This window comes from Anabrus simplex, chromosome 14, assembly GCF_040414725.1.
Source record: "Anabrus simplex isolate iqAnaSimp1 chromosome 14, ASM4041472v1, whole genome shotgun sequence".
Taxonomy (NCBI): Eukaryota; Metazoa; Arthropoda; class Insecta; order Orthoptera; family Tettigoniidae; genus Anabrus; species Anabrus simplex.
In genome coordinates this window covers 63,840,423-63,912,511 of record NC_090278.1, presented here as the reverse complement: position 1 = coordinate 63,912,511, position 72,089 = coordinate 63,840,423, and the positions used below count along the sequence as shown (strand labels likewise).

The following is a 72,089-nucleotide window of genomic DNA, read 5'->3' as shown; positions in this document are numbered from 1 at the left end:
AAGGTTAATTTAATGGCGTGGGGCCTCCGAAGAGGCCGGGTGCAGGTCTTTCGAGTTGACACCGTATAGGTGACCTGCGCGTCTATGAGAATGGGGCCCTACCTGTGATGAATTCTAATGCTGAAGACGGTACACACACCCAGCCCCCGAGCCATTGGAATTAACCAATTAAGGTTAAAATCCCCGACCCGGCCGGGAATCGAACCCGGGACCCTCTGGACCAAACAGTAGCACGCTAACCATTTAGCCATGGAGCCGGACGCGTTTAATAAGGTGACTTCCACAAAGAAAGTATAAGTTATTTAAAGTTAGTTGTGAAAAAAATTAGAAAACTGTAAGCAAAACTTCAAATGCTCATAGCTCAAAAACAGGTTTTTTGACATTGACCCTTTTAGAACCAAGCCACAGAATTATGAGTTTCAGTCGACCTAGTGAGAGTTGAGTAACAAAATTTTATTTTTATAGTGTTGTCATTTTATTTTCGTTATCGTTCTGCCAAATATTTTAAATAAATTGGTTTGTAAAAAAAGGTTGTCATTCACAATCTTTTTTATTATTTTTTCTCTTTATTCTTCCTGCTTATTAATTTAAGATTAGTTTATTTCATTTCGAAATATCACCGGGGATCACCCGTGTATGACCCTGGGATTATAGCTGGCGCCCAAAATCATAGGCTGGACAGGTAGAAGACACCCAGACAGAAAGACAGACAGACAGACAGACATTACGTAAAATTATAAAAAGTGCATTTCCTTGTTACTGTGGATACGACCGATTCAGAAATACCATTCTTTTTAAATTCTGAGCAATGTACAGACAAAACTCTTATTTTTATATAGATGGTATGTGTAAAGAACTGGAATCAGAGATAAAGTTTTTTTGCAGATGATGTTATTTTGTACAGAGTAATAAATAAGTTACAGGATTGTGAGCGGCTGCAGAAAATGACCTGGATAATGTTGAGAGATGGATAATAGGCAATGCTATGATGATAAACGGGGTTAAGAGTCAGGTTATGAATTTCACTGATAGGAAATTTCCTCTCAGGTTTAATTCTCTGTCGATGGGATGAAAATTCCTTATGGGGATCACTGTAAGTACTTAGGTGTTAATATCAGGAAAAATTTTCGTTGGGTCAATCACATAAATGGGATTGTAAATAAAGGGTACAGATCTCTGCACATGGTTATGAGGGTATTTAGGAAATGCAGTCATGATTTAAAGGAGAGGCCGCGTAAGTCTTTAAGTCTCTGGTAAGACTCCAACTAGAGTACGGTTCTAGTGTATCGGAAATCCAAAGAACAGCAGCTCGATTTACCCTAGGTGATTTTCGGCAAAAGAACAGCGTTACAAAAATGTTGCAAAGTTTGGGGAAAGGAGATGAGCTGCTGGACTAAGTGGTATATTCCGAGTAGTCAGTGGAGAGATGGCGTGGAATGACATTTGTAGACGAATAAGTTTGAGTGATGTTTTTAAAAGTAGGAAAAATCACAATGTGAAGATAAAGTTGGAATTCATGAGGTCAAATTGGGGCAAATATTCGTTTATAGGCAGGAGAATTAGAGATTGGAATAATTTAACAACGGGGATGCTCAATAAATCTCCCATTTCTTTGCAATCATTTAAGAAAAGCCTAGGAAAACAACAGATACGAAATCTGTATAATCTATATTGCCTGTCTGTTAGGTCATCAGCCCAGAGGCTGGTTGGATCCTGAAATAGCACCACCAAAGGTTATGCGGTTATAATGGCAGCACCAAAATGAGGCGTACTAGGCAAGATGAGGAGTGATGTAGTTTGCCATTGCTTTCCTCACTGAGTCAGAAAGTACTATTGCAGCACGACTGACCCTATATTGTCACAGCCAGGGATGTTGACTGGGACTTCGGTGGAAGCTACAGTTTACTCTGGCCTGTGCCAAGAGATGGATGCAAAAGTACTGTATCCATCAAGAAATGACAGCAGGCAGTATAATCTATATTACCGGTATGTAAAATAAAACTTTTTTTTTTGCTAGTTGCTTTACGTCGCACCAACACAGATAGGTCTTATGGCGACGATGGGACAAGGAAGGGCTAGGAGTGGGAAGGAAGCAGCCGTGGCCTTAATGAAGGTACAGCCCCAGCATTTTGCCTGGTGCGAAAATAGAAAACCACGGAAAACCATTTTCAGGGTTGCCGACAGTGGGGTTCGAACCTACTATCTCCCGAATACTGGATACTGACCGCACTTAAGCGACTGCAGCTATCGAGCTCGGCAAAAAACTTTTGTCTGTACATTGCTAAGAATTATAAAAAAGAATGTCATGTGTCTATCGGTCATGTCAACAGTAACCAGGAAATTACCGTACCTGTGTTATTGGTCCTGTCGGAAAGTAATACATAAGTCATAAATAATACAATTTCCGATCATTTATGTCCTACCGTACCGACTATGATAAGACTGGTGGTGCTGATAGTAGTGGTGATTATTTTTTTCTTTTTGCTTTACGTCGCAACGGCACAGATATGTCTTATGGCGACTATGGGATAGTAAAGGCCTAGGAATTGGAAGGAAGCGGCCGTGGCCTTAATTAAGGTACAGCCCCGGCATTTGCCTGGTGTGAAAATGGGAAACCACGGAAAACCATCTTCAGGGCTGCCGACAGTGAGATTCGAACCCACTATCTCCCGGATGCAAGCCCACAGCCGCGCGCCTCTAACTGCACGGCCAACTCGCCCGGTAATCGCGCTGTTTTTCAGGTTATGTATGAAACATGTGCTGTACATAAATATTCATATGAGTTCAGTTAATGTAGATACCTACATATCCGGTGTTGCCTAGACCACTGAATATGTATTGTTTAATTACATCTATGCCCTATCTAAGTAAACCATCTCTTACTTAGCCATCGCTAGGGCGAGGTCGATGTTGCTTCACGTCCGTAGGTGTCCCCCGGGTGGTGTTAAGAAAGTAACATAACTGGCTGCCAGACAATCTTTCCAGATCTCCTGGCTACACTACAAATACATACCAAATAAATAAGAAGATGACACAACACTATAGGCCTATCAAAAGCCCTTTGCAGGGCCGAACATCTAGAAAAATTGGACCAAATATTAAAATATGTCAACTAAATATCGAGGGCATTAGTAGAACCAAATGTCAAATCTTACAAAAGATGTTGGTAAAGCATAATATCGATGTGGTTGCCTTACAGGAAACTCATGCAGATAGTGAAGATCAACTTTGTTATAGCGGGAAAATATCAGGATATGACATCATTGGTGCAACATACCATCATGACTATGGAGTAGCCACACACGTCCGGAATGATATAGAAAATGCCCATCTGCTCTCAAGTTCTATGTATGACAACATTCACTCATTAACAATCAAAATTGGGGAACTAATAACATGTAATATGTAATATCTACAAACCACCAAGCTCCCCTTGGCCAATCCACGTTCTTCAGAGGTACCAACATCCTGCAGTCTTTGTAGGAGACTTTAACAGTGACCACACGTAATGGCGATATAGAGTATCTGATACCAACGGTGAGGCCTTAGTAAACTGGGCAGATGAAAATAATATCCATCTTATTTTTTATACTAAAGACCGTAATTCCTTCCGGTCGGGACGTTGGAAACAGGAATACGACCCAGACTTATGCTTTGTCACAGCTGATGATAAACCTAGTCAGCACTACCCGCAACATTCTACCAGATTTCCCTCATAGCCAACACCGCCCAGCTATAGTAGAAATTGGTACAAATATCCCATTGATAACCTCAATCCCACGACCCAGATGGAATTTACAAAAAGCTAATTGGAACGCCTTCTCTGAAAACCTTGATAAATGTCTAGGCTGGATCCCACCATCTGTTGATAATTATAACAATTTGTTGGAGCCGTCATCAGTACTGCAAAAACAATATACCCAGAGGATATCGTAAATAATATATTCCAGGCTGGGACGAAAAATGCGAAGAACTCTCTAACGATTTTCAAAGTAGTGGTGACAGAGAAATAGCAGATGAACTGATACATAACCTGGATGCCGCACGCCGACAGAAGTGGATAGAAACTACTCAGAAAATCGATTTCAAAGTATCCGGCCGAAAAGCATGGTCTCTGCTACGAAAATTAGGAGGAACTAGTCGTATCGTAGGAGAAGATAAACTCGTAACACCCAACAACATTGCTTCACACATTGTTAAAACTTCTAAAGGAATAAATCATCGCGCGACTACAACCAATATTATACAGGAACTCAAAAAACTAAAAGCAACAGCTAGCTCTACGACAGAATATTCATACGACATCACCCCCGAAGAGGTTGCAGCAGCAATAAAGGATATAAAACCTGGTAAAGTTCCTGGCTTTGATGGCATACTCCCTGAGATTCTCATCAAATCTGGAAAATATATGAGGACATGGCTAGCAAAATTCTTCATCTCAATGCTGAAAACAGGAAATATAACTCAAGAACTTAAACGCGCCAAGATAATTGCTCCCCTTAAACCAGGAAAACGTGAAGATCTTGTGCAAAGCTACCGTCCCATTGCATTGCTTAGTGTGATATATAAACTCTTGGAACGGTTATTGTTTAATAGGATTGGCCAAACAATACTTTCGGGGATCCCTGTAGAACAAGCTGGCTTTCGTCCCAATCGAAGTTGCGCAGATTAAGTTTTGGCACTCACGTCACACATTGAAGCAGGTTTTCAGAAGAAGATGAAAACATCAGTGGCTTTCATTGATTTATCAGCAGCCTATGACACCATCTGGCGGCAAGGCCTACTTTACAAACTGATGAAGATTCATTCCAGCCAAAAAGTTACAAATCTTATTGATAACATGATTGGAAACAGAGGATTTCAGGTCATTATGGGAAACAAAACCAGTAGCCAGAAATTCCTCCAAAATGGCCTCCCTCAAGGTTCTGTTCTAGCCCCACTGCTCTTCAGTCTTTACATTGCCGATATGCCAGAAACTGTCAGCAGAAAATTTGGGTATGCTGATGATTGGGCCATTGCAACTAGGCACACTCACTTTGAACCCATGGAAGTAACTCTAACATATGATTTGTCTGTGCTTACAGAGAATTTTCGAAAATGGAGGCTTCGACCAAATGCATCAAAAACAGAGGTGACTTGCTTCCATCTCAACAACAGACAATCCAATAAGACTCTGGAAGTCTACTTTGATGGTACACAACTTACCCACAGTAAGGAACCGAAATATCTGGGAATCACACTAGACAGGACCCTGTCGTTTAAATCACATCTCACAAAAATTGCTGCGAAACTGAGAAAAAGAAACATCATACAAAAGCTTTGTGGAACCACATGGGGATCATCCGCCACAACTCTGCGGACGTCTGTGTTGAGATGGGTATACTCTGCGGTGGAGTACTGTGCATCAGTATGGTTGAACAGCGCCCATACTAACAAAGTTGATTTCCAACTTAATAGTTCTATGCACATTATTACAGGAACAACCAGGTCTACTCCCACCATCTGGCTGCCTGTCCTAAGTAACATACCACCCCCTAACCTGCGAAGGAAAGTAGCTTTGACCAGAGAATACAACAAGATCCTAGCGAACCCTGGACTACCGGTACACACTGACATCTCGGACCTCAGAATCAACCGACTCCGTTCAAGACATCCAACTCTTGCAACTGACATCAATCACATTGGGTTCAACATCACCGATTCCTGGAGGGGAGAATGGATGCAAAATGCCCCATCTACATGCCAGGCAATGTCATGAATCAGTGAGACAGTTCCAGGGTTTGATCAACCTCGCAAGGTATGGTCAATGTTCAACCGCCTCAGGACGGGACACGGGAGATGTGGGAATTCACTTTTTAAATGGTGAATTCTGTCCTCGCCGGTATGCGACTGTGGTGCACCACGACAAACTACTGGACACATTAGGGAGGACTGAAGCATCAGAGCATATGGGGGGGGGGGGGGGGTATGAAGACTTCTTGTTAGCAACCCCAAAATGTATTGATTACATACAAGGTCTAGATGTTTGTTTATAGATTAATTCATTGATTATTGTTGTTCATTTGTAATAATGTATTTGTATGCCATACGCTAAATAAATAATACAATTTATTCTTACCTGTATATATAATTTGTAATCCATAATTGTGAAACACACTGTAACTTCCAGAATGGTATAGGTAGACGAGAATGATGCAGAATATGCTGTACATTATAATCTATGTATTAGGCACTCTAGAATTTTCAAGAAGATTTTTTTGTAATATATCTTTCTGGAAGCCTGGCTAGGATATATATAAGAAGACGATCTTGACGGTGACAGGGAGTTATTGGTTGGCGAGTTATTGTTCAGTAGAGTTATGATGTAGCAAGAATATGTATCTCGTGTAACATGCAATAGTTGCACTTTCCATATTGAAGTGACAGTCCGTTGTTTTAAAATGGTGGCTTGTGACGTGAGCGTTTGGTTTGTGACAGCAGTGATTAAGGTTATGTGCGTGTTAACTAGGAAATAGATACTTATTTACTTCTTACTTCCTCTTCATGGATTAGGCGAATAGCCTGTTCCGACCTCAGATTTCATTCCATCTCTTCATAGGACGACCAATATCTCTTCTTCCCGTAGGATGGAATTCCAGGACAAGTTTTGGGATTCTGTCGTTATCCATCCTCAGAACGTGGTTTTTCCAATTTATCCTGTTTTGGAATATTCTTTCAATCACTGAGAATATATTTAATTGTTGTCTTATCTCTTCATTTCGTATTTTATCTTTTAGGGAATATCCTTTCACTGATCTCAGGAATCTCATTTCAGATGATTGTAAATAGATGTGAATAAAATAATTGTTCCAACTGACAGCATCTCGTGTGCGCCTTTGTGGATACGTTAAGCTCTTGTGGCAGTCGATCTAATTCCTCCGAAAGGGCAATGCGAAGTTCTTGGGGGATACTTGGTGGAGGCTGATGGGATGCAATTCAACTCCCCAATACATCCCAGGCATGTTCTATAGGATTCAGATCCGCAGACCTCGCTGGCCAGTTCATGCGATGAATGTCTTCTCCAGCCAGAAAGGCATCCACCAGAGCAGCGCGGTGAGATCGGACATTATCATCCATTAAGAGGAAGTCTGGACCAACCACACCTCTGAAGAGTCGAACATAGAGTCTCAGTACCTCATCCCTGTATCTCCGAGCGTTAACAGTGTTCCTCGGACCACCCATGAAGATGTGCAGGTCCATACGGCCATTCAACATGATGCCGCCCCACAGCATGACGCCACCACCACCACCATACTGGTCCCGTTCCACGATGTTCCTGTGGTTATATCGGCTACCCGATTCTCTCCGGATTAATGAGCGGGATTCATCCGTGAAGAGCACATGCCTCCATTCATTCATGGTCCAGTTTCGATGTTGACGGCTCCACAGTAAACGGGCCCGTCTCTGTGCTGGAGTGAGCGGGACGCACACCGCTGGACGTCGGGCAAACAGCCCTGCTGTTCTGAGCCTCCGCCCGGCTGCAAGCTCCGCCGACAATTGTCTTGCAGGTGCACTCCGATTTCGTCGGGCGGTTTAAGGCCAGATATCAGTCCTGGTGTGGGGTGGTTACCCTTGGTCGACCTGGTGCTGGCCTACGACTAAGTGTCTCGAAATCGTCTCCAAAGCCTGGAAATGACACTTTGTGGCACATTCAAAGATACCGCGACTTCGGTCTGTGTCTGGCTTGCTTCCAGATGGCCGAGTATTCTACTATGCAAAAAGGGGTCCAAATGGCGTCGTTATGCCATTATGGTGTCACGTTCACCACGAGGCTGCAGTACACTCCACACACTATAACAGGGCAAAGACGACTGAGGGAATATGGGGCGCAGGCACTCACTGTGTTTACCTTGCTGTTACGCCGCTAGTCAAAGCAGGGAACAATCCTTTCCTTTACAGAGCGAACACGTAAGGTAGGTAGGTGCATATGTCGTGCGATTTGCGGTCTATTTCCTGTTGCCCTGTTTACTCGTAACATGCTTAACTTTTGGACACTAGTTCTGCGATTTCAGAATATGATTTATTTTGATGATGAAACCTAACATAATCTCTCTCTCTCTCCTCAGCATCCGTAGTTTCCTTGGTCTTGCGCACTATTCGGACAACAATACAAGCTTGTACTCTGTACCGGTGCTGTGCACTGCTCATCAACTAGCCAATAACTGCTGGGCACTGAATAGAGAGAGGGACGTATCCACTGTCTGTACAGTTGAAGGAGAAACCAGCTACTTATGTCACTGTGTTAATCCAGACTAATTACGTATTTCGTTATTATTACAAACTTTTTCAGTTTATTCACGTCGTGTCGTTTACGACGTCTTGCGATGAAGCTCCTCCGTTTATGTTTCAGTAATCTGAACTGTAACATAAGCAATTAGTAATTTGGCGTCGATTGCTGGCGAGATGTAGTGTTTACAGTGCACTATGTCTTCTGGCGTGGCCTAGAATAAATTTGTTACTTTCATTGATCTGTCTCAGTCTCATCCTTGGCTTTGACAATATGAAAGTGACTGAGGTATGAGTGATGCTAGTAATACCATTCCTTATGCAGCCAGTCCCTGGTATGAATGGTGTGAAAATATCACTCATAGGGTCGGTTGGTACATGCATTTCAGTGGGCTTGGCAGACTGATATGTAATAGCAATTTCTGGCTCGACGAGGAAAGCAACGGGAAACTACCTCACTCCTCATTTTCCTAGTACGCCTCTTCAGCGACGCCTAGGCTATTTATAACAGCTATTGGCGGAGCTGTGGAGGATCAAACCAGCCTTCGGGCTGAATACCCAACATACATACATCCGGCTGTATGAATACTTATGTCCGCCACTGTACACATACATACATACATACATACATACATACATACATTATCATTATAGACTGTTATGCCTTTCAGCATTCAGTCTGCAAGCCTCTGTGAATGTACTAAACGTCGCCACAATCCTCTATTTGCAACTAGTGCTGTGGCCTCATTTAGTTCTATACCACTTATCTTTAAATCGTTAGAAACCGAGTCTAACCATCGTCGTCTTGGTCTACCTCTACTTCTCATACCCTCCATAACAGAGTCCATTATTCTCCTAGATAACCTATCCTCCTCCATTAGCCTCACATGACCCCATCACCGAAGCCGGTTTATGCATACAGCTTCATCCATCAAGTTCGTTCCTAAATTAGCCTTTATCTCCTCATTCCGAGTACCCTCCTGCCATTGTTCCCACCTGTTTGTACCAGCAATCATTCTCGCTACTTTCATGGCTGTTACTTCTAACTTATGCATAAGATATCCCGAGCCCATCCAGCTTTCGTTCCCGTAAAGCAAAGTTGATCTGAAAACAGACCGATGTAAAGATAGTTTCGTCTGGGAGCTGATTTCCTTCTTACAGAATACTGTTGATCGCAACTGCGAGCTCACTGCATTAGCTTTACTACACCTTGATTCAATCTCACTTACTAAATTACCATCCTGGGAGAACACACAGCCTAAATACTTGAAATTATCGACCTGTTCTAGTTTTGTATCACCAATCTGACATTCAGTTCTGTTGAATTTCTTACCTACTGACATCAATTTAGTCTTCGAGAGGCTAATTTTCATACCATACTCATTGCACCTATTTTCAAGTTCCAAGATATTAGATTGCAGGCTTTCTGCACAGTCTGCCATTAAGACCAAGTCGTCAGCATAGGCCAAACTGCTTACTACATTTCCACCTAACTGAATCCCTCCCTGCCATTTTATACCTTTCAACAGATGATCCATGTAAACTACGAACAGCAAAGGTGAAAGATTACAGCCTTGCCTAACTCCTGCATATTTATTAATTTTATTGCGAGGAGTTTCTGGGGCCCCTTACAGGCCTAGGTCCGTCTGCATTGCAGGCTCTAACGTTACACCCCTAACTAGCTCTATAGACTGTACAGAGAGTTGCTGTCGAGCTCGCTCCGGCAACGTTTTAAATCGTTTGTACCCCCATCAATATGTTCTTCTCCTGCGGGGCAAAATTACGGCACCTTGGCGACTAAGAAAGCCGAAAAAGTAGTTAGTGCGATTTAAAGCCAATAACAATATTATTATTATTATTATTATTATTATTATTATTATTATTATTGTTATTATTATTATTATTATTAGGCCTTTGCTGGCAAGATGTAGTGTTTACAGTGCACTATGTCTTCTGGTATGGGCTAGACTAAATTTGTTACTTTCATTGACCTGTCTCAGTCTTACCCTTGGCTTTGACAACATGAAAGTGGCTGAGGTATGAGTGATGCTAGTAATGCCATTCTTTATGCAGCCAGTCCCTGCTCTGGATGGTGTGAAATTGTCGCTCATAGGGTCGGTTGGTGCATGCATTTCAATGGGCTTGGCAGACTGATATGCAATAGCAACTTCTGGCTCAGTGAGGAAGGCAACGGGAAACTACCTCACTCCTCATTCACCTAGCACGCCTTTTCAGTGACACCTAGGCCATCTATGACAGCTAATGTTGGACTTGTTGAGGATCAAACCAGCCTTCGGGCTGAATACCCATCATACATTATTATTATTATTATTATTATTATTATTATTATTATTATTATTATTATTATTATTATTATTATTATTATACTTGGCTTACTTTTGTACCGGAAGTAAGAGATCAAATCAAAATGATAAACTAAAACAAAGACACAACTGCAAAGGCCCACAGAGAATAAGGAAGCGAATACATCACAAACTGCTGACAGAGAAGGCACGTTCACTTATGTGTCTCAGCAGTAGTGGCGTTGAGGGAGGGGGTGAGGAGGGCAGTCCCCCCCCCCCCCACTTTTTGGAGAACATTTTTTTCCGGTTTCTTTTTTTTCCGGCTAAAACTAGGAATTATTTAAAAAGCCTTTTGTGCAATCCCTGTTGTCTTATCTGCTAATTCTTTCTTTTATTTTCTTTAATTATTAACAAAATTACTAGCGGACATACGCACAAAATGTCGTTCGTCCCGGCTAACCGATTTGTATAGCGCCACAGCAGGTAGTGGAGACTTTACACGTGCTGTAAGGGTATGTATGTATGTTCAGTCCGTCAGCGATTCCGCTGGTGGGATCCTCTACAGCTCTGCCATCAGCTGTCATAGATGGCCTAGGCATCACTGAAGAGGCGTACTAGGGAAATGAGGGGTGAGGTAGTTTCCCGTTGCTTTCCTCACTGCTGTAAGGGTAGCATGGGTGTATTTACTTATTTTTTGCCAAGGTGATGGACTGAGGTATGATTCACCCGCTTGTCGCGCGCATTCGTCAGTCTGGCATTCTCTTCAATGTCTGTTATTAGACTGGGCGAATTGGCCGTCCGGTTAGAGGCGCGCGGCTGTGAGGTTGCATCCGGGAGATAGTGGGTTAGAATCCCATTGTCGACAGCCCTGAAGATAGTTTTCCCATTTTCATACCAGGTTGTAACTTATTTAAGGCCACGGCCGCTTCCTTCCAACTCCTAGGCCTTCCTATCCCATCGTCGCCATAAGACCTATCTGTGTCGGTGCGACGTAAAGCCACTAGCAAAAAACGTGTCTGTTAATTTCTTAGTGTGTAGTCAAATATCAAACGATTTTAATTCTATAATCACCCCGTTCTTCTATTTAATTGTAATAAATGCGTAATATTGTTCCTTCGGTGAAAGTTTTATTGTGCAGTATTGGATGAAAATCTTTAAAAAAATTATTACCGCACTTAAATGGGTAAACTCTCAAGCTTTACCTCTCTGTAGAAATTCACTTACCATTTTGTAGCTTGTTCTTTAGTTTTGATGTACCGGGCGAGTTGGCCGTGCGCGTAGAGGCGCGCGGCTGTGAGCTTGCATCCGGGAGATAGTAGGTTCGAATCCCACTATCGGCAGCCCTGAAAATGGTTTTCCGTGGTTTCCCATGTTCACACCAGGCAAATGCTGGGGCTGTACCTTAATTAAGGCCACGGCCGCTTCCTTCCAACTCCTAAGCCTTTCCTATCCCATCGTCGCCATAAGACCTATCTGTGTCGGCGCGACGTAAAGCCCCTAGCAAAAAAAAAAGTTTTGATGTACATAATCCCCCACTCCCACCCCCGCCCCCGTCCTCTATATCCCACAAACTCGGGTACTGTTTGTTGCCTGTATATTTTTTGCCCGCGCACGTTTAATCCCCAGTCGCCGCTACTGTGTCTGAGACCTGAGGAACAATGTGGAAAAAAATGTCATTGTACACTTGCTAAGTGATTGTCCTCTCAACGACGGTACCGTAGTTAACTAAATCACCCAATGAGTAAACACGTTTCTCCTGTGAAATTCTCAACAATAAAGAAATGTTTTTCTATCCTGAACTTCAAACACGATCGCGAAAGTAAGACACAGTGGGTAACCTATGCTAAGAATGCGCTAACTTTGACCTCGGCGTGTGTTTATCATGAGGTCACCCGACGAACGTCATGTTCTCTGCACTCCGGCATCGGTAGGAACAGCTGATAGTAAGCACTCTCTGATCCAGTGAACAGGGCACCATTATTTAGTGAAATACTTACTGACCTAAAACTGTTTCACTATGGATAGAATACTGAAAGGAATTATGAAATATCGGCAGACGGACCGCATAACCATGGTGGAGCAGTTTCAGCAAGTCAAAAACAATCCGGAGGTATAGTACAATTTTTGTAAACAAACTGGAATATTATTCAGGTCACGCATGCGTGAACTGGTTTATGTTCAGAACTGTTTAAAGGGGATGGACGAAAATATTGTATACACCTGTTGACTCTAATGTTTGGGAAGTTCGTCGTCTAGGAGTTGGATAGTAGGCTATAGTTGACATTTGACATATTTTTTTTGTAGATCATAAAAAAATTGAGCTCATGTGTTACCTGAAATAATTCAAATCGATTCAGTCACGAGAGGGCGTGGCTAAGCGTTTCCATGACGACCTGTGTGTAAAAGAAGGTTGCAGTTTCCCAGATGTCTGTCCTAACCTAAAATATGATGTTAGGGACATTTTCTTACAAGTAAATTGTACTATATATATATGACATTGTTTGTTACTGAATCGCTTTTTATTGCTTCAGATTTGTTGGATTTCCATTAATTTTTACTCTTAACCTAATATCGATAGCAGAATGAAAAAGAAAAATGGTTTGTAAGATGTAGCTTTTAGAAAACCTTATCAGTTGCTCGAGGATGGTATTATTATTATTGCCGGGCTGAGTGGCTCAGACGTTTAAGGCGCCGGCTTTCTGAGCCCAAGTTGCAGGTGGTATTTGAAGATGCTCAAATACGTCTGCCCCGTGTTGGTAGATTTAGCGGCAAGTAAGATAAGTCCTGCGAGGCAAAATGTCGGCACCTCGGCGTCTCCGAAAACTGCAATAGTGAGACATAAAACCAATACCATTTTGGGAATTGGAGAAATAGGCCCCTATACCTTTCCTTTATTCTGAAGGCAAGAATTCCTTAGCAGATACCAATAATAATAATAATAATAATAATAATAATAATAATAATAATAATAATAATAATAATAATAATAATAGCTTAGCTACTGGCTTTCCACCTAGAAGGCTGAGGTTCGAAACACAGTCGATCCTGGGTTGAGATTTTTATCTGAAAAATAATGTGATGTCAAGAGGGAAGGGCATCTGGCCTTGCAAAATCTAGGATGGTTTCATATAGTTGCAATATTGAAAGATACGTAGAAGGTAGAATAACACTCACGGTATCCCCTGCCTGTCATAAGAAGTTACTAAAAGGGGCCTAGAAAGGGAGCGTGGGTTGGTAACCACAGGGTACTTAGCTGAGCCCTGGCATTGCATAGACATAGACAGGTACATTCAGGGTAATGGGGTGGCCTAGGGAGTGGTGATAAGGGTACAGGGAAATGGAAGTCAAGTAGGGATGTAACAAAAATTTTAGTGCTCGACTGTAGAAGTATTGTAAAGAAAGGAATCAAATTAAGTAATTTAAGAGATATATACTTTACAGATATTGTAATAGGAGTTGAATCATGGCTTAAAAATGATATAATGGATGCAGAAATATATTCTCACGGAACTGAAGTGTGTATCGTAGAGATAGGATTGGAATGGCAGGAGGGGGAGTATTCATTCTAGTGAAAGAAGAATTTGTAAGCTACGGAAAAGTTAAAGATGACAAACATGAAATTCTAGGTGTAAGGCTCATCTATAAAGATAATAGGCAATTTGATGTCTTGTGAGTGTACAGACCAGGAAAGCGTAGCGCTTACGCTGATTCAGAATTATTTGATAAGATAATTAGCTATGTTGGAAACGATATGGAAAGAAATGTGATAGTAGCAGGTGATCTCAATTTACCAAATGTCAGTTGGGAAGGTAATGCAAATGACAGGAAGCATGATCAACAAATGGCAAATAAGTTAATATGGGAAGGGCAGTTGATTCAGAAAGTGATGGAACCAACTAGAGGGAAGAATATTTTGGATGAGGTGCTGATAAAACCAGATGAGCTCTATAGAGAAACCAAAGTAATAGATGGTATTAGTGATCACGAAGCTGTTTTTGTCATAGTTAAAAATAAATATGATAGAAAGGAAGGTATAAAAATTAGGACTATTAGGCAGTACCATATGGCTGATAAAACAGGCTTGAGGGAGTGGAAAAGGGTAAATAAAAACGTAAACAGACTGGGATGGGTTTAAAGCAATTGTTGAGTAATGTGAAAATAGGTTTGTACGGTACCTTTACAGGTGGTAAGGAATGGTAAAGACCCACTATATTATAACAGAGAAGTAAAGAGACTAAGAAGAAGGTGCAGGTTGGAATGAAATAGATTTAGAAATGGCTGTGAAAGTAAGGAGAAATTGAAGGAACTTACTAGGAAATTGAATCTAGCAAAGAAATCAGCCAAGGATAACATGATGGCAAGCATAATTGGTCGTCATAGAAATTTTAGTGAAAAATTGAAGAGTATATTTAGGTACCGGTACTTTAAGGCAGAAACAGGTTCCAAGAAAGACATTTCAGAAATCATAAAGGAACAAGGAGAGTGTGTATGTGAGGATCTTCAAAAGGCAGAAGTATTCAGTCAGCAGTATGTAAAGATTGTTGGTTACAAGGGTAATGTCCAGGTAGAGGAGATTTATCTATGTTAACAATGATATTTACAGTAATATACAAAAATTGAAAACTAGAAAAGCAGCTGTAATTGATAAGATATCTGGAAATATACTAAAGGGAATGGGTTGGGATATATTACCATATCTGAAGTTCTTATTTCATTATTGTTTGCATGAAGGAGCTATAGCAAATGAATGGAGAGGTGCTATACGGTACTGTAGTAGCCCCTGTGTATAAAGGAAAGGGTGACAGACATAAAGTTGAAAATTACAGGCCAGTCAGTTTGACATGCATTGCATGTATAAGCTTTGGGAAGGCATTCTTTCGGATTATATTAGACATGTTTGCAAAATTAATAACTGGTTTGACAGAAGGCAGTTTGATTTTAGGAAAGGTTATTCCACTGAAGCTCAAATGAAGGATTCCAGCAAGATATAGCAGATATCCTGGATTGAGGAGGTCAAATGGACTGTATTGTGATTGACCTATCTAAGGCATTTGCAGGGTAGATCATGGGAGACTACTGGAAAAAAATGAGTGCAATTGGACTAGACAGAAGAGTGACTGAATGGGTGGCTATATTTCTGGAAAATAGGACTAAGAGAATTAGAGTAGGTGAAGCTTTATCTGACCCTGTAATAATTAAGAGGGGAATTCCTCAACACAGTATTATTGGACCTTTATGATAAATATAAAATCAATGATATGTGTAAAGAAGTGGAATCAGAGATAAGGCTTTTTGCAGATGATGTTATTCGCTATAGAATAATAAATAAGTTACAAGATTGTGAGCAACTGCAAAATGACCTTGATAATGTTGTGAGATGGACAGTAGGCAATGCTATGATGATAAACGGGGTTAAAAGTCAGGTTGTGAGTTTCACAAATAGGAAAATCCTCTCAGTTTTAATTAATGGGTTGATGGGGTGAAAGTTCCTTTTGGGGATCATGGTAAGTACCCTAGGTGTTAATAGAAGGAAAGATCTTCATTGGGATAATCACATACATATGATTGTTAATAAAGGGTACAGATCTCTGCACATGGCTATGAGGGTATTTAGGTGTTGTAGTAAGGATGTAAAGGAGAGGGCACATAAGTCTCTGGTAAGACCCGAACTAGAGTATGGTTCCCGTGTATGGGACTATCACCAGGATTACTTGATTCAAAAACTGGAAAAAAATCCAAAGAAAAGCAGCTCGATTTGTTCAGGGTGATTTCCGACAAAAGAGTAGCGTTACAAAACTGTTGCCAAGTTTGTGCTGGGAAGACTTGGGAGAAAGGAGACGAGCTGCTAGACTAAGTGGTATGTTCTGAGCTATCAGTGGAGAGATGGCGTGGAATGTCATCAGTAGAGGAATATGTTTCGGTGGTGTCTCTAAAAGTAGGAAAGATCACAACATGAAGATAAAGCTGGAATACAAGAGGACAAATTGGGGCAAATATTCGTTTATAGGTAGGGGAGTTAGGGATTGGAATAACTTACCAAGGGAGATGTTCAATAAATTTCCAATTTCTTTGTGATCATTTAAGGAAATGCTAAGAAAGCAACAGATAGGGATCTGCCACCTGGGCGACTGCCCTAAATGCATATCAGTAGTGACTGAGTGATTGATTGCTTTCACTTACTTGTGCCAGTCTCCTCACTTTCCTCTATCCTGTCTGACATCCCTTGGTCAACCCTTGTTCTTCCCCGACCCCAACAAAAATAGATTTTGAGGCCTTGGGAGTATTTAATTTTCTCGTCCTTTGTGGCCCTTGCCTTCCTTTGGCCGAAATCTTCAGTTTTTGAAGTGTCGGATCCTTCCATTTTTTTCTCTCTGATTAGTGTTATATAGGGGATGATTGCCTAGTTGTACTTCCTCTTAAAACAATAATCACCACCACCAAACACACTCAGATACAACCTAAAGAGTTAAATTTCTAAATGAACCTTCGGACTCCTTCAAAATAAAGACTGGAGTCCAACAAGGTGATGGAGTTTCATCAATTTGGTATTAAAAAATTTTATGAGAATGGGGAATTAGAATAGGCCTACAGAAAAGAGGGAACAGTTTGGGGCCAGGGCAAGGGAAGATTTGAGTTGAAATGTCTTGCCTTTACTGGAGATAACAATAACTTCAGAAAACAAATTCCAAGCACAATTAATGGCAGAAATTCTTCATGACATAGACATCAAAACTGGTCTTCAAATTTCATATGAAAAAACAAACAACAAAACATTAAATATAGACATAACTGAGAAAAGTACCTAACAACACAATATGGACATATTCAAAGAGTTGATAAATTGGGAGAATGGATCCAGTCAAATGGACTCGATAACACAACCTGCAAGGAGAGATTGAACAAGATGGATAGCTCAACACCGTTATAACAAATGATCACTATCGTTTCAAATCATGTCAGTATTTTCCGGGCTTGTCCGATGTTTCACTGAAGACTGTGTTCAGCATTATCAAGCGTTCCAACTGACTTCAATAGCAGCAAAGCTTACAGTGGAATGAAGTGGTGTTGTAATTCCACCGCATTATATAGTGCAGGCTACGGTGCACTGCTTGCCTATTGGTCCGCCAATCTTTGGTGAAACATCGGGACCATCACATGCCCGAAAAACACCGACATGATTTGTAATGCCGGCCGTGAAAGCCTCAGTTGGTATAAGTAACGTTTCAGGCAAAAATCCGGCACTACACGACTGTAATTAAATCAGAAGTATTATATGGATCAGAATGTTTAATTTTGAACAAAAGAGGTGAACAAGAGGAACTGGAAAAAATGCTGATGATGATGCTTGTTGTTTTAAGGGGCCTAACGTCAATGGTCATCGGCCTGAACTGGAAAGGAAAGGAACATTTTGGACCTGAAAAGAATAAAGATATTTGAATGAGGAGAAAAAATAAAGACCTCTACCACAATATAGAGAAAATTACAGCCGGGCTGAGTGGCTCAGATGGTTGACGTGCTGGTCTTCTGATCCCATCTTGGCAGGTTCGATCCTAGCTCAGTCTGGTGCTGAAATACATCAGCCTCGTGTTGGTGGATTTAATGGCATGTAAAAGAGCTTCTGCGGGACAAATTCCGACACCTTGTTGTCTCCAAAAACCATAAAAGCAGTTAGTGGGATATAAAGCCAATAACATTATTATTATAAAAAATTACAGACACAATTAAAAGACGAAGACTACTACTTTTTGCTTGCCTTCACAGAATAAATGACGACAGGCTAAAATGAGAAGATTTTTGATTATGTCTCCAAATTAAAACACACTGGGAGAGATACGATGGAATTTACAAAGACTAAAGACTACAGATTATGTCATAACTAACAGGGTGGACTTCTGACGACGGATGACTTCTGCAGACTTTTCACATTTGCAAATTTTACATCAACCTCGGAGAGTGTTCTCAGATGAACAGAGGCACGCGATCGGTGGTAATATGAAGAGGTTCTGGGAAGAAAAGAAGGAGTAGAATACTGTACCATAGTCTTAAGTTCCAAGCGGTCTACAGTTGGCGAAATAGTGCTGATGCTACATTTTGTAGCTCCTACTTCGGAACTACTTAGGTCTGCTAAAGACAAGCGCCATCCCCTCTCCATAGCAGGTGTCTTCAAGATCCCGTGCAGCTGCGGTGAGGTATGTACAGGCACTACAAAATGCAGCTTCACCACTCTACTGAAGGAGCATAACAGACACAGCTGGCTGGAACAAGCAGAAAGATCAACAGTTGCTGAACACTCGTTGCTAGCAGACCGTGACATACAGTACAGCAGCACGGAAGTACTGTCAACTACTGTGTCTTATCACGCCCGGCTACAGAGGGAAGCCATTGACATCCTGAAGCACACCAACAGCTTCAACTGTAAGGAGGAACATGAACAGGTAAACAAAGGCTGCTTTCCAGTCCTGAAAGCCTTAAATCCTGGAAGGACATGATGGCCTCAGCAGACCGGAAAAGGCAAAGGGTGATCAGTTGCCTGTGTCCACCATGGCAGTTTGATGTACATCGGGCTCCCTACGGCCAATCAGCGACCGCCCATCCAGCATGGCGGACCAATAGGCGAGCAGTGAGCTGTAGCCTGCACTATATAATTAGGTGGGATTGCAAAGGGACTCTATTCCACTGTGAGCATCACGGCTATCGAAGGCGGTCGGAACCTGTGGTAATGAAGAACTAGTACGGTATTCTTCTACATGTGTGGATTCTAAATAATATTTCTTGAGATCTGACGTACAGTAGCTTCAGTGTACTGACTAAGGTAGAATTTGAACTTTGGCTTCGGAAACTGGAGAATGGGACCTTATCATCAACTGAAGACTTTAAATCTAATGATTTTTTTTCCAAAAGACAAGGTCCTCAAAAGTGTTTTATCACCCTACAGCGTATTCCCATCCGAGCCTAGGCCTGACCTGCTTCTCGCCACGCTTCTGCGCATGCTAAAGAATGTATAACATATTTTAACATTGAATGTGTTCTCACCTGTAAAGTGAAGTTTATTGACTGGCACCTATTTCTTAATTAAGCTGTATCAATATGGACCTATATGATGAAGTTTGTAAATTGCAACCTTTGATAATGTCGAACGCAGTCTTCGGTGAAACTTCGGCACCATCACACGATCCTGGACCATGGCCTACAAGCCCGGAAAACATTGACGTGAACTGGTTCAAATTTTAATTCTTGTTTGGAAGCTGTTTTCTATAGTTGTTTCTAACATTCATAAAAATGCTTATCTATCCCGTATTGTTCTAGTGTCATGCCTCATTCCTCTTTATGCTATATCTGATTGCAGCCTAAGGCCGTGTTCTTCACTTGCATGGACAGTCGGATGATTCCTACTCGTTTCACAGAGACTAATGTTGGAGATATGTTTGTAGGTAAGTATTCCCTTGTCGTAGTTTGAAGGGATAAAATGCATTAGCAATGCATACATGTAAGCGACTTATCTGTGACTCATAAACAGTAAATAACAGTTTACGTAAATAAATGCAATTCAGCACGATTACAAAGGAAAAATTAAATGTATCCTCCTAATTCAATACAAAACATAATTCCATTATTAGATGGAGCAATAAAATTCAAACATGTTTTGACTCGTTTGAGCCATCTTCAGTAAAATAAGGGGGGTTAAAGTAATCTACATAATACAAGCTAAAAATTTTATTGCTCCATCTAATAATGGAATTATGTTTTGTATTGAATTAGGAGGATACATTTAATTTTTCCTTTGTAAAGTGAAAACCGTCAATACGGAATGATTCTAATATCTTGTAATATCAGCACGAGATTGAAAGCCAGAAAATGATGTACTATTTCTGTGTGAAGAATAGCACAGCTACAGTCTGTCACAGAAAACAACTAAAAGGAAGGGTTACCTTCTCTTCCTTGTGCCAGGTTCCTCGTATCCAACCTGGCTTGGTCAGTTTTCAATCTCTGGGTTTGGGAGGCCTAGGGAGCTATCACCTTTTTTGTTTTTATTGGTTATAGAAAAAATTGTAAAGGAGATGAAGAAAGCGTGTGGGAATAGGGAGAAGTTATTACTATTTGCAGACAATATTGTAGTCTGGGGAATGAACAACAAAGAACAACCTGATGCAGTGAATTATAAAATTGAAAAGTATGGTATGAAAATCAGTGCAGAGAAAAGCAAGACCACACGAATCTATTACACTGGCGTGGCAGGGGGAGAGGTGATACTCCCACGTGGCGCGCCAGGTGACGGATAGGGGGGTCCTAACCGGCTTGCTGGCGGACCTGAGGGAAATAAAATACCTCTCACGGACCAAACACACCACCCCCGGTGGCTGGGGGATGCGGACATAGACTACACCCATGGTATCCCCTGCCTGCCGTAAGAGGCGACTAAAAGGGGCGACCAAGGGATGATTGAATCAGAACCATGAAACTACTCATGATAAGTGCCATCAGTCGTGGAACACCAAGGGTCGTCTTTACTTCCGAGTAGTACCACTATGTTAGGTACACAATAGTTTTGTGATTAGTAGCAGCAGAGAGTGGTTCACTGTGGGTTTCCAGTCCCTGTGATTAGTACCACTAAATGTGGAACACCATGGGCTTACGTTGCCCATGATTAGAACCATTATGTGAGAAACACCACGGGTCTGGGCGTTGCCTGTGGTTAGTAGCACAATATGAGTGACATCGAGGGAGTGCGTTGCCTTTGATTAGTACCCATTATATGAGCAACACCATGGGAATACTTGTGCCCGTGATTAGTACACCTAAGTGAGGAACACCATGGGTTTGCGTTGCCTGTGAGCGGCGCTGTCATGTGAGAAACACCATAGGTCTGCGTTACCTGTGTGACGTACAATACTTGTGAGTAGTACCATAATGTGTGGAACACCGTGAGTCTATGCTACTTTTGATTAGTACCGCAACATGAGAAATACCATGGTTGTACTTTACTAGCCATAAGTACCCTTATAAGGGGCCATTGACCTGGATTTTGGACCATTTTAGACAAGCAGCATCATCAACTCAGGATTGTGTTTTGGAAGCAGTCCCTTGGCCAATACTAATATTGATTCAGGATAGTTTCTAGGAAGTTGGGGCATTGTGGGTCAGATCCACTGATTGTTTTAAATTCATATTCATCCATTCATTCTTCATCATTAAGTTTTGAATTCTGGTCAGTGGATGATTTTGAATTTTAAAATTGTCATTACATTTTGTCTCATTTCGTACCATTAGGGGCCAATGAACTAGATGTTAGGCCCCTTTAAACAACAAGCATCATCATCATCATCATCAAAAACAAGACCATGATGATGTCAAGAGGAGAAAGACATGGGAAAAGCATTGTGAAAATTGATGGTCAAAGCCTTGAAATTGTTAGACAATTTCAAATACATAGGGAGTGAATTAATGCAAAATACAAGGCTGGATAAGGAGATCAGCAGAAGGGTGTAAGCAGGAAATACGTTCTACTAGAATGTAAGGGACCTGGTGTGGAACAGGAAGTTCCTGTGAAATTTAAAGAGATATTGTACAAGATGTACGAGGGTAATCCCAAAAACAAGATCTCGTATCTTTTTATAAATACAGAACTCTGTTCTTGTGGCTGTTGGTCACAGTATTGTGAAGAGTGTTTCCTGCGCTCGCATATAAACATGCACACGCCGCGCTGAGGCACTCAGTCTTGGCTTGGCAGCCATTGAGAATGGAGCTCCCGTTGGACTTCACCGCCAAGTGCGAAGTGCGCGCAGTTATTCGGTTTTTGAACGCGAAAGGTACTGAACTGATTGAAATCCATCGCCAATTGACAGAAGTGTATGGTGAGTCGTGCATGGATGTAAAAAATGATCATAAGTGGTGTAGAGAGTTGCAGCCAGTCGGACTGAAATTCACGACGAATGAACAAAGGAGCGGGAGACCGTCAGTTTCCGTCGAGACAGTCGTGAAGGTTGAGCAAATCATGCGTGAAGATCGGCGGATCACCCTGGATGATCTCTGCACTTTGGTTCCTGAGGTTTCCTGAAGCGCCGCTCACAACTTCCTGAACAGCATGGTAGCGAGCTGGTAATGAAATGAAATGTCGTATGGCTTTCAGTGCCAGGATATCCCAGGACGGGTTCGGCTCGCCAGGTGCAGGTCTTTCTATTTGACACCCGTAGGTGACCTGCGCGTCGTGATGAGGATGAAATGATGATGAAGACAACACATACACCCAGCCCCCGTGCTGTAGGAATTAACCAATTAAGGTTAAAATCCCTGACCCGCCCGGGAATCGAACCCAGGACCCTCTGAACCGAAGGCCAGTACGCTGACCGTTCAGCCAACGAGTCGGACAGCGAGCTGGTATGACATGGGCATACAAAAACTGTCATAGCGTCTACAAAAATGCATTGACCAAAATGGTGATTATGTAGAAAAATAGCTAAATGTTCAAGCTGTACATGATGTAAACTATTGTAGAAATAAACAGGTCTGTGTATTTATAAAAAAATTAGGAGACCTTATTTTTGGGATTACCTTCGTACTATACCTCTATATTAACATATGCATCAGAGACTTGGACTTTCTCAGCAAGAAATGAGAGTGAAATTCAGGCCAGTGTGATGAAGTTTCTGAGGAGTATGGTAGGAAAGACAAGGAGAGACAGAGTAAGAAATGTTGAGGTCAGAAAAGATATAGGGGTAGAAAAACTGAGTGAAAGAATGGAGAAGAATAAATTGAGATGGTTTGAACATGTTATGAGGATGGAGGAGGGAAGGATACTAAAACAAGTTGTTGGAGGCTAAGATAGAAGGAAAGAGGGTAAGAGCAAGATGGATGGACTCTGTCAAGGACAGTATATGAAAAAGAAGACTGGACTGGAAAACAATTACTGAAGAGGAGTGGTGGAAGGAGAGGCAACAGTGGAGAAGTGCAATCAACACCAAGTTCTGGCAGGAGCTGGACAAGGAGATTAGCAGGGCAATGCATTCTACCAGAGTGTAAGAAACCTTGTCTGGAATACGGAAGTGTAAAGAGGTAATGTACAAAATGTATTGTACACCTATATTGATCTGGACAATGACATGCAGGAAGGAGAGTAGAATTCAAACAATTGAAATGAAACATATAAGAAGTATGATAAACCCCTGTGGGTGGGGGACGCAGACGAAGAATACACCCATGGTATCCCCTGCCTGTCATAAGAGGCGACCAAGGGATGATCAAATTAGAACCATGATACTACTTGTAATTAGTACTATCACGCAGGTACACCATGGGTCGCCTTTACTTGCGCATAGTACCAGTATGTTAGGTACACAATAAGTTTTTGATTAGTAGCGACAGTGTGTGCTCAGGATGCAGTTTACAGTACCTGTGATTCGTACCATTATATGAGCGACACCATGGTTCTGCCTTACCTATGATTAGTACCCACTATGTGAGGAACACCACAGGATAGTGCGAGTCCCTGTGGTTGGTCCACTTATGTGAGGAACACCATAGGTTTGTGTTGCCTTTAAATAGCGACACAATTTGCAAAACACCATAGGTTTGTGTTGCCGGCCCCGTGGTGTAGGGGTAGCGTGCCTGCCTCTTACCCGGAGGCCCCGGGTTCGATTCCCGGCCAGGTCAGGGATTTTTACCTGGACCTGAGGACTGGTTCGAGGTCCACTCAGCCTACGTGATTAGAATTGAGGAGCTATCTGACGGTGAGATAGCGGCCCCGGTCTAGGAAGCCAAAAATAACGGCACGATGGGGTTTGGTTTGGTTTTTATAGGTTTGTGTTACATGTGCGTATTACATTACCTGTGAGTAGTACCATAATGTGTGGAATACCACGAGTCTCCACTACTTTTGATCAGTACCGCAACATGACAAATACAATGGTTCTATTTTCCTAGCGATAAGTACCATTATGAGGGGCCGATGACCTGGATTTTGGACCGGTTTAGACAACAAGCATCATCGATTCAGTATTGTGCTTTAGAAGCAGTCCCTTGGTCAGTACTACTATTGTTTAACGCTAGTTTCTGGGAATATGGGGCATTAAGGGTCGGATCTACTGATTGTTTTAACTTCATATCCATCCATTCATTCTTTGTCCTCACGTTTTGAATTCTGGTCAGTGGAGGATTACGGATTTTTAACTGTCCTTCCATTTCGTTTCATATCGTGCCATTAAGGGCCGATGATCTAGGTAATAATAATAATAATAATCGTATGGCCTCAGCTACCGTGTGCAGACATTTCAATTTGATGCCATCTGGCTGTCTGCTCGTCAATTTCGACGTTCCGTTTTACTCTAGGCCCCCTCTAGATGGCAGACCGAGTAAACCGAAACTCTCTTGGGCGTCTATGGCTGAGATTTAATGAATTTTGTCGGGTAAACACCAAATGTGTCACCAGAGATCTTTTACATGCCGACATCGTACGACATGGAGTGTCGAATGGACTTTTTTCCGCCCCTTCAAAAATCCGACTACCTCTGCCGAGTTTGAACCCGCTATCTTGGGATCCGGAGGCCGACACTCTACCGCTGATCCACAGAGGCAGCGATGACCTAGGTATTAGGCCCCTTTAAACAACAAGCATCATCATCAGAAGTATGATAGGAAAGACAAGGAAACAATGATATTGGAAAGGAGGTTGGAATGGAAAACTTGAATAAGAGAATTGATAGGAATAAACTATGATGGTTTGGACGTGTAAAGAGGATGGAGGAGAAATGAATATCAAAACAGATAATGGAGATGAAGTATGAGGGTAAGAGAGTGAAAGGGAGATCTAGAGAAAGGTGGATCAATTCAATAATGATCAGTGCAAGGAGAAGAAACCTGGAGTGGGACAAAGTGATGGAAGAGGAAAGATGGAAGGAGAGAGGAAGGTGGAGAAGTGCTATAAATGCCCCAACATGGCAGGAGCTGGATAAGTGGAAAGGAGGAGTAGGAGGAGTAGGGAGCTTTAATTTTTCATGTCTTCTATGGTTTTTTTTTCCTTTCTTTTGCTGAAATTACTCTATTGGGTTATTAAGAACCATTGGAGAAAGATATATTGAAAAAGGGAGATTGGTGTTCATGGTTTTTATTGATCTTGAAAAAGCCTTTTGACAGAGTACAATGGAAGAAATGAATGGACATACTAAAGAAAAAAAGGAAAAAAAAAAAAGAGTAGATTGGGAAGAAAGAAGACTGATGAAGAATCTTTACATAAATCAAACAGTTTGGGTAAGAGTAGGTCAGAATTTGTTGGAAGAAAGCAAAATTGGTAAAGGGGTTAGACAGGGTTGTTGTCTTCCACCAACCTTGAGGAAATAATTGAAAGTTGTTATCAAGGTAAGTGAGGTGTTAATGTGGGAGGAGAGAAAAATGAATGCATCATATTTGCTGACGGCATGGTGGTCCTAGCAGAAACTAAGAAAATCTTGAGTAACATGCTGAAAAAATTGAACAGATTGTGTGCAAAATTTTGGTATGAAAATTCACAGGTAAAAGTAAAGTAAACTCGTGTCCTCAGCTCTTTTCAGGCACACCCCCAATGGAGGTGAGCTGCATGTACCATTCCAGCCCTCCTGCCATTCTTAAATTTCTGGCAGTACCGGGAATCAAACTCTGGCCCCCGAGGATGGCAGCTAATAACGTTAACCGGTACGCTACGGAGGCAGACGTTCTCTCAGGTGAAGAAATAGAAGAAATATCTGCATTCAGATATTTAGAAAGTACAATCAGAAGTGATCTGTATTGTTTGGATGAGGTGAAGAGCAGGATCGCAATGGCCAAGGAAGCAAAGGGTACTGATGAGTGGGCCACTGAATATGGACCTTAACCCGCGAGGGGTCGCGTGCCGAGTGTAACGTCAGGTGTTGCATACGGTCGTTTAGACCGGAAACCAATAAAACACCAAACGCTTACTTAATATGCTATTTATTGTTACAATAATATAGGATAATACTATTTAAACACAAACACTTTTTAACATAATTATAATAATGAGATTGTCTTTTGCTGATGAAATTGAAAATAAAAATTCTGTTTATGGAAAATACTTTTAAAATAATGATTAGTTTCATTCAACACACATCTAGACAATGCTCCTCCCTCGGCTCAACAGTGAACGATAACAGTGCACTTTCCGCGTTATAAATAAGTCTGCGCCATGAGTCGCATATGGTTGAATAGAACGGAGATAGGTAACGTGAGGAGTCGCCTGCGAACGAAACGACCGGATAGCCAACTTGTCACTCACTGAAGAAGTGGACAGGGATAACAGTGTTGTGACAGAAGTGTGGTCGTGTCCATTGGAAGGTACTGAGGGGTAGGAAGTATAATAAACAGTGTTCGCGGAAGGATTGATCAAAATAAACAGAAATGGTTGAAACGACCGGACGCAACCCCTCATGGGTTAAAGAAGAGGTTAGAGAAGTGCTTTGTATGGAGCGTTGCTCTTTATGGTCTGAGACTCGGTGTTTGAGAAGGGAGGAATAAAGAAGATTGAAATCTTTTGAAATGTGGGTATGGAGAAGATCAATTGGCAAGACAAATTAAGGAATGAAGTAGTACTGGAAAGAATAAGTGGAGAAAGGACAACAATGCTGGAATCCATTCAAAAGAGAAAGAAGAATTGGTTTGCAAAGGAAATGTTTATTAACAAAGGCTTTGGAAGAAAAAGTTGCAGGGATATGGTTGAGAGGAAGAAAGAGCTATCAGATGATGGACAGCATGAAAATTAATGGAAGATACTGGAAGGCTAAAAGGTGGCAGAAGACAGATCGGCTTGAAAAATGCATGCGAAAACCTGCTGATAGGCAGAGAACCAATGATGATGATGATAATAACTAGAGCCCGGATTTCCATGCAAATGAATGTTTCTAAGTAAGCTGGTTACACTTCTCAAACTTTGCAAATATTCCTTTTATGACTAATCAGTTCCAAATAACTGTACTTTTTCCATGCATGTTTTGGCCTTTCTGGGAGAAAATTCATGCATAATGCATATTTTTTTGAAAATTTTGTATTTAATGGCAAATAATCGGACATTTATATTGGATTATATGGCTTTTCTTCTGACTTTAACGCATATATTATGTTAGATTGCATGATAGTGCATTCTTTGAACATTGGTTTGCAGAATTTGGGACCGTACCTCCACATGATTTATCTTTCACTGAGAGAGAATGAAAATGTATTCCTGGTATACTACTTGACAACCAAAGTTAGATGCATAGAGGTCCTGTAATCCAGTTAGCCAAGCACTTTCTTATCTGTTGCTTGAGTAAACATTGACATAAACTTGAAGGCCCCCTTTGTCGACTGCTCTGATTCTTAGAAATAAGGTGTCCCAGTAAAAACTGAACCCTGAATTTTGCATTACTAAATGATGGCTATTTCTTTTTTCGTCCATGTTAGATGAAGAAATCAAATCTTGAATCACACTTCTGTAATGCTGCGTTACTGAGATAGTAGCTTACAAACCTTGGTTTTGCACTGTATCCTGTTTTGTTTTCCTGGAATTTCCTACCCCGAACTTTCACTGGTCACACGTCTGAGGCCAAAATAGTTGAGAAAAGAAGGAAGTTGGAAAGCAGCACTCTTACATGATTAAAATTGTAATTTAGTGTGGGACTGTGCTGTGAAGTGTTGGTGTCTTGCCACCTGTTGAAAGTCTACAAAGAGACCTCGTGTCTAAATGGATTTAAAAACCTAACCTAACCCCATGTCACTACAGCCCTGAAGGGCCTTGTCCTACCAAGCGACTGCTGCTCAGCCCGAAGGCCTGCACATTTTGAGGTGTCGTGTGGTCAGCACGATGAATCCTCTCAGCCGTTATTCTTGGCTTTCTAGACCGGGGTTGCTATCTCACTGTCAGGTAGCTTCTCAATTCTAATCACGTAGGCTGAGTGGACCTCGAACCAGCCCTCAGGTCCAGGTAAAAATCCCTGACCTGGCTGGGAATTGAACCCAGGGCCTCTGGGTAAGAGGCAGGCATGCTATCCCCACACCATGGGTCCAGCCTAAATGGATTTAGGGAAAGGAATTTCTAAGTTAATTTTTTAAAAGAGATAACTTCAGATATACTTCGCCCTAAACGTCTTCCTTTAAGTATGAACCTGCCAATTCTTGTGATGTAGAAAGATCAGTTTCTCTGTTCAAGAATATTCTGTCAGATAAACAAATGAACTTAAATGAAGAAAATGTGGAGAAATTAGTTGTTGTACAGTGTTTGAAAGGAAATGAAAATATAACAATGTGGAACTGAATTTTGATAGTGCATATTTTCTAATTTATTGTGCATGTTTTGCCATATTATAGTGCATGAAAGTATGCATGTATTGAGATTTGATAATGCATGGAAATCTGGGCTCTAATGTTAACCCTCATTTGATTAATCAGTCATCTTTGATTTTCTGCGATGGTTAGAGTTTAGAATGACAAGTTCAAAGATAAAAACACAAAAGAACAAGTACAATTATCATAAACTGCGATCTTCAAATAAATGGGCTCTGTCCTTCTCTTCTCAGCCCCGGAGGAGATCGTTACTGTTTCCTGGCCTCGTTGGGAGGGTGGGCTTCTGCACTTATGGGGCCACTTTGACAGACGTTCAGGCTTGATCTCGGGAAATCTGCAAGGGAAATCAGGGATCGTTTACAATTGTTCTTCTTGTTTCAACTGTAAAACACTATTTAGTAGCTGCTGATTTAAATGGTAGATGACCTGTACGAAAAACACTGATCAGTCTGAAAAATAGAAAGTCCAGGTTAGAGTTTGCAAAGAACTAAATCACATGCAAGGGTAAAGATTGTTCAAAGATCTTATTGAGTGACAAAAGTAAATTCAACCTCATCTTCTCTGGTGGTATCAGGTACATTCGTTGACCAACAAACTAGAGAAACAATATACGATACCAAGTACCAATCTCCTCATTCTTCTTCTGCTGCACGAATGGGTCACTTAGGACCACGCAAAATCAACATTTGTTGAACTTTCCTCCTTGCCCAGTAGTTCTTCATTTTTATAGATTCTTGTAATTTCCGTTCCTCCGACTAAGTACGTCATGTTGGTTTCTTCTCGTCTTCCTCAAATCCCCTTGTGTGAACAATTTTCCTGATTACATTTCTATCCTGCAGATTTGGTGATCCTAATTCAGTGAGGTCTTACTCTACTTGCTTATACCATTTTGGTCTCGTATGTTTGATTTGCAAAAAATTGTATATTTGATAAGTAAGTCTGTTGTTATTCATTCTTTCCAAATGGCTTATAAATTGACTTCATTGCAGTCTCATTGCATCAGTAAGTTTAGATAGTTTTAAATGTGTTTCCGAGTTGGGTGTGGGGTAATGTATTCCATTATTTTAAGACGAAGAAATTTCCACAAGGAAACTTTGTTCAAATGTACATCCACCTGGTCAATACTGTGTTCAACTATTTTGTAATTAATAGCCAGTTTAATTTTAAATTAGGACGTCTTTCTATCCTTGTAGGCTATGGATCATCTTCAGCTAACATAAAATATACAAGTTAAAATTAACAGAGTTTTAAGTAAAAAATAAAATACACAGACATATTTAAAACCTTATAAAATTTGTGCTGTTTGCATCTAAATAGAGGATAAAAACTGATTCTTTTGGCGTTCCCTCTTAAGCACTGGAATCAAAAGAGGAGACTAAAAATGGAGGCTAATATGTTCCCTTGTTATTGTGCATATGAACAGCATAGAAGCCTTCATCATCACTCATCGGCTTAGATGGCTTGGTCATATCCAGGGTATGAATGACAGCAGACTGCCTAAACAACTTCACTACAGTGAGATTGGTCATAGTAAAAGGCCCTCAAGGCACTCCTTTGAAACATTATAAAGACCAGCTTAATAAGATTCTGAATAACACCAACATAAATGCTAACACCTGAGCAACAATTGCACGAAACCGTGTTCTTTGGTACAAAGCTACTGCAGAAGGTGTCTCACTGTTTTGAGCAGGCACGTCGCAGACAAGCAATTAAAACCCATGAAAAGCGGAAACTACATCAGATCCAATTGCATCCTCCACCCACCTTTAGATGTGACCTGTGTGCTCGCATGTTTCATGCAAAGATTGGCTTGATCAGTCATCAGCGACCGCCACAGAGCCAGCAGACTTTAAGAGGAATTGCAGGAGAAAAACATACTCTCGGAAACAAGTAGCGGCGGCCGCCAATGGTGAACATAATTGTCATTACATAACACTGCATGTTGGGTCTTCAATCTGGAACAGTATTGTGAAGATCATTGTTTTTGAAAAAACCCAAACAAATTTATAATAGCAATCTGAAAAGAAAGGAAAGAAAATTAAATTCGTTGGTTGTAATTGCAGTATCAACCATTAAACATGGGAGTTGTAGGATTGTTTTTCTAGAAATGAAATTGGTCTTCTTATTTGAATAGAATTTGAGGAATTTGTTTTTAGTAGAAGAAAGTCAAAGTTTGGATAGGCCAAGCCAAAGCCCAGACTTGAACCTTATTGAACACATTTGGGAGAAGTTGGCCCAATGTGTTACATTGCAGGAATTAGTCAAGTAAGGATCAGTTCTTCGCTGCTTTAGAAAAGGAATGGACCAACATTCTTTCATTTGTACTTTCACAGAAGCTTGTGGACTCCGTGTCATGAAGACATGTTTCTGTTAGCAGTGCTCATCTCAGTATCTGACAGTGTTTTTTTTTTTTTCTGGAGAATATTATCTAATTGATTCCAGAATTCTTCCACTTTTTCTGGGTTGTTTCTGTTGTCGATATTAATTGGCGTGTGTCCATTGATTAGCGTGTGGGTCTTGTTTGCTGGTTTTATTGTCAGTGTAGAGAGTCAACCTGATAAGGACTTGAAAGATGTAACTGAATCAAGTATTGACTTATCTACTATAAATCTGGTCCCAAATTGTAGACAGTTTGTCATAACTTGTTCTCCTGGTTTTCCTTTGAATATTCTGTATCCTTCTGAATCAAAAGGATACTCATTTTTTTAATCGTGATTCTTGAAAAAATGGAAACCTACAACCTGTTTTCCAGTCATTGACTGGGTCAGGAATGAAATGAATGAATCATATACAGTATAGGCTATTAGTACGATGGGGTCGCCACTCTCAAAGTGATTTATTAATGACTGATAGATGCTATGAAATGAGAATGGAGAGTGTTGCTGGAATGAAAGATGACAGGGAAAACCGGAGTACCCGGAGAAAAACCTGTCCCACCTCCGCTTTGTCCAGCACAAATCTCACATGGAGTGACCGGGATTTGAACCACGGTATCCAGCGGTGAGAGGCTGACGCGCTGTCGTCTGAGCCACGGAGGCTCCGTGATTTTTGAAATGCAATCATTTTAATTTTGCGTTCTCTGGATTTACATAAAATCAGCTTCATGGTCCGTATCGCACTTCAATAGATTCACAATTAAGTATTTATTTATTTTCCACCTTAAGCAATCATTGTATCGACTAGGTGGAAAATAAATAAATACTTAATTGTGAATTCTCTGGATTTGTCAAGGTTGTTTTTAAGTTTTCCAATTTTCAAAAGGCAATTTGTGTTGAATGTCATAAGCCATATTCTTGATTTCAGTTGGATTTTGCTCTTACAGGGTCTCGAGGCACTCCGACTTACCTCTTTTCACACTTCTGTGGTATCTCCAGAATCCGAATAGACCACTTGCGATTTTTCAACCGTGGGATTTGACCCACTGGGGTAATTCTCTTTTGCAGATTTATTTTGATTTACTTGGATTGGATTTTTGACCAAGTTGGGATCCCAGTCTGATTGAGATCAGAGTTCCACTTCTGAGTTTATTAATTCAGCCGCCCCTAAAATGTGGATCAGACGCTGTCGGGGTACCGGCACTAACATGTGAAACCATTGTGCCCTTTCCTCCTTCGTCAAACCATGTGATTCTTTTGCCTTCTCCACCACTGGGAAATCCATTTCCTCTTCTGCCCTCAATACCATTGACTGTTTTTCCTTTACCTCAGTTGATCCACGTGTGCTTATTTAGCAAAGCCTTATTCGCACCTGTCCTGCGTATCTACAAGAACCTCCACTATCAGCCATTGGGATGCGCCGTTTTGGGGTTGAGTTCCTCCACCCCAGTGTCTTACGCAGGGTTATGTCTAGTCCCTACTTTATTCAGGACCAAACCCCTACGTAAGCTAATGATATATAGAAATGTGATTAATGGATATACAGTATATAAGATTATTCTATGCATACCTTTCATTGGTGCAGAAAGGAATTGGACAGGAATGATCATGGCAATGTACAAGGAATGTTGTAGTTGCGTGCAAACACAAGTTGGCAGGACAAGTGGTTCAAAATAACTAGTGGACTGAGACAGGGAAGTGTTCTATCACCAATCCTGTTTACAATAGTAATGGATGACATCATGAGAACAACGCTACCAAGGAAGCATGTAAATTAGCCGCTTACTGTTCACACCACATTTAATTAATTTTGTATTTATGTAGAGCTTAAATCACATCGTTACCTGCCATCATCAGAAATGATTAATGATTATAGTACCAGATTTGTTATTGTTCTGTATAATTGTAAGTATAATGTATGTTTCTGACACAATTAAATAAATAAATAAATAAATCATGAGAACAGCAAAAGCAGCATATGGAGGAAGAGAAATGAACATGTTGTTATTTGTAGATGAAATTGTGATTTGGGGAGAAGACGACAGGAAGGTTCAAGAACAGTTGGATGTGGTGAATGAGAAGATCGAAAATGTGGATTGAAATAAGTGTAGAAAAGAGTAAAACTCTTGTTATGACTAGAGGGGAGAAAGAAGGGAAAGGTCAGATTAGACTTGCAGACAAGCCCCTGGAAGTAGTGGAAACGTTCAAATACCTGGGGAGTAAATTAATGGAGAATGCTCGTCTGGATGTTGAGATTAGTAAGAGGATTCAAGCTGAAAGTTCTTTCTGTCTTACTGTAAGAAACATGTTATGGGAAAAAGATGTGCCTATGGAAGCAAAGGAAACTATGTACAAGATGTATTAGTACCCATAACAACTTACGGAGCAGAAACTTGAACAATGACAAAGAAGGATGCGAGTGAATACAGGCAGCCGAAATGAAGTTCTTGAGGAGTATGATAGAGAAGAGTAGAAGAGACAAAATAAGGAATGAAAAAATCCGGGAAGAAATTTGAGTGGGAAAAACGAATGATAGAATAGAGAAGAGCTGACTAAGATGGTTTGGGCACATAAAGCGAATGATAATGATGATGATGATGATGATGATGATTATGATGATGACTAAATGCTATTTACCTCTGTGTGTATTGCGTGCTTCTCTCTCAGCAATACCTCATCAGGACACTGATATGTTAACGTGCCGCGTCTAACAATGTGACAAGCATCAGGAGATCGTCTGGATTTGAAGGAAGACTGTTTTTAATGGATAGCGCTGAAAGTAATATTGATTACTGTGATGTTGAGAAATGTATTCTGTATTTACCTTTCAATATGATGATGTGAAATCTTTTGATTAGTTCTGCAATTCCAAACAATTCCCGAGGGAGAGTAGTAATATAACAAGTTACCTTGTATTCAGAAATGGGCAAAATTGATTGTAGTTCAGAGTTGTTAAAAATTGTAGAATCCTTTTTTTTTTCTATACCATGGCACAATGCAAATTTACAAAGACTATTTTCATTTATCTCAGAACAATGGACTGATAATAGGAATTGTTTCAAAGTAGAATCTGTGAAAATCCTCTTAATGATTCAATATAATTGATGGAATATACTGTACATGTGTATCTTTTTATATGTTAGATATGCCAAAACTCCTAAAGGCAACTGAATCTTAAGAAAAATACCAGCAAGGAGTGTAAATTAGTTTCATTGTTTAAATTTTGTAAGAATTTACTGTGTAATATGTGGCTTTCGTGGCTCAGGTGGCAGCACATCGGCCCCTCACCGCTGCGTTCCGCGGTTCAAATCCCAGTCCCTCCATGTGAGATTTGTGCTGAACAAGCATTGGCGTGACAGGTTTTTTTTCTGGTTACTCCGGTTTTCCCTGTCATCTTTCATTCCAGCAACGCTCTCCAATATGATTTCATTTCATCTGTCAGTCATGAAATCATTGCCCCAGAGGAGTGCCAGAGGCTTCGGCAGCCGGCACAATTCCTATCCTCGCCTTAATATGGGGGCTTCGTTCATTCCATCCCTGACTTTGTCACTCACTGACTAGAAAAGAGGTTGTAGTAGATTTTCATTTTCATGTAAATGAATAAATTTTGTTCATGTATGTGAAAATTAGAATATAAGTCTAAATACAGACCCTCAATGGAGGATTTTTGTGTCCTCTTTTTTTCTTTTGGACATTGTCCTCCTTTTTTAAAAATAGTTTTGTCCTCTTTTTAAACTCTTTGGATCTGGTCACCCTACCTTCAGGGCCGTTGTGCCATGGGATTTGGTTTGGTTTTATTATGTTTAAATAACTGTTGTGTTAACTCTAAATCAATCACAGATATACATGTTGTGTTTATGTTGGTAATTGAAGTTTTGTAATTTAAAAGCTTTTCTATGAAGAGTGCTACTGTATCTCATGTTTCAGTTCGTAATGCGGGTAACCTCATTCCTCACTCGGGCCATTTCTTGGACGAGGTGACCACCACAGAGCCAGCTGCCCTCGAACTCGGCTGTATAGTCAACGATATCCGGCACATCATCGTATGCGGTCACTCGGACTGTAAGGTGAGCATCACATTCTAACATATTTCTTACGAAGAGTGAACATGTAGTAAAACAAAATAAGTACCGTATAGAGAATTTGACAATAATTCCTTGACATTGACTTTTAACATTTCTGGCATTCCCAAATGATCACAGTTATACCAAAAAACAGTAAAAAAATATTTTTTTATCTCAACTTGATCTGTTTAACAAAAGTATCAGGAAGCATATGTCTGTCTCAGTAGATAGTTCACAGTAAACATTTTATGGTTTTGGTACCTTTACCATTTACAGAACAGTGTAAAGCTTGTATGATTATTGTGAGAACCCAAGACTCTATTTTGGAAATAACCTACCCTGTTCATGAGTAAATTTAATGGAGATGAAAAGACTTTTTACAGGAAGTGTTTTGAACGAATAAGTTTTGCCTTGGAAATCCCTAAGTAAACAAATCGTCCAAGAACCAAGAGTGGACCGGTGGGAATAATTCATGCATCACTACTGATCTGCATTTAGGGCAGTCGTCCAGGTGGCAGATTCTCTATCTGTTATTTTCCTAGCCTTTACTTAAATGATAGCAAAGAAATTGGAAATTTATTGAACATCTCCCTTGGTAAGTTATTCCAATCCCTAACTCCCCTTCCTATAAACAAATATTTGCCCCAATTTCTTCTCTTGAATTCCAACTTTATCTTCATATTGCGATCTTTCCTACTTTTAAAGACACCACTCATACTTATTCGTCTACTAATGTCATTCCACGCCATCTCTCCACCGACAGCTCGGAACATACCGCTTGGTCGAGTAGCTCGTCTCCTTTCTCCCAAGTTTCCCAGCCCAAACTTTACAAATTTTTGTAATGCTACTCTTTTGTCAGAAATCACCCAGAACAAGTCGAGCTGCTTTTCTTTGGATTTTTTTCCCGTTCTTGAATCAAGTAATCCTGGTGAGGGTCCCATACACTAGTTGGGGTCTTACCAGAGATTTATATTCTCCTTTACATCCATACTACAACCCCTAAATACCCTCATAATCATGTGCAGAGAGCTGTACCTTTTATTTACATTCCCATTTATGAGATTACGCCAATGAAGATCTCCATCAACGTAGTAATTAAAACTGAGACGACTTTTCGTATTTGTGAAACTCGCAACCTGTTCATTGAATAGAAAGGTAAGGTGCACAACTCCCAGATCATCCAATGGCTTAGCTACATTGTAGTAACGTTATATATAAACAATTCCTGAACGCACGCAATGAAGCCTTGGGAAATAGTACATTTGCTATGAAGTTTATTTCAATGGGATGGTTCCTTATTTACGTTTGCTTGTAAAACAATAATCACCACCACTACGATTGCAAGGTTCATTTTGGATGGCTAATATTTATTACAAGTAATGAATTCCATCCTAATCCATGGTGGAATTATTATATATAACAAATTCCAACTTGTAAGTTTGAGAAGTTCCACCTTTCCACGACTTTAAAGCCTTACGCTTTTTCTTACATTAAAATAACATTAATTTATTTTAAAATTAGTTTGTATATGTTTCGTTTTGTGTAGAAAATATCTTCAGCCATGATCTTGATTGACAGTTAAAGTATGCACAAAATAACAGGTTACATAAGTAAAACACAATTAACCACTCGTATTAAAAACAACTTACCTTGTCCCTGACAAGATGAAAGGTCTAAATATCTAAAGAGACTTTGGTTTTTTCGTCATTGTCACTATTTGACATCTCTTGATGTGAAAGATGAGTTATGCATAAAATACCACTTGAAAATTATCCAGAGCAAAGGGATCTTAAAGTTTCTTGATAAATAAATGAAACAACAGTGTGGCTGTCTAATAATCTTAAAAATGGATGAACCCATGTTCTTTATGAACTGTTTGAGAATACACTAAAGACAATAAACACTATTTTTCATAAAAGTGTCCATCACTTCATGTAAAAATTCTTCACATGTTAAAATTTGTATGATATCTCTTTAAATTATGACATATAGTGCTGGTAGCCAGTAGCTTCAGTGTACTGACTGAGGGAGATTTGAACTCTGGCCTTGGAATAGGAAAATGGGACCTTACCCACATCAGAATATTAAAAGCTTTAATTCTTATGAAGATTCCTTTCAAAAGACAAGGTCTGGAAAGAAAGATATATATCAACAATGATGTATCGTAATCTGTTACGAGATGCTATGGCTGAAGAAGTCTTAAATTAGACGAAACATGTACCAAAGAATGTTTAATATATATTGAATGTGTTTTCACTTGTAAAGTGAAGTGTATTGATTGGGTGGGCCATTGAACCTAACCCCAATTCTTAATTTAAACTATATCAATATGATATCAATATATCTCTGTGATGAAGTTTGTAGATTATAAGTGGTACGTTCCTAGCTGTCAGTGGAGAGACGTGATTAATAGATGAATAAGTTTGAATGGTGTTTTTAAAAGTAGGAAAAATCACAATATGAAGATAAAGTTGGAATTCAAGAGGACAAATTGGGGCAAATATTCATTTATAAGAAGGGGAGTTGGGGATTGAAATAAGCTACCAAGGGAGATGTTCAATAAATTCCCAATTTCTTTGCAGTCATTTAAGAAAAGGCTAGGAAAACAACAGATAGGGAATCTGCCACCTGGGTGACTGCCCTAAATGCAGATCAGTATTGAATGATTGATTCATCAGTTCACTGTGAGTCCTCTTCCCCTCCTCTGACCAGACGTTCTTGGCCTTTTTATTCTGCTTTTCCTAGAACACCTTGAATTTATCAATCGTTTCACAGAACATATCTCTTTAAGATTAATGTCAGCTTCCTCCATGCCCTTTCTCGTTTCTTCTACCCATTTTGTAGTTGCTTTTATCTTGATGATGTAGTTAAAAATTGTTAGTTGACTCATTCATTCTCATGATGTGTCCATAAAACTGTGTTCTTCTCAGACTGTCTGGATAGATCTTCATTTCTCTTCTTTCTCCATGCACCAAGCTCAATAGCTGCAGTCGCTTAATTATTCTGACCAGTATCCAGTACCTTTTCAATACAAATAAAGGTGGATCAAAACAACCAACAAATTGTTAGTATATCATAGCATAGTTCAATAGGGTCTAATAATGAGATTAGTTACATGTAATAAACAGTATCCAGTATTCGGGAGACAGCGGGTTCGAACCCCACTGTCGGCAGCCCTGAAGATGGTTTTCCGTGGTTTCCCATTTTCACACCAGGCAAATGCTGGGGCTGTACCTTACTTAAGGCCACGGCCGCTTCCTACCCACTCTTAGCTCTTTCCTGTCCCATCGTTGCTGTAAGATCTATCTGCGTTGGTACAACGTAAAGCCAATTGTAAGCTTTCTCCATGTACTGTCATTTCCTTTTGTGGGTCCTAAGATCTTTCTCAAGATTTTTTTCTTTATTTCTTCTCTAATTCCTCATCCATTTCCCTTTTTTTGTTCAATATCAGACATTCTGAACTGTAGAGTCCCTCTGGTTTGAAAAGCATAGTATGGTATCTGATCTTTGTTGTGAAAGATGTTGTTCTGTTGTTGTATCTGCTCTGCACAGATCTGTAGGCTAGTTCCATATTTCTTTATCAAGCCCATTCATCTGGATCCATTCACCAAGATATTTAAATTTTCTAGATTTATATTTTCTGTTCTAGGCTATGAACTTATTACACTCTTTGCGGTGTGAAGAGTTTTCATCCCTCGACAATCGACGGATATCTCCTCTACGAGGATGGCTGGCTGCCCATGCCAACTCTTCTCTTGCCAAATTTCAAGAACTACAGGCATCCAACTACCAGAAACCCCTCATATTCCAGGCTGAGACACCGATGCGCAAGTTTGTGGCCTACATCGACCCTGAAAATAAGTTTGCCATAGAAGATAAATTATCACAGGTATGTTTGAAATATTGTCTTCCTTTGGATGATGTCTACATTTAAGTGGCTTTATTGGTTGATTGGTTGACTGAACACTCTCTGTGGATCAGTAGTAGAATGTTATCTCTGCACACCAAAAGCATGAATTGAAACCTGGCAGAGATAGATATTTTTGAAGAGCGGAAAAGAATCTACAGTGTAATAGAAATAAGTTTCTGTACTGATCTTGATAGGCAGTGATATTACGCATGTTGGCAATGCTTCGGTTGAGTAGGATGCATTTATTTTAAAGTGAAAGGTGAGGAAGGTTGTCAGTAGCGTGCAAAACTTAAAGATGCTTATTGCAGAGGAGTGAATGATTTTAACACGCCATATGGCGTCACGCTGGTCTTCAAACTTGAGATGGTGTGACGCCATATGGCGGCACACCGTTCTTGAAATCAGAGTTGGCGTGACGCCATATGGCGGCACAGTTGAGTTTCAGGCGATGCACCATAGATAATCAGCTGTGACATCTATGCGCGTAAAATTGCTACTACGCGAAGGGCGAACTTCAGGGTCTATTCAAGCTATGTATTTTTACTCTATGCCACCATGTGGGGCCACAGTATTCTTCCGAAGCCACTGACTGGCCAGTGGTCATTGTCACAGGTGAAAGCGCGCCAGGCATTGTTTATTCCTCGTTTACGTACGTATTATCACTCAGTTGATATAGTTGTGCAAAAATATTAAAAAATGGAAGATATTGGTAATAATCTTACGAGGGAACACATACATGTGTTACACTCCGATTCGGTTGAAATTTGGTAGGAATATTTGTGGGAGGCAGTAGAATGCTAAGGTGAAAACTTCATGTACCCAGCGCAAGTTTAAACGCCAAAATTGAGCAAATAAATAGTCATAAAATTAGAAGTGCCGCGGGAGTATCGGGGTGTGGCGGAGAGGTAGGGAGGAGCGAAGCAGCGGACGTGAACCAACCGGACTGCTTCGAGCTGCGCTAGCGCGTATAGTTAGCGCATTCCCCTTAACTTCCCGATCAGATGTGCAAAACGTAAATATTAAAATAGCACATGAAACAAATGTACAAAGGACGATGTTTGAACAACGATGCCAATAAAGTTTGAAAAATTACAACAAGTAACAAGAACTCGGGCGTGCCGAGACGCATATTTTCATTGTTTAGAGTTATCAGAAAACTGTTCACAACAATATGTAATGTAATATAAGTACTTGTTTTGCATTTTACTAGGTTTTCATAAATATTGCGTTAATTTGAATTAGCAAATAAATATCCCGTATTTGAAATTCGTATTGCACATTCCATGACAAAAATTATGTGACACCATATGGCGTCACGCTATATTTTATCTTTCCTAAAAATTGATGTGACACCATATGGCGTCACACATGACCATAAAATTTACTTAGTACATCATATAAATACATCCCAAGATTATATAAACAGACTACAACGCTTACAATTGCTTTAGCACCAGCGGAATGCAATTTAAAAACATGCCTGGCACCAGTGGAATAGTGTGCTACAATCGGCTCGGCACTCAACGTGTTAATGGAGTGGGTTTTCTGGGAAGGTGACAAATACACGGACACAGTGAAAAGATTTTGCGAACGGTTTCCCCGACTAGGTTCTACCGCATTTTGATACTGTGCGAGATATAATAGGTAAAATTTGTAGCTGCTGTGTCTTGTTTGATACTGTGAAGAGTGGTAGACCACCAATTTTAACAGAAGAGGAATTTTTGGATATTTCCGTCAGGCTCTGTAAAAGTCCGCCTATATCCTTGCGGAAATTGGCACTACAGACTGGCGTATCTGTCTTAACAGCCAACCGAACTGTGCACTCGGATAGGTCGCAGCTGTACTGCTTGAAAGATCTCTGCTGACACATTCGGTGCTGATTTTAAAATTTATAAATATTAAGCATTTCACCTGAGCTCTTTTCATGCTGATATATGAAGGATTGATTAATGGATTTTATTCTGCCCTTTAAAGATCTGAGTACCACTGCTGGGTTTGAACCTGGTGTTTTGGGATCTGAAAGGCAACACTCTACCATTGACTCAAGGAGGAGCTAACTTATTCACTGATAATGGTGATTGTATTTAAGGGGAAAAACGACAGGATTGTAAACCCCATAAACACATTAATAGGATAAATACTATTAATAACACAGTGCAAATAAAATTTTATTAGAGAAGTGGACTGGCACACCTTTTCAAGATGCTACACATACAGTAGATGCCAACTTTACAAAACCAAAAATCAGGAGCTTTTGATATGAATATCAGGAGAAATCAGGAGATACAATTGATCAAAACTGCTTATTCTATATGCCTTGTGCAAGACAGGAATACTAAGGTATATATAATAAAACTTATTATCTCAAAACCTGACTGTTGTTATGCGGGCTACAAGGCTAAAAGTTACACATCTCTATTCCCGCACAGGACGTATATGAGTGAGATGATCGGTCTCTGATAAGCCTTTTGAAAATAGTATGAATTCATATGTGTGAATCAGTCATACACTTAGATGACATTATTTAGCAAATGCATAGATTAATATATTGCATCATGCACCCTCACGATTATGTTAAGTGCAATGCTGTTTATATCAAGTAATAAATTAAAATTTGCTAGAATTGTTTCCAAATAGCTCCTAAAATCTCTAGAAAAGTCACTAGTTGTTATCTTTAAAATTCTGTCACTAAATTACTAAAAGAGCCTCCAAATCTAGCGAGCGACTAGTCTCTAGACTTGAGTAGACTGACGTGAATGAACACGAACATAGCATGCGAGAACGAAAGATTTACAATCGATGTACACGCCATGATATGCAGGTTTCATTAAACACGCACATTCGTGCGTATTTCTCGTATTAATAAACATCAATATTTAATTTGAAATCGGTCAATGAGTGAAGGATTTCCGGCCACTGGCGTACAATGCTGAAATAGCGAGGTTTGAAAACAAATGTTTAAAGTTCACCAAAAAATAAGCTAAAATTGGGAGAAATAATAGAATAATCAGGAGGCAGCAAAAACTGTCGAAAATCGGGAGTCTCCTGCGTAAATTGGGATAGTATGTTACTTAGCAGTGGCAGATGATTTTTTTAATTTTTTTTTTTTTTTTACAAGCTTTTATGCCGTTCCTGATGGGGATGGTGGGTCTCCTAGATGATGACGCCATCTCTCGTGCCATTTCCCGTGAGGTAGGTGTGGCCGTGACTTATAGTAGGAACTGTCCCAGCATTCGCCATAGTGCAGGAGAATGGTATACTACAGAAAACTTTTCTCAGGACTGCCGATGGTGAGGACCAGCCCCCACCGCCTTCTGAATATAATGCTGCAAAGCTAGCCAAAACTAGCCACTGTTAAGCCAAATCCTACTCTACTCAGTAACAATCTTGTCAAGTTAATGTACTGTGTAAGGAATACTAATCTGCTAAAAAAGATATGATTCTCCAGTATAAAATAATTGTCTTTCTCATTGAGATACAGTACAAGTTAACACTTTCAACACTACCATATTTTAACATGGACCCTGGCAGTGAACTGGGTTTGTGTCTTGAATTTGACCGGGCGAGTTGGCCGTGCGCGTAGAGGCGCGCGGCTGTGAGCTTGCATCCGGGAGATAGTAGGTTCGAATCCCACTATCGGCAGCCCTGAAAATGGTTTTCCGTGGTTTCCCATTTTCACACCAGGCAAATGCTGGGGCTGTACCTTAATTAAGGCCACGGCCGCTTCCTTCCAACTCCTAGGCCTTTCCTATCCCATCGTCGCCATAAGACCTATCTGTGTCGGTGCGACGTAAAGCCCCTAGCAAAAAAAAAAAAAAACACCAGGCAAATGCTAGGCCTTTCCTATCCCATCATCGTTATAAACCTATCTGTGTCGGTGCGACGTAAAGACACTAGCAAAAAAAAAAAAATCTTGAGTTTTAATACATTATAACACAACAGCGAAAGATACCACATACCTGATTTTTGTATCATATGAAGGTGTCACCCATCCAAAATGAAGATGTTATGTTAATCAGGAAGTACATATCTAAAGTATTTTAATTATACTAGTCGTATGAAAAAAAAACATTTTTAAAATGTATGAGAAAAAACTTTTACTTTAAAGTTTACCAATAAGCCTGCTCAAACAAGAAAAATTATTCATTTAATGCGGCTTCTTAAGCCACAAATAAACACAAGTACATTGTAAATACAAAATTTACCTACAGTATTTAGGAATAATTTGTTTTGGTATAGTAATTCTGAAAACATTGGATTATGCACAGTCCAACGTTGCACTCCTTGCACCATCATCTACAGTACGTTCTTCTTGCGGTACAGGTGAATCATCAGCCTGCGTCTCTTCGTCTAAACGAAATTTTGGGAGAGGTGAAGTATTTCTATCATTTGTATTCGGAGTAAAATAATGCAGCTAAAAAACTTGCACTCAAAAGTGGCGTAACAAATCAAAATCTTGCCCGAACTATCTCTTGATATGTTATTTGGTTCGTAAGCAGAGTGTTTTTCATTGTCATCTATTTCTGAACCCACTTCTCCCGATGAAATATCCAAGACATCACTATCATTGAGCCAGTGTGAGGACATGTTTGTACAGGTACGCAGATGACAGTGCAACATGAGGTCACGGCAAGGAGAAACTACCCTTTAATCATTTAGATATGAACTTCTCGATAACTGCTGCATTCTAGTGGACACTAGATAAATTACTACCTCCAAGCAAGAGACAGGAACCTTATGGGATACGTGCAGCTGGCTCTAAATACGTGCGAAAATCACGTGTGTATGATACACGGGCGCTGTCCTCCACAACCAGGAAAGCAGTATCCCATATGGGCATAGTATTGAATGTGTTAAGGCTTTCACAGCTACAGATGAGAAATAATAGCAATAGACTCGGTTATTAGGCCGTATATGTGTAGTGTTTCACCTCAGTTGTGCCATTTGGACTGCCAAGCTTTTCCGATAGTGCTTTCCTTTGCGATCTCCAGCACTTGTGCCTGTACCATTTCATGTGAAACTGAATAGCCATTGTTTCTTAATGCATTTGCATACTTCAACAGTTCAGTTTGTGGATACTGGCCTGATTTTGGTCCCTGAAATCATGAGAATCTCTTCTTGGCACACACTGACATTTTTTAATACCAGTGATGGTGATGATGATGATGATGATGATGATGATGATGATGATGATGATGATGATGATGATGCTGATGATAAGCTATCACTTGTTGACGAGCGTGATTGTCTTCCTGAGATGTTACTGGTGAGTCTATGAGTTGTTAGGTGACTGTGGAGGCCAATCCTTGAGCCACAAATTCTTCCACAGTGGTTGCAAACATTGCCAGCATTGAGATCCAGTTGTTGAGGATTATTCATCCTAAGAAACGCCCGCTCTTTCCAAGCAATTCGCTTCCCAGTTTCAAATCTACGGTGTTGTTGTTTGAAGTTCTTAGGACCTTTGTGGTTAGCTGCTTTTGTTTCCCAGATGGTGGTGTTGATGTGGCAATTCTTCATGTCTGACTTTAGTACGTCCCTGAACATTTTTTGTTGTCCACCCTGGTGCCGACGGTCCCCCTTCAGTTGAGCATATATAATTTGTTTTGCGAGGCGAAAATCAGGCATACGAATGACATGACCTGTCCAATGAAGTTGATGTTTCATGATCATTCCAGTAGCGTACATATAAATGGCCTACTTTCTACACACTGTTTACCAGATGTATGGTTCTAGACTACTGTGACCCTGTGCTTACGGACACATCTCAAGACAGTAACAAGATGCTTGAACGGAGTTTAAACACCTGTATGAGATTTATATTTAACCTGTGATATGATTCTCACATTTCACCTTATGATAGGGAGCTGTCATGGCTTCATGTGTGTGAATGTTGCAGTCTCCACATGTTGTCCCTTCTGCATGAAGTTCTAAACTCATGTCTTTCAAATTACCTTTCAACAAACTTAAATTACCTCTCCTCCTATCATAACCACGATACACAATCTGGCTCCTCTTTAACTGTATCTCTCAGTCGCTCCAGGGCTTACAATCGCTCCTTTGTCATCACTGCCGCTAGGCTGCAGAATACCCTCCCTGCTAACATTAGAGGTTTGTTTTCTCGTAGGAGACTTAAAATTGGTTGCCAAAATCACTTGCCTATAATTCTTCTAGCTGACTTGTATTTTCATAAAAATTCAAAATATATTTGCTAATTCCTGTATTTACGTGAATAATACCAGCATATTTAAAAAAAAAAATTAAGGCATGAAATTGAGGTGCAGGTTTTATTTTAGTCAATGTTGGCATTTTTTTTTTCAAAATCAGCCTTAAAGTTAGGGTGCGGGGATTATTCGGTGGCGGGGATTATTTGCGTAAATACGGTATATGTTTTTACTGTACTTTCTTGTTTTGTTCTTACTAGTTTTATAATTATTATCATGTTCATTTATATTGTCTTTTCTTTTACCATTTGTTTTACGTCACACCACCACAGATAGGTCTTATGGCAATGAATGGGATAGGAAAGGGCTAGGAGTGGGAAGGAAGCAGCCTTGGCCTTAATTAAGGTACAGCATGAAAATGGGAAACCACGGAAAACCATCTTCAGGATTGACGACAGTGGGGTCGAACCTATTATCTCGTGGATGCAAGCTCACAGTTGCGCGACCTTAACCGCATGGCCAATATGTCCGATCATTCATATTGTCATGTTGTACATTCTATAATTATTTCTATTTTACTTTCTTTCCTTCTTAATTCGCATACCGCCCAGGGTTGGCTTTTCCCTTGGACTCAGTGAGGGATCCGATCTCTGCCTCCTCGAGGGAAGTGTCCTGGAGCGTGAGACTTTGGATCAGGGGGATACAACTCGGAAGGAAGACCAGTATCTTGCCCAGGCGGCCTTGCCGGCTACGCTAAACAGGGGCCTTGTGGGGGATGGGAGGATTGGAAGGGATAGACAAGAAAGAGGGATGGAAGCGGCCGTTGCCTTAAGTTAGGTATCACCCCGGCATTTGTCTAGAGGAGAAGTGGGGATACCATGGAAAACCACTTCAAGGATGGCAGAGGTGGGAATCGAAACTATCTCTACTCATTTGACCTCCCGAGGCTGAGTGGACCATCTGGGAACTGGGTGTTTGTGTCGTCGTTAACGTTCCTTTCCTCACATTCAACACTTAACACTTCCGCCATTTACATAATACCCGCAGGTTCCTCACATATGGTGCAAGTAGGGGCAAAAGATCTTCATAGGTCGACGCCCCGAACAAATAGCATTAACCCTCTACTGCATACTGTTGCCTTTAGGCAACAAATAACTTTTCACCTGTATAAATGGATAAATATTGTAGACAGAGGTAGTTTTACGGCACACCTTCAACTGTACAATCAATTAAACACATATCCCAGTGATGCCTTGTTTTTTTTTACATAAAACAGCCCTACAACCGAAGGTACTCCTTCCACCCCGTCAACATCCACGCGAACCAACCACCGTTTATTTTACGTGGGCCCTTCCCATCACATTACCACAGGCTTCAGGAGTACCTCTGGCTCAACCTCAAAGACATTACCGACCTACGGTTCTGCAAGTTGTACTTGCGCCTTGCAGTACGTACCCATGGCCAGTAGGTAGTAATGTTCGGTCGTTGAATGTTACATAATACCCGCAGGTTCCTCACATATGGTGCAAGTAGGGGCAAAAGATCTTCATAGGTCGACGCCCCGAACAAATAGCATTAAAAAAGAGGAAACATATTACTCTGTAACTTATAAGTATATACACTGTCTTTTAGAAAAAAATGCGAGATTACAATTAAAATACCACGGCAGTGTACGTAATTTTCTGGACATAATTTCCATTTCATACGAAAGATATCCCCTTTTTCACCATTCACTATAAAATTATCTGATTTTACTATCACTGAGCTCGATAGCTGCAGTCGCTTAAGTGCGGCCAGTATCCGATAATCGGGAGATAGTAGGTTTAAACCCCACTGTCGGCAGCCCTGAAAATGGTTTTCCATGGTTTCCCATTTTCATTCCAGGCAAATGCTGGGGCTGTACCTTAATTAAGGCCATGGCCGCTTCCTTCGCACTCCTACCCCTTTCCTGTCCCTATCCTTTGGTGATGAAAATATCGCGTATAATCAACTATTCTACCATAGCCTGACTTACAGCCAGGCTCAGAACAGTCCGACATGCTGAACGATTAAATTAATCAAGCCACAAACTATACATGCTTGAAGTGCACAACACGCAGCAAACTGAGTTGAGGAACTGAAAACGGAGAAAATTCTAATTATTCACTGAAATATCTCTCACAGTAACGTCTCCCGCATTTTTCTATACCCGGTTTGCTGAAACTACTGGAGCACGTGTTGGATATAATCGCTTGCAGTGCTTGCAGTGGCGGGATCACAAAGTACCATGCTATAATGGCTGAGTCTTCACACTTCATCTTATATTCGTCATGCCATAAGTATAACTATATAGCTGATGATGTTCCATATTTTAGGAACGAAACATGTACTAATCTTTTAGTTAAGTAGTTATACTTTAAGCTATATTATGTTTGTATTTTCATGAACAAGCTAAAAAAACATTAAGTATTGGAAGGTGGGATTCTTCTTTCAACCTTAGTTGAGTTAATGCCAATACAGAATTAAAATAATTGTTGTTGCATTTCTGTTACATAATTTTTTTAAATTTGTGGTTATGTATAAGAGAGAATCTTGAGCAGTAACTTTGCCACAAATATAGACAAATTACTTACTTATTTACTTACTTAGTTATATCCTTCATTGACTTGTATTTCTGTTTTAGGTGAACTGTCTTCAGCAGCTGCAAAATGTGGCCAGCTATGGTTTTCTCAAGAAACGTCTAGAAACCCATCAGTTACACATCCACGCCCTGTGGTTCGATATCTACACGGGAGACATCTACTACTTCAGTAGACAAAACAAACGGTTTGTAGAAATCAACGAGACATCCCTTGCCAGTCTACTGAAGGAAGTCAATAGATATTATTCTTGATACTGGAGACTCCAACCTCTTCCTTCAGATCTACATGAGATGTCTGCAGGCTAACTTTGTACAACTTACGCTTGAAATATTCCGAGACTACATTGAACGTACATAGCTGATACTTCTTTTGTATCTCATATATTTTTTTGTGTATCAGGTCTGGCAGAGCTTTTTTTAAGGTTCATCTACAAGGGTGTAAAATCAATAAATATTTGGAAATTCTCTTAAATAGGCTTGAATATTCACCATTTCAATTCCTTTAGATTGTTCTTAGTTTAGATTTATTTATTTACTCGTGTCAGAAGCATACTTAATCATACAGTTGAAGAAAAGTAATAATTAGACTATTTAAAAAAATTACAAAAATTAACAAACAAAGGAAAATTGACCAAATTTACTGTACAACTAGATGGTGTTTTTCCAAAACTGAGCCACACCTATGGCGTTGTCATCAGCAAGCATTAAATCTTGCTCTGAGCATGAAAATGGGCAGAGAGGACATTGATACATGTGGTTCACTGTTTGTTCTTCACCGCAGGCGCACTTGCTATCCTCCGATGTGAAGCTCCACAACTTAAGTGAGGACTTAGCCCTGCCGACACCAGTTCTTAATCGGTTAAGGGACCTCCAAACACTCCAGTCTTCATTGTAGCCAGCCGGAAGATGTTCACGCGGCTCCATCCATTCTTGCTGCTTAGATTTCCACAAGGAAAGTCTAGCCTTTCAAGGGCTTTGATGTCTGGAGGAAACTTTTCCTGGATTTCAGCCTAGATTGAGATTGATGATGACTAAACAGCGGGTGAGCGTCAACTTTCTCAACCTTCAGTCGTTCTTGATCAGCAGCTACTTCTCAACGAATACTTGGAGGTGTAACGCCAGCAAGACAGTATAGCTTCTCAACAGGGGTAGGTTTCAGGCATCCTGTGATTAATCTACAAGCTTCATTCAGAGCAGGTTCCACAGTCTTGGCGTGGGATGATCTATAGCACACAGGGAATGTGTATTCTGCAGCAGAGTAACACAGAGCCAATGCAGTGGTTCTAAGAACTTGTGCCTTTGCACCCCAGTTTGTATCTCTCAGCTTCCTCAGGATGTTGTTTCTGGCACTGACTTTGTGTTTGATGTTGGAACAGTGTTTTCTGAAACTGAGAGAGCGGTCCAGGGTTACCCCTAGGTATTTTGGGGTGAAAGAATGTTCCAAGAGGGTTCCATTCCAGGAGACATGTAATTTTCTTGATGCTTCTCTGTTTTTGAGGTGGAAAGCACAAAGCAGAGATTTTGACGGATTCGGCTTTAGGTGGTTAGCCTTGTAATATGTGCCTAATTCCTTCAGAGCGCTGTCACGAGTGAGCTCAACCATCTGAGCCACTCAGCTTGGCACCTTTAAAAAAAGAAAATAATAATAATAATAATAATAATAATAATAATAATAATAATAATAATAATAATAATAATAATAATAATAATAATAATAATAATAATAATAATAATAATAATAATAATAATAACTTATTGTCAGTTTCTGTTCATTTTCTTTTGTAAAAATTCTATGGAGGGGTGGTCTAACTCCCCAGTAAGTCCCCCTCCTTCTGCCCTCGCCGGCTATGCTCCTACCGTATTGTAAACCCTCAGTAGACATTCTAATCTGGGATGAACCTTACGAAAAGCTGTCGGTGTCCTATCACTGTGTGCGTTCAATGTTAGTATATTACTGTCAATTTATGTGTGTTTCCATTAATCAAAATGTATTTTCTAAGTGTTTATTATTGATAAGCATATTTCCTACATTTTATAAAGAAATCTTATCTTGTCACATTTACTCATCCTTATTGTAATGAGCTTTAAACATGAATCTTCATCAAATGGTGTATATTCTGAAGGAGTACAAAACAAATATTTATTTAAATAATGTAAAAGGATAAACAAGTGCAAATAATAGGATAGGATAGAAACATTGAAAGAAACACTTATGGGGACTTGTACCAGAACATAATAGAAAATGCTCCAATTTTGCTTATATTCATTGTACTCCTGCTATTGAAGGTTAGAATGCACAAGGTTATAATTATTGTGATAATTTTGCTATACCTTTATAAGTATTTTAAACCAATAAAAGTTGTGCATTCCCAAAAATTACTTTTTTAATAATTATTTTAATTAGATTTGGAACATTCAATAAATTTTGTCATTTTATGGGTTGGTACATGTATCTCAGAAATCAGCAACTTTACTGGAATGAAATTTTTTATAGATGATTACCATAATCTGGTCTTCAAAGTAGACCATTATTGCTTTTCTAGTGTGTGAGAATTCTACAGTGTGAATTTTTATATTTACAAACAAAAAATATTGAAAATTTTCAGTGAATGGTCCTAACTAAATATGGGAAATATTTCACCTAGAATCCTAAAAATGGTCTACACTAATCTAATATCTATCTACGAGTTCTGTAAAAAAAATTAGCTCTCCATCTTCAGTAGTTTCTGAGATACATGTACCTACCCATGAAGTGACAAAATGTATTGAATGTTACAAAAACCTTATTAAAAAATTTATAACAAAAGTAATTTTTGAGAAAGCACAACTTTCATGGGTTTAAAATACTTCTAAAGATACAGTGAATTATCGCAATAATTATAACCTTGTGCATTCTAAACTTCAGTAGCAGGAATAGCATTTATATAAGCAAATATTGGAGCATTTTCTATGATATTCAGGTACAAGTTCCCTTAATAAGATAAAAAAAACAAAAACAATCACAAGTCATTGGAAAAGGAGGGAGAAATAGAAAGAAAACACATAAGGACAAGGACAATCTCTGCACCTTCATACACTGCCGTCTAGAAATACACTGCCTGGCATGAAGTAGTAGTTTAACATTGCACTAACACATCAAAGGTTTTTGCGTTGGAAGGAGGGGAAAAAGAAATGATCATGGCCTTAATTAAGGTACAGCGCCAGCATTTGCCTAGTGTGAAAGTGAGAAACCACAGGAAACCATATTCATGGCTGTCAACAGTGGGATTCGAACCCACCATCACCCAAATGCAAACTCCTAGCTACGCAACCCTAACCGCACAGCCAACATGCTCGATGACACTAAAAATGCAACACATTGTAAGTATTGGAGAAATTGGGCCAATTGCAGAAACAATGACTAGTTTTAAGCCTTAGACAACATCTACCTAAACAACAGCTAAGTTGCGCACGATCTTCCATTGCTTAAACAATTTTCACACGGTGTTTAACTAGACGTCATTTAAAGTTTCAATATTGGTTTGAAAATGGAGATATGAACATCACTTTCGGTGCAAATAAAATCTCATAATATTATCGACACTAAAGCAACACGCCACCGCACAAGGAAGTGTAACTTTGATTATAGTGTTGTTACGTTGAGTGTAATCGAAATAGCTTCTGTGATGGAAAGATGGTACTATAGTATTGTGTAACCGAATGAGTTGTACGGGCCATATAAATGTAGCTTGTATTCTGGAGATCATAGGTTCAAAACAAATCATCAGTAGCCCTGAAGATTGTTTTCTGTAGTTTCCCTATATTTACACCAGGCAAATACTAGGGTTGTTATTATGGCCACGGCTCTTCTTCCCCAGTCCTTGTCTTTTTCTATGTCATAGTTGCTAAAAACTTGTCTGAATTAGCGTGACGATTATCAAAAAGAAAAAAACCACACAAACCTATTTTTTAGTTGTCACTATTATGTGTGCTTACTTGGCAGTAAATACAAGTCAATCTCTCCTGGTTGATGTATGTGACAACCCACTGACAATCGGGACAAGTAATTCTGATATGTATGTAGTCGAAGTGACCTATATTCCATGGAAATTTTCCCATGTATGTCCGGCTCCATGGCTAAATGGTTAGCGTGCTGGCCTTTGGGCACAGAGGTCCCGGGTTCGATTCCCGGCAGGGTCAGGAATTTTAACCATCATTGGTTAATTTCGCTGGCACAGGGACTGGGTGAATGTGTTGTCTTCATCATCATTTCATCCTCATCACGACGCGCAGGTTGCCTATGGGAGTCAAGTCAGAAGACCTGCGCCTGGCAAGCCGAACTTGTCCTCGGACACTCCCGGCACTAAAAGCCATACGCCATTTCATTATTTTTTTTCATCCCATGTATAATACAATATATCGGTTGCCAAGAATTGTAGTCAAGTTGACAGTTACCAGACTGTCTCTTTGTCAGTCTCAAGAAACAAGTCTCTTGAATGGCAAAATCTTATTTTAAGCTCTACCTCCCCAAACATTTCAAATGAATTGCTGCAATTTTGCAGCAGATGACCCACAGATGGACTAAACTTTCTTCCCGGAATTGTCTCAACATGATAATACAAATTATACGTTTCATGGTACATAACCTCTGATTGTGATTCACATTTGATGTTAAACAGCCACAGCATTTGGCTGGTGTAAAAATGGGAAATCACAGAAAACCACCTTCAGAGCTGCCAACAATGGGGGTCGAATGCACTATCTTTCGAATCCAAGCTCACAGCTTTACCATCTTACCTATCCCATAGCTTGAAAAGTGCTCTTACAGGTTCGTCATCATCATCCACTTCCCTCCTCAGTTCCGACGGGGTTGGGATATTTATGGCACCTTTCCATTTTCCTCTATCCAGCCACCATTGATCCTCTTTAACTGCATACCAATTCTTCTCATTAATTATACTATCCTTGATCACTTTAGTCTGGGTCTCCCTCTTGCCCTCCCTTCTATTTTGGTTTCAGTTATCTGCTTCGGCATCCTTCCCTCTCCCGTCCTCTTAATATGTCCAAACCGTGTCAATTTATCCCTCTCCATTCTGTTGAAAAGCTTTTCCACTCGGATTTCCTTCCTGGCGTCTTCATTTCTTACTCTGTCCATTCTTGTCTTTCATATCACATTTCAGAAAAATTTCCTTTCACTGGCGTGGAGATTATTCTGCTGTCTTTTTGTTAGTGTCCAGGTCTCTGCTGCATATGTTAGTACATCTTATCACCGGGCGAGTTGGCCTTGCAGTTAGGGGCGCGCGGCTGTGAGCTTGCATCCGGGAGATAGTGGGTTTGAATCCCATTGTCGGCAGCCCTGAACATAACTTCCGCTCAGTGCTTCGTCAATTGGAAGAGTTATTATTTTTAATATATCTCTACTCAAATTCCCACATGGTATGTACCTTTAAAAGACTGTACTTGTGTTTACATTGTTTATGTCTTTCTTCGATATTTATGCTTTAATTTACTTCAGGCTGATGATGACCTATTACTAGGTCGAAACTAGTCCCTATGTAATTTTCATTTTATATTGAAAAGGTGGACCAATAATAATATATTATTTTACTCTATTGTAGCCCTGAAGATGGTTTTCCATGGTTTCCCATTGTCACATCAGGCAAATGTTGGGGCTGTACCTTAATTAAGGCCACGGCCACTTCCTTCCAACTCCTAGGCCTTTCCTATCCCATTGTCGCCATAAGACCTATCTGTGTTGGTGTGACGTAAGGCCACTAGCAAAGTACATCTTATCCATCGCCTCTTTACACTTCCTTCCTCCACACCAGGTTTCTCACACTCTGGTAGAATGCATTTCCCTATGGAAACCTTTTACTGTTCCCTTCCTTTTCTCCTGTAGTCAACACCATTGTCTTACTCTTTTCTACACTGATTTTCATTCCATAATTTTCGATAATCGCACTGAACACGTCGAGTTGGCATACTTCCTCACTGTTTGTTCCTCACAGCACAAACAGCATTACCTTAAGCTCCCTGTCCCTACATTTCATCTTTGTCTCCTTCACAATTTCATCCATAAACACTATGAATAACAGCAGTGACAGCACGCTTCCTTGTGGTAGTCCATTTTCATTCCAAAACCACTCTGTTCTCCCCACGTGTGTCTGGATACTTCTATTCATCCTAATCTTTATCTATATCTTCCTTTTTCCTATGTTTATCCAGCTTTCTTTTTAACCTACATTTACTGAATATCTGTGAAGATGGCCCCTTAATATATTAGGAGCAGTGAAATCAAAACTGAACACCTGCCATAACACAAATTCCACGTGAAAGTTGGCAACACTGTTATGTATCAATGCTGCCATTGCTGTGTTAGGAGAACTGCATAGTGACGACTCACAGGTGCACGCAGTTATTGGGTTATGTCTTTGTTGGTGCGCGGACTGGTCTAGTGTGTTCATCTAGCTGTAGTTATGGAGGCAAGCAAAGAGGAGCAGAGAAGTGTGGTTCGTCTGAGGGTGCTGGAGTACATGAAACTCATCATCGCAGGACTTCTGTGTATGGTGAACACTGCACATCCACGACGAGTGTGTACAAGTGGCATAGGAGATTCCGAGAACGGTGCACGTCACTGCACGACAATGCACGCCTAGGACAGGCCCATCGAGCCATTTTTCCTGATGTAATAGGGCGGACTGATAACCTTATCCAGGAAAAGCGGCAAATCACGGAGGAAGAAATTTGTGTTCAGGTCGGCATTAGCCATGGCTCCATGTGTGCCGTCGGTTTCATTCGGACGAGGAAGTGTAAGAGTGGGTGTGGTTGTGGATCCGTCAGCAACCTATCTCTTTCTACAAAACTGGAATTGATCATCTCGTCTCCCAGTGGGATAAATGTGTTAACACATCTGGTAATTACTTTTGAATAAAACGTTTGGTCACGTTGTAGCGAGTGTTCGGTTTTCTTTTGACTGTCCCTTATAAATTGAACCCCCACTGTTGGCAACCCCGAAGATGGTTTTCCGTGGTTTCCCATTTTTACCTTAATTAAGTCCATGGCTGCTTCCTTTCAACTCCTAGGCCTTTACTATCCCATCGTCGCCATTAAGACCCATCTGTGTCGGTGAAACGTAAAGCCACTAGCAAAAAAAAAAAAAATTATATCGAACATGTTCTCTTGGCAAAACTGGGAAGCAGAAATAAGCTCGTCAAGGACTGAGAAGAAATAGGTGTTGAAGAACTGGAGATTGATGAGGACAGAATCTGTGTATATGAAGATGGCAGTGTATGAAAATGTGGAGATTGTCGTAATCCTTTTGTGTTTTCTTCTATTTCTCTTTCTTCTTACCTATTATGTTCTTTTGAAGGTTTTTGTCTTTCTATATATGACTTGAAATATTGATTTAGTATAGTGAAGATGTTTGTGAGGGTTACTATTTGGTGTGCTACTCTGTTGTATTTATTACATCCTGTAGATTCAGAGTAAAGCCATCTTTGTACAGACCTAGAAAATTCATGCAGTAGTGGAATGTGAAGGTTTACTGTTAATCGTAACTTTAGAACTATACCCATAATATTAAAAGAAGCATTTTGACAGGAAGAGCTGGAGGGAGGAGCATTGCACTGTCTTACCACATTCCTTTCTCTTTCCCCTCACTACCGAGCTCGATAGCAGCAGTCGCTTAAGTGTGGCCAGTATCCAGTAATTGGGAGATAGTGGGCTCGAGCCTCACTGTCGGCAGCCCTGAAGATGGTTTTCCGTGGTTTCACATTTTTACACCAGGCAAATGCCAGGGCTGTACCTTAATTACGGCCATGGCCGCTTCCTTCCAATTCCTAGGACTTTCCCCTCCCGTCGTCGCCAAAAGACCTATCTGTGTCGGTGCGACGTAAAGCAAATAGCAAAATCTTCCCCTCGCTTCCGGCTCACTTGTTCGTTTGTTCAGACAGCTGTGTTCTGTTGTATGTAACTCAGAAGTGAGAGATTTGACAACTCCAATCAACACCAGCTGGCCAGCAAGCTTATCTCTATGGCAACCGCAGTCGGTCTGCCCACGTTTCCATGGCAACCATACTCGCTATTCCCTTCTCCTCACCCAGGCAGGCAATAAAGGACCTCCCTCTAAGAACTGTCAGAATATATCTTTCAATATTACGACTTTAAATGTGATAGAGTGATGAGTTCCGTATATGATCACCTTTGTTTTCATGGAGAAGTGAAAAACTTTCACCATCTTCTCCTCTATGCCCTAAGTAAGATAGTAGTTAGCTCTGTATTCTTTCTAGACTTTTATATTCATTAATCTCAGCAGTAAGTGGGGTAAATCGCTGTGTGCTAGTCATAGACTTTCATAGTCTTTAATCTCTGCAGTAAGTGAGGTGAAGTGTTTCGCTGTGTGCTAGTCAAAGACTTCCATAGTCTTTAATCTCGGCAGTAAGTGAGGTAAAGTGTTTCGCTGTGTGCTAGTCAAAGACTTCCATAGTCTTTAATCTCGGCAGTAAGTGAGGTAAAGTGTGAGCTCTGTGCTCATCATAGACTTCCATAGTCTTTAATCTCAGCACTAAGTGAGGTAAAGTCTTTCACTGTATGCTCATCATAGACTTCCATATCTTTAATCTTGGCACTAAGTGAGGTAAACTATTTCACTGTATGCTCATCATAGACTTCCATATCTTTAATCTTGGCACTAAGTGAGGTAGAGTGTTTAGCTCTGTGCTCATCATAGACTTCCATAGTCTTTAATCTCAGCACTAAGTGAGGTAAAGTCTTTCACTGTATGCTCATCATAGACTTCCATATCTTTAATCTCAGCACTAAGTGAAGTAGAGTGTTTAGCTCTGTGCTTGTCATAGACTTCCATCTCTTTAATCTCAGCAGTAAGTGAGGTAAAGTGTGAGCTCTGTGCTCATCATAGACTTCCATATCTTTAATCTCAGCAGTAAGTGAGGTAAAGTCTTTCACTGTATGCTCATCATAGACTTCCATATCTTTAATTTCAGCACTAAGTGAGGTAAAGTCTTTCACTGTATGCTCATTATAGACTTCCATATCTTTAATCTTGGCACTAAGTGAGGTAGAGTGTTTAGCTCTGTGCTCATCATAGACTTCCATATCTTTAATCTTGGCACTAAGTGAGGTAAAGTCTTTCACTGCATGCTCATTATAGACTTCCATATCTTTAATCTTGGCACTAAGTGAGGTAGAGTGTTTAGCTCTGTGCTTGTCATAGACTTCCATATCTTTAATCTCAGCAGTAAGTGAGGTAAAGTCTTTCACTGTATGCTCATCATAGACTTCCATATCTTTAATCTCAGCACTAAGTGAGGTAAAGTCTTTCACTGTATGCTCATCATAGACTTCCATATCTTTAATATTGGCACTAAGTGAGGTAAAGTCTTTCACTGTATGCTCATCATAGACTTCCATATATTTAATCTTGGCACTAAGTGAGGTAGAGTGTTTAGCTCTGTGCTCATCATAGACTTCCATATCTTTAATCTTGGCACTAAGTGAGGTAGAGTGTTTAGCTCTGTGCTTGTCATAGACTTCCATATCTTTAATCTTGGCACTAAGTGAGGTAAAGTCTTTCACTGTATGCTCATCATAGACTTCCATATCTTTAATCTCAGCACTAAGTGAGGTAAAGTCTTTCACTGTATGCTCATCATAGACTTCTGTATCTTTAATCTCGGCACTAAGTGAGGTAAAGTCTTTCACTGTATGCTCATCATAGACTTCTGTATCTTTAATCTCAGCACTAAGTGAGGTAGAGTGTTTAGCTCTGTGCTTGTCATAGACTTTCATATCTTTAATCTTGGCACTAAGTGAGGTGTTTAGCTTTGTGCTTGGCATAGACTTCCATATCTTTAATCTTGGCACTAAGTGAGGTAGAGTGTTTAGCTCTGTGCTTGTCATAGACTTCCATATCTTTAATCTCGGCACTAAGTGAGGTAAAGTCTTTCACTGTATGCTCATCATAGACTTCCATATCTTTAATCTCAGCACTAAGTGAGGTAGAGTGTTTAGCTCTGTGCTTGTCATAGACTTCCATCTCTTTAATCTCGGCACTAAGTGAGGTAAAGTCTTTCACTGTATGCTCATCATAGACTTCCATATCTTTAATCTTGGCACTAAGTGAGGTAGAGTGTTTAGCTCTGTGCTTGTCATAGACTTTCATATCTTTAATCTTGGCACTAAGTGAGGTGTTTAGCTTTGTGCTTGGCATAGACTTCCATATCTTTAATCTTGGCACTAAGTGAGGTGTTTAGCTCTGTGCTTGTCATAGACTTCCATATCTTTAATCTCAGCACTAAGTGAGGTAGAGTGTTTAGCTCTGTGCTTGTCATAGACTTCCATAGTCTTTAATCTCGGCACTAAGTGAGGTAAAGTGTTTAGCTCTGTGCTCATCAGAGACTTCCACAGTCTTTCATCTCAGCAGTAAGTGGGGTGAAGTGTTTAACTCTTTGTCCTCAAGCATAGTGGGAGTTGAAGATCACAGGGCCTCAATTAAACCGGTACATGTGTATCAATTTTGACATTCAGTAGAACTCTGTCAGATAGTAGGGAAATTGGAATTCTGTTGGGTGGCATATTGGTGGGTTTTAATTAATTTTGTTGTGCTATCACCAGTCAGTGGTGATGGTGACAATTATTGCTTTAAGAGGAACTATAACGGGGCAACCATCTTCTATTAACACTAATCAGGGAGAAAAAATGGAAGGGGTCCGACACTTCAAAAACTGAATGTATAAGGCAAAGAAAGAAAAGGCCCATGAAGGGCGTGAATATAAAAGATTTCCTAGGCCTCGTAAACCTAATACCGATGGGGTCGGAAAAGAACAAGAGGTGACCAAGGGAGGTTGGCTAGGAGAGATGAAAGTGAGGAGCATGGCACAAGTAAGATAAAGCAACGCCAGGACTCAACTAAGGCCCTGTGGTTCGCTACCAAGCCGAGACCACCCACAGGGGTTCGAACACCAGTCACCACAGATCTTTTACATGCCAATATTATAACACATGGAAGTACTTTAAAAATCCTGCTAGCTTTGCCAGATTTGAACTTGTCATCTTGGGGTCTGGAGGCCAACACTCTACCACTTCTTCTTCTTTTTCTTCTTCTTCTTCTTCTTCTTCTTCTTCTTCTTCTTCTTCTTTTCTTCTTCTTCTTCTTCTTCATGGGGCCTCTAAATATTAGTTCCTAATTGGTATCGACCTATAAGATCACACACTACCACTAATCCACAGAGGAAATTTTGCAGTGCATAAAAGCTTCCGTTGTCCTTATACATGCATTTCCTTTTATTTAGGAATGACTTCCTTTATATATGCTGCCACTAAAAACAAGGTAAGACATATACAATTTTTCTATATAGTTCTATTAATTGAAGAAAGCTCTAAATGATAAAAAAAAAACCAAACCAAACCCCATGGCACTACAGCCGTTGAAGGGCCTTGGCCTACCAAGCGATCGCTGCACAGTCCGAAGGCCTGCAGATAACGAGGTGACGTGTGGTCAGCACGACGAATCCTCTCGGCCGTTATTCCCGGCTCTCGAGACCGGTCTAAATGATAAAGAAACAGTATAATTAGTGTTGCATTTCAGAGCTGTAGCTGTAGAGGTGGTGTCTCAGGATATTGATGGATCCTGTGAGGATGAGAGTCACAATTCCGGGGATGAGCTTTATTGGGAGCTTGAAGCGCTTCCACATGGCGACCAAGTGACAAGGTACGGTACCACGAGCTCCGACTATTATCCCTATTATTTCAATTTTCTGAAGGTGGTGTTTAGATTTTGTAGTAAGGGATAGTGGGTTTGTATTTTTTAATCTTTTCTAGATTGACCTCCTCTGGCTGACCGCTATGGTGCTCGACAGTGAAAGTAACAAAATTGCTCTAGCCCATATCAGAAGACATAGGGCACTGTAAACACTAGGTCTCAACAGCAAAGGCCTATCAAATTAGTATTTGAAATTACTTCATTCTTAGTTGTATTTTCACGAGTAAGAAACAAAAAGCTTTATGCTACTGCTCTCTCTCAAGAAGGTAACATTTCATTAGCCATAGAAAAAAAAAAAAGCACTGAATGCAGAGATCATTGCCTGTACATTTGCAGTGTTTGTCCTTTTGAGTTATTTATTTCAGAATATACACTATTCCATCCTTCCAGTAAATATTTTATACTATGGTGCTAAATACAGTAAATTGTAACTATTTAGGTTAGATTACATTTTTATAGCTTGTTTATCTTTTATAAGACTTTTATTATGATATGTTAAGTTAATATAGTTTGATTACATTGTGAAGATGTTAATATCATTGTTCAAATGAAGACTTTCCAGCTGTACAAGATCTGAAAACATTTTGTCTAATTCTGGCTTGTTAAAAATATTCTTTAAATTATAATAATAATTATTATACACAAAACAAACCAACAACACGCACATTTTCAACTGAGGAAAGGGCACGAAGATCGGAGCGTCTGAAGAAGTACTGGGAGGACCGCAAAGCCCGAACAATCCCTTCAAAGAGACCTGAACGACGGACTGACTAAAGTGATCCTATGTGGTCATAAAAGAAGAAGAAGAAGAAGAAGAAGAAGAAGAAGAAGAAGAATTATCTTAAACATAACCTTGTTTTAATGGAGCCCTTGTCAATGATTATGAATTAATTTATTATGACATAATTAATACTGTTACCAGTGTAAGTTCTGAAATCTGCTGTAGAATACAAATTAATAAAAATTGTGACTGGTAACAGTATTATTTATTCGAGAGTGGTTTGAAGAGTAACTTGATTGATATATATATATATATATTTTTTACAATTTACTTTATATGATACATAGGGGAACCTCCGTCGCTCAGACGGCAGCGCGTCGGCCTCTCACCGCTGGATACCGTGGTTCAAATCCCGGTCGTTCCATGTGAGATTTGTGCTGGACAAAGCGGAGGCGGGACAGGTTTTTCTTCGGGTACTTGGGTTTTCCCTGTCATCTTTCATTCCAGCAACACACTCCATTCTCATTTCATAGCATCTATCAGTCATTAATAAATCACTTTGGGAGTGGCGACCCCATCGTACTAATAGCCTATATCTGCTTCATTCATTCCATCCCTGACCCGGTCAATGACTGGAAAGCAGGTTGTAGGTTTTCATTTTCATGATACATAGGGAACCTGAAATATTTGTCCCGAATGAGTAAATTTATAATACCAATATAGTTGGTCCGTTATTGGACATTATACATTTTCCAGCTAACTCATTCCTGGTTGCCAGTATTTCGCCCCCGTGTGCTAAATTGGGCTCATCAGTTGATAAATAGCACACCTACCAAGACGCATGGTTAGTGGATACCGTGGAGGCCACTGCGTAGGCTACTTGAGCAGTACCAATGCACCGTGAGAGACTGTCTCATTTTCAAAAAATTGATGCCTGCCTGGCCATCAGATGATACAGATGTTGATTTCCATTGGGAACCTGAAATATTTATCCCGAATGTTAACAACTGGTGAGCCCAATTTAGCACACTAGGGCGAAACGCTGGCAACCTGGAACGATTTTGCTGGAAAATTTATAATGTCCTATAACGGACCAACTATATTGGTAATTTGCTTTATGTCGCACTGACACAGATAGGTCTTATGGAGATGATGGGATAGGAAAGGGCTAGAAGCAGGAAGAAAGAGACTGTGGCCTTCATTGAGGTACAGCCTGAATTGAAAATGGGAGACCATGGAAAACCATCTTCAGGGCTGCTGACAGTAGGGTTCAAACATACTACCTCTTCAGTGCAAGCTGACAGCTATGTGACCGAAACCACGCAACGGCTCTCTCTGTAAATTTTAGTTTCACAAAATACTTTTTCTATACAGGGTGTAATAATAACGTAGGCCAAACTTTATGGATGCATTCCTCACTCATAGAAGAAGAAAATATGTTATTAGTGGTACATGGGTGCAGAAACACTTAATTTCCACGTTAGAACTTGTGTACTCCAATGCTACATAGTACAGTGAATCCTCGATATCATGAATCACCTCGGGAGCTAAATTTTATTTTGAGTTATCGAAACTTCTAGATATAGGAAATACCGTTTTTGAGCATGTATGGCTCATACTTGAATTATGTGTACCGACGGGCTTATACTGAATACATTATTTTTAACAGATACAAACTCTGTTTTACGGCATCACTTTAATTATAGCCCTTATTATAGTAACTGTTTAGAAGACAGGATACAGTATATACAGTAGTGAAACAAAAACCATACCTCGGTTAACACCTTTGGAAGAAATCCGTTAGCCTCTTCTGTTTGTTACTGTTAACCTTTCCTCCCTTCACGTTGAAACTTGTCGTCAGTACCATACAGCTGAGTTTCGTAAATGGATCTTGTCATCCGTGACTTCAGGGGTTGGTTTCATACGTGACCGCTAATTAATTCACACCGGAGAAACAGCAAGGCTTCGCTGATTTTCTAATCACTAGAACTTTCAAGTTTTTCGCTTCCCGAACTCCCAGCATCACTGTAGCCTTTTCTCTACTTGTTAACTGTTCCTCACAAACCACAAATGCGGTATTGCACAGTTACTGTTGCACAAAATTCGAGTTACAAAGGAAATCTTTGCTTTCAGAAATTGAGAAATTCGTGTAAGCGAATTTCAAGTAATAGAGAAATAAATACACGTAAAGAATAGGACAAACAGCTGGGAAATTTAAGTTACTTCAAGATACTGAAAAATTATATGCATGGCTAGTGCATTAGTGCATATTGGTACTATAAATTTACTCATTCAGGACTAATAATTCATGTTCCCTATGGGAATCTATACCATATAACACCAAGAAGTCTGCTGAAGGCTTTATGTCCGCTTTCGGTGGACAAATCACCTTCAACAGCTTCATATGCTCTCACTCCATATGAGCTCTGTCAAGAGGTTTGGAATTGAATATAGGCTTTTGGCATGCAATCTGGCAGTAGCGGCTTGAGATAAAATACAATCAACATCAATACACTCAATCAGTTTACTTTTACTTTACTTCATTTTCTCGTTCTCACACTCGGCTTTTTGGTTTCACTTTTAGATTCTGGATTTTTATAGATTTTAAAACTTCTCTCCTTTTGCAGAAGCATGACAAATAGAACAACATTTAACAGTCTTCACGAGTTTAAACTATTCCTCCAACCAACGAATAGTTGTGTAAAATGCTGTTGGACCCACTGCTGTTACAACTAAATTCGTACAAGTTTGAAGTTATGAACATTTTAAACATAGATTTTCATTCCATTTGTTGGTTGTACTTTATCTCAAGTTTTTTATGTATCACTGTTTTTTTATATGTCTTACATCTTTGTGTTATTTCAGCTGATGATGACCTCTAGGCTAGGTCGAAACATGTCCTATGTAGCTTTTTAGACAGACCATTTATCAAATGGCAAATGTGTATTGAACAGGTGAGTCGTCCAGTTGCAAAACCCGTTATGTCCATTTTTTTTCAAAATGAGTTATCACCGCCATTGTATGCAGCTCATCAAAATACACAATCCAGTAAAGTAATACGTGTGCAAAGGCCATTAAATCCTTACGTTTAAAGGTGACAAATAACGGATCTGCTGCAAAACGTGTTATGTCCAGCGTGTGTTATGCAGCAAAGCTCGCTATGTCGCAGAACGTTGTAAGAGGATCATACGTACATGAACAAAATCAGGCAACTGTGTGATAAGAGGTGAAGTAAACTATAATAGCGATTGTAGTGGAAGCAAAAAGCATATTGAACCATGGGAAACCCTTTTCTGCTATTGTTCACTACCAGTGGAGGAAGGAGTTCCTCTTAAGAAAGAAAAGCTCAACGACCTGTACACATTGCTGACGAAACATTACGGGAAAGAGTGGATAAGGAACGATGACCGCACAGTCTACAAAGCACTGTTTGACCAGCAGCAAAATTTAAACAGTGAAATGCCAGACTATGACATTGATGTGGGAGATTTTGTTGAGGACAATAAAGGATTGTTAATTTAACTGTACAGAATGTTAAAGAACTTATAAAACGTTCTGAATGAATGATGATTTCTTGATGTAATCATTAAATCAAAGAGCAGGCATTAGATATCAAAACATTATATCCTAACCTAAATTCTTTCCATTCGTGCTATTTTCATAGTGTAATACTTTCAAACGTAGCTACTAAAACACTTTCACCATAAATCTGCACACTCTATTCCACATACTGCTGCACATATCTTTTATCTCCACAAAACTGCTACAAAACTCGTTATGCCCAAATGTTTTGTTTTTGTTTTTGCAAAAAAAACATGGGTTCTATAAGTTAAATTTTGTGGATATTTTGCGGTGTGACGAAGATGAACGCTTACTGTTTAATTACAAAATTTCAACCTCCTATCTTTGTTGCATAACAAATGACAGTTTTTTGCGCTTCCTGAAAAATTTGTTTATCTGCAGATAACGGGTTTTGCAACTGGACGACTCAGGTGGACTTTATACAATTAAATTCTTTCAGAATTTTATCTTAGATATTTAAAATCAATACAGAACCAGAATCAACTTTATTAATTGTAACGAGGATATAGTGTCGGTGAGGAGGTTGAGATGTAAGGGGGAAGCGTGCTGGTGGATAGTTTCAGGGGGAAGAGGCTTTCACTTGGGCAGAGTCCATAGCAGTGTAGCAGGAAAGATGTCCTCATAAACACCTATACGAGCATGAGCCAGCCAAATCTTCATGGTTGCATCCAATAACATTAAATAATAATTTCTGATCTTGTTTGCCCTATTGTTTATATTTTAAGAAGAAAATAATTATATTGAAATGTAACATTTGAGACCAGGAATTGTGATTCAAATTGGGTCTCTGGCTTGCATCCTGTGGTTTGTGAGAATTGGCAGCAGTGAATTAGTTTGTTGAATGAGTGCGGTGGTACTGGTCAGTAGCAACGATAGAGTTGTGGGAAAAGTACTATGGCCGTCCTGAGAGTCCACTGGCCGCCACTGCAATCTAGTGACTAGAAATTGTATACCACCATCTCTCCTACCCTGTCAGCCAAAATTGTGATGGTGATTTATTGTTTCCGCCAACGGGAAAACATAAATTCACACAGGGCTGCCTGTGGCTGATAAACAAAGCACTTTTGAAGACATTCCTTTTTCTCAATAAGTACTTGTCGGATTTTGAATCACACCCATGACTTTGTAACTTCCAAATCTCAAATGCTAGGTGTAGAAAACAATGTTAAACTGATTTTTGATATCTTTAACGATTTACAAGTGATAATTTTAGCTGACTCAGCCTGTATAATAATGTTTAGTACTAATTTATTTTATTACAATTATTGTAATTTGAGGAGGTAGAAGCACATTTTAGCAGTATAACATTCTATTTTTAGCTGTCTATTTGATAATTTTGTTGGAGCTTTAGATGCCTAGATGTTGATTCTTAAGGGCCTACAAAATTGAGTGACAATATAATGAAATGGGCTGTGTATCTAAACATTGTTGGACAAAATGTTTTTGGACATTCTTTACTGAATTAAGTAAGCTATTCTAAAATGCCTCTTACTTTGCAATGTTAATCTGACTCTTTGCTGGTTTGTTACTTAAATATTTTTAGTTTGTTCTGAATCGTTGATGTTTACTAAATGTTAATTCTATTCTGTTAACAATGAATAAAAGTCACATGGTATGCATGTATGTGTTAAATGTGTAATGTTATTTTTGTAATTTCACTTTAATGATCATTCCTCAGAGAATAAAATTAAAGCACTGTGTGGATTTATGCAGTAGTTTCAAGTAGACTAGAACCTCATTTATTTGATTCCCCATGCTGGGGCTGTACCTTAATTAAGGCCACGGCCGCTTCCTTCCAACTCCTAGGCCTTTCCTATCCCATCGTCGCCATAAGACCAATTTGTGTCGGTGCGACGTAAAGCCCATAGCAAAAAAAAAAAAAAAAAAAAAATTTGATTCCCCTTAACCTAATATATCCCTGTTTTAACCTTTTGTTACCGGACGAGTTGGCTGTGCGGTTAGGAGCGCAGCACTGAAGATGGTTTTCCATGGTTTCCCATTTTCACACCAGGCAAATGCTGGGGCTGTACCTTAATTAAGGCCATGGCCGCTTCCTTCCCATTCCTATGCCTTTCCTGTCCCATCGTCGCCATAAGACCTATCTGTGTCGGTGCGACGTAAAGCAAAAAAAAATTTTGTCCCCAAAGGAAATTCATCCATGGAATGTCTGTGGATTTTCAACATTCATTATTAGCATGGTTTTACATGAATAATAATGTTCCATGACTTTTAAACTTGTTATTCTTATAAAAATACAGGGAAATTTCTCCGGATGACATCTCTAAGCCAATCACCCCTTTTGATGACCACTTTTATCTGGCATAGAATGATGTTCCTGATCATGGAAGAAAAGGCTAAGTGTTGCAAGGCCATGTTAAGCGGATGCAGGTGACTCAAACATCAAGAAAGTATTTTGAAAAGACCATTCCGGGACGAAGACCAATTGGACACCCTAGAAAAAGGTGGTTAGACCAGATAAGAGAAGATCTAGAAAAGAGAGGAGAAACATGGGATGCCTTAGAGAGTAAAGAAGCATAGCAGGACCATAGTAAATGGAGGCACTTCGTTCTTAAATATCCTACCCGGCTCTCTGGAAGGAATTCATGATGATGATGGTGATAACATTGATGTATTCTCACCCACTTTAAGACGGCCACCTCTTTAACCCGACCTGACAAACGGCAGTAAATTTTGGTCATAAATCAACAAGGAAACATCAATACAAAGTACACTGACTTGCGCTCGATGGATCCTTCATGGTTTTGTAATTGACCCTAGAGTTAAAATTGAGGCCTCTGAAACTTAACCAGCAGAAAGAGGGAAGTGTGATGCCTACGAATCCACAATTCCATACTATAAAGCCTAATATTGATGGAATACTACGTATCTGACAATACTGTTCCTATCTATTATTTCCCTTAAGACTAGTTGCTCCTCCCATCCACATATAGATATGTAGTCCATCACATCAATTTTCGTTGTGTTCCATTTTCCTACAGTATGTTAATATGTAAAAGAAAAAGAACCTCACCCCATACTATAGGAATACTTTTTTGTGTGACGTATTTATGCACTCCTACAGAATGATGCACTTAAGGTTCATTTTCCTTTATTGGTAATAAATGTTCTATTATTCCATATTGAAGAGCAATATAATGTAAAACAAAAGGTGAAGGTTTCCACCTAAAAAAAAGATAGTATATTTGATGAAACTAGTTTTGGTCTTGCTAGAGGCCATCATCAATCAAAATCAATACGGTTAAAGCAAGACATGAAGTATAAATAAAATTTATGAAGCAAACATGTGTTGTTGATATTTAATGGAAGACAAGTAAAGATTTGGATGTTTAACACTTATCACGATCACACATCTTGTGTAAGTTCTCAGTTTTCTTCCAATTTGAAGAATGCATTTCCCAGAAGACTGAATTCAAGAAGATTCACTGACTGGCACTGCCAGTGGCTCCAAGTAGCCTTCACAGTGGCCTCCACGGTATGCACTAGCCAGCGTATTGGTAGGTGTGCTAGGTACCAACTGATGAGCCCACCCTAGCACCCGAGGGCGAAACGCTGGCAACCAAGAATGAGTTAACTGGAAAATTTATAATGCCCAATAACAGACCATTTATATTGGTATTATAAATTTACTCATTCGGGATGAATATTTCGGATTCCCTATGGGAATCAACGTCTATATCATTCAAAAAGTTTCTTCAAGTGCTAGTATTTTAAGTGTTTCACCTGGTCTTGCACATGATTGGACTCTGTTAGTTCACTACCGCTTTGTAGATGTGTTCTTGGTGAGTCTGTAGAAGGCGAGAAGGTGGTAGGTTGGTGACGTTGTTGGGGATGAACTCGACTGATGAAACTGTGTGCATAAACCAGCTTTGGTTGTGGTGTCATGTGAGGCGAATGGAGGAGGATAGATTACCTAGGGGAATAATGAATTATATTATATAGGGTAAGAGAAGTAGAGGGAAACCTAGACGGCGATGGTTAGACTCAGTTTCTAGTGATTTTACAAATAGATGATTGTGGCGCTGGTTAGTAAATTTGCAGAAGCTCACAAGCTGAACTCTGAAAGGCATAACAGTCTAAAATAAAGATGTATGTTTTACATTGCACTGACACAGATAGGTCTTATGGTGACGATGGGGTAGGAAAGGACTAGGAGTGGGAAGGAAGTGGCCTTGGCTTTTATTAAGGTACAGCCTGGTAAGAAAATGGGAAATCATGGAAAACCATCAGTGGGGTTCGAACCCACTATCTCCCGAATGCAAGCTCACAGCTGTGCGCCCCTAACTAGCTCAGTTCTGTTGCAATAGCAGCAGCTGACAATAGTGGTGGCAGTTGGCAGTATTTGCTGTTGCTGCTGCTGCCGTGAGATGGCTGGCTTCAGTGGAACGACCTGGTCTTCTTGTTCTGACCAAGCAGCACAATAGTCAATAAACTTTGTGTAGCTTACTGGCTGCTATGTCAGTGAGTAAAATGTTGAAGATGTGGAAACAGTCTTACACATCCACATCTTGGAGAAGGCTTATCACTACAGTTCGGAAGTTGAGGACGAGATTCATAATAATATATGTTCATTCTGGGTCATTGTAGGCCAGAAAATGAAGAGTTTTATTTGTCCTTTTTTAGGTCTTTACAGTATTTTTTGCAACGTTACCTTCTTTCAACTACATTTGTAGTACCCATTTTCAGTACGAATCATAAATAGTTCATCCATCACGTCTTAAACATATGTTTTGTAGTAAGAGAGAAAATGAAATTAAAATCAATCAAATAAAAAAATTAATGCTTGAAAAAACCCAGGGCTATCAAATTATGTGCAAGATAAGTAAATAATTGAAGGGAGAAAGTTTTGATCTGAGTGTTTTTGAAGAGGAAGTTTTACTTGCTTCAAGTCTCTTCTCTTTCTTCATCCATTCCCTTTTCCAGATTCTCTCTGGGTAGGGTAGTGTACCAAAGCCCACCATTCCTCTTCTAGTACTTTATTGCTCTTGACTACTCTATTGGCAATATTGTCCACAACAGAGCTCGTCCATCTCATTCTAGGCCGTCCCTTAGACCTCTTTGCAGTCTCTGTATCTACGAATGCTCTCTTTGGTATTATTCTTTCTCCTGGCATTCTCATCATGTGTCCAGCTTTGCTATAATCAATCTCTTCTTGAAGTTTACACACTCCCATGCTTCTCCTTACTTCCTCATTTCGTATTCTATCTCGTCTTGTCTTTCCCTGTATGCTCCTCAAGAACCTCATTTCAGCTGCTTGTATCTTACTTTGGTTCCGCTTAGTAAACGTCCAGGCTGCTGAAGCATAGGTCAGTGTAGGTTTATAATAGGATGAGTATAAAACCTTCTTGCACTTCATTGGCACATCTTTGTTCCATACAATGTCTCTCACACACTGGTAGAAACTTTAGACTGCTGTATTCTTAAATCAATTTCTCCATCCAAATTTCCATCTCGTGACATCATGCTGCCCAAATATTTAAAATTTGTCACTACTTCAAGAGGTTCATTTCCTATTTTTATCACTTCCCTGGATTTTCTGTTACCTCTTGTCATGATCAAAGTCTTGCTTATCACAGTATTAATCTTCATTCCAAAACTTCTTATCTCCTCAATCCATAAATCAACTTGTGTCTGTACTTCAAGTATGAACCCTTAACACTTAAAATCCGTTGATGTGGTGAGAAGTTTCTTGATGTTTCTTTTTTAATGTGCTATCTGAAAACTGACAATCCTTTCCACCTAAGAACCTGGAGATGATTATTGTGATATACTGCAAAGCCAAATGATGTAAAGTTTCCGAATTCCAATTTCTGTGACCCCAGTGTGGTGAAGCCAAAATATGATTCCAGTTATACTAATTTCAATTCCGTTCTCCACGATGTCAATTGAATGGTTGGGTGGAAGAAGGGCGTAACTCAAAAAATATAGTTTTGTGATAATCAACGAAAACTACCTATACCTTTTATCTGTTACTGAAATGTAACAACATTCATGCATGTCTTAGAGATACACTTCCTCATATGATTACAGTGAGTTTTATGGGCAATGTTTCAATAACTCGCAAGACCAGAGCCTTAATATTTTTCTGAATTACGCCCTTCTTCCATAGAAGGTCGTTGAAAAAAAAACCAATATGAATGTAATCTTGCAAATTGACTGTATGTACAGTATTTCTTGTGGAGGTACAATACTGCATAATATTTACTACGATGACAAGCATTTTTACAAAACATATGTACATTATGTATACAAGAAACCTGCAATGCAAGAAATAGATTAAATATTCACAATATGACAATAACATGAAATATTCCTGGCATTTCTTGATGTTCCTCTTTTCCATGTATCCCATAAGAAGTGTATCCTGTTGTTCTTTGCTTCTACTTCCCCAAAACCCTCCATGAAGGATTTCTTGGTCTTCAGCAGACATCTCAAACATCTCTTCATGCAGAATTGTTCAACAGGTTTAAATGTTTTCTTGTTAACCTGCAGGAAAATATTAGTTAGAGCTAGTAACTTATTTAAGTGCTTACCTAGATCTAATGTACGGTATATTCTAGTATAAGCCTGCATTAGTAGTACCCTCAATTCATTTGCCAGTGCAATAATAACAAGTAGGCTATTATACTCACCTTTTTTCTATATGCTTTCCCGGAATTTCGTCGGCGCTTAATGATCTCTTTCTTCCACAATTTCTTAAAACTTTTTCGTTTTCTAACCTTGTTCTTCGTTTTCTTATCATATAAATAATTTTCACTACTATTTCCTTCGTCAGAACAGTTGTATTCACTTTCATTGGAACTTGCGTGTGGTGACACTGCAGCCATTGTGATTACCTACGCCCGTCTTGCCCAAGACAGCCGCGATCTGGAAGACAGGCGCAACACAGCAACGTATGAGAAATGACTCTCCACTGCCATCTATGGGAGCTGGCATAAAGCCGCTTTCACTGGTTGCTGCAGACACTGCCAGAGAGCATATAAAATCATTTTACGGATAAAGGCCGTAATTCGAGTTACGCCCTTCTTCCACCCAACCCTTCAATTGCAGGTTTGCTGAATTCATTGCAGGTGGAACAAACATTTCATTCTAAATCCTGCAAGTACCTTTTTTTAAACAAACACAGAGTTCCTTTTTTAAAATTATGTTAATCTAAATATATATAATGTGTGAAAGAAGAAGTATTTCACTCATTTTTGCACTGTTTGTTGCATACCACCGGAATTTTTCATTTTAAAACATCATAGTCCTTCAATAAATATCTCATTCGGATGGTGACAGTCCCCACATGCGTGGATGAAGTGGCGCCAAGGCACAGGAGTCCTTTTTGATTGGAGGGTGCCAATTTATCTGAAATCCAAAATCTATAGAACCATCATTAGACCAGTGGCACTGTACTGAACTGAGTGTTGCCCAGTTACAAGGATATGTGAATAAACAGCTGCATGTCATGGAGATGAAGATGCTTTGCTGGCAAATGGGACTCACTAGACTGGACCACATCAGAAATGAGGATGTTACCGGGTGAGTTGGCTGTGCAGTTAGGGACGTGCAGCTGTGAGCTTGCATCCAGGAGATAGTGGCTTCGAATCCCACTGTCGGCAGCCCTGAAGATAGTTTTCCGTGGTTTCCCATTTTCACATCAGGCAAATGTTTGGGCTGTACCTTAATTAAGGCCACAGCCACTTCCTTCCCACTCCTAGGCCTTTCCTATCCCATCGTCGCCATGGGTGCAACGTAAAGCAAATTGTGTAAAAAAAATAATTTTAAAGACAGATTGTAGCCGCCACTCCCAGAGGCCCGGGTTTGACACCTGATTCTGCCACGAAATTTGAAAAGTTGTACGAGGACTGGAATGACCGACTCGTTGGCTGAATGGTCAGCGTTGAGGCCTTCAGTTCAGAAGGTCCTGGGTTCGATTCCTGGCCGGGTCGGAATTTTAATCGTATTTGATTCATTCTTATGGCTCTGGGACTGGGTGTTTGTTCCAACACTTTCCACTTCATATTCAGACA

General features: G+C 39.9%; 1 protein-coding gene across 1 annotated transcript; it reads left to right on the top strand.

The window, feature by feature from the left end:
• Positions 1–12,511: 12,511 nt before the first annotated feature.
• CAHbeta (carbonic anhydrase beta) lies at positions 12,512–49,590 on the top strand. Its single transcript, XM_067158001.2, has 5 exons — positions 12,512–12,678; positions 19,915–19,999; positions 35,168–35,307; positions 38,954–39,193; positions 48,038–49,590. Exons 1-5 carry the CDS (start codon positions 12,586–12,588, stop codon positions 48,245–48,247), a joined length of 768 nt encoding a protein of 255 aa, XP_067014102.1. The 5' UTR covers positions 12,512–12,585; the 3' UTR covers positions 48,248–49,590.
• Positions 49,591–72,089: the final 22,499 nt, after the last annotated feature.

What these genes read in the sequence shown, in the direction of transcription:
- CAHbeta (XM_067158001.2), top strand. Translation starts at nt 12,586, where the DNA reads ATGGATAGAATACTGAAAGGAATTATGAAATATCGGCAGACGGACCGC. An exon ending in TGTTGGAGATATGTTTGTAG is followed by an intron (nt 20,000 to 35,167) that starts GTAAGTATTCCC and finishes CTCATGTTTCAG; the next exon opens with TTCGTAATGCGGGTAACCTC. An exon ending in TAGAAGATAAATTATCACAG is followed by an intron (nt 39,194 to 48,037) that starts GTATGTTTGAAA and finishes TTTCTGTTTTAG; the next exon opens with GTGAACTGTCTTCAGCAGCT.